General features: G+C 33.8%; 2 protein-coding genes across 2 annotated transcripts; both read right to left on the reverse strand.

Annotated features, from left to right (window-relative positions):
• Positions 1-8,461: 8,461 nt before the first annotated feature.
• LOC128189792 (uncharacterized) lies at positions 8,462-56,011 on the reverse strand. The gene is made up of 10 exons (XM_052861551.1): positions 55,963-56,011; positions 41,482-41,793; positions 26,971-27,105; positions 26,332-26,430; positions 25,881-26,000; positions 25,042-25,247; positions 16,344-16,599; positions 15,672-15,890; positions 9,209-9,382; positions 8,462-8,776 (listed from the first exon to the last, which is right to left on the reverse strand). Exons 1-10 carry the CDS (start codon positions 56,009-56,011, stop codon positions 8,496-8,498), a joined length of 1,851 nt encoding a protein of 616 aa, XP_052717511.1. The 3' UTR covers positions 8,462-8,495.
• LOC128189791 (uncharacterized) lies at positions 29,150-35,889 on the reverse strand. Its single transcript, XM_052861550.1, has 4 exons — positions 34,206-35,889; positions 32,594-33,950; positions 32,264-32,414; positions 29,150-31,917 (listed from the first exon to the last, which is right to left on the reverse strand). The coding sequence occupies exons 2-4, from the start codon at positions 33,563-33,565 to the stop codon at positions 31,346-31,348; spliced, it is 1,695 nt and encodes a 564-aa protein (XP_052717510.1). The 5' UTR covers positions 33,566-33,950; positions 34,206-35,889; the 3' UTR covers positions 29,150-31,345.
• Positions 56,012-59,215: the final 3,204 nt, after the last annotated feature.

Below are 59,215 nucleotides of genomic sequence, written 5' to 3' on the forward strand. Positions count from 1 at the left end.
TTGGAGATAAAAAAATATAACTTTTGCAATGAATATGATAATATGATAAAACTTACCAATAAATCGGATGCTCCAAAGAAGGAGAAAGCTAAGACCCGTCCGCATATTCTACGTGTATTTTCAATGATTTGTGTTATCGGTACTAGTGTAGTATCATTCTGATATTAATATTTAAGGATTGTTTGACTTCCCTTTTGTAAATTGATAACACATGCTCGTCTTATACACTTTTTGAGTTTTCTGAAATATAAAATATATAACAGTGTTTCTCCATTCTTTAAAATACAGCCATTTATATATATTACAAACGTTTCTGGTCAATAATCTGCTTGTCCCAATTACTTTCCTATCGGTATATTGTTTTGTTCTTGACAATTATATAAGAAAATGAAATAATAGGGCATGTTCTACGTATGAACATGCTTAATGCGAGGCAAGCTACTGCCAATCAAGTGGGTGAAAAAATGACAATAACAAATTGTCAACCATCTGAAAAATCCATAAAACGAAATACAAATTTAAAGCAGAGCAACACGGACCTCTAAAATGATAGAAATAGGATCAGTGAGCATCCTCTGCTGACCAGTCACACCCGCTGTGTGCTCTTTGTCATAATCAGGAAAAACCCCGGAAAAGTGCGTAGACAATTAGGCGATTAATTATGGTCTAACAAGTAGTATGAAAACTTCTGACAGCATGCGACCCACTAGAAAAGTGTATTTGCTGACAAGGTCGTTGAATTGACCGTAAAACTTACGAAAAGATGACTTTAAACGAGATTGTTGATAGTCCTGATTTATCAATTTGTTTGTCAGTAGTCTGCCTCGCCTTAGAAACTGTTCATACGATCAGCAAGCCTTTGTGTATGGAATTAACTGAGATATTTTGCTACTTAATTAATTTTTGCTACTTAATTAAGGAAAGTTGACTACAGAAAAATTGAAGTAGTCGCGGTTATCATAAAGTTTTGTTGTTAAGTTACCATCAATGTCAATTTCCAGTAAAATATCCAGATATGAAACAGATGACGCATACTCTGTGATATCTTTTATTTCAAGTTCACTGGGATATGTCAAGTCAACATAAGTATGAAAATAACGATTATTAATTGATAATACGTCGTCGATATACCTACAGTTTGAGTTAAAGGCCACAGTAAGTAATTTATTATTTTCAGGTACACGTTTTTTAATAAATTTTGCTTGATAAGAATAGAAAAATAGACCTGCTTACAATGGGACACAATTGGTACCCATGGGAATTCCAACAGGTTGTTGGAAGACTTGATTTACAAAACTGTACAGATGTTGTCTATCAGAAACTCAAGCATCTTTCAATGTCAACTTCAGAATACTTGTGTGTGCAATCAGAAAGGTTTTTAAACAAGGATTTTTTAGATTTCCAATGACAAGGTAAGGATTTTCACGACTTCCATTTTTATTGAAGAAACAACTGTGAATGATTTTAAAAAGCCTAGATTTACATTTGTCATGGGGAATGGTTGTAAAAAGCGTTGAAAATTCGTACGTTTTGATGCTATTGATTTTGGTAAGATTTTATGACCTCGAAGTTTCTTATAATTATTTAGAGTTGTTTAGCATCCACATCTGATTCACACCACTTCTTGAGTATATTATTGCAAAGTATTTCCTTCACTACTGTAAGAATATTAGTAAGGAGTAAAGATAGAGGTTTGGTATAACATTTACTGGAAGAGTGAATATGTTAGATCCAAAATTATGTGCATTGGACCCTGGGTACAGACTGGTTGTCTGTATGAGATAACTATGTCGGCGATGTCTCTACTGGTTATGTTATTGTTTATGGTGTTTTGTTGCTTAAACTTTATCATACAGGGAGATATAATCAAATTTAGTCTATTGTACCATTTATTTGTATAAAGATCAATTTCCTAACATAAATGGAAAAATGTTGGCTTAATAAAAAAAAAAATAAAGGGTTCATTCAACATTTAAACTAAATACAAACATATTTTCTTTGATTGAAAAAAAAGTAAATTGACAAGTTTTCAAAATTAGCAGAGTTTATAAAGAATATTTGTGGAATAATGTAAATCAAATGAACACAAATAAAAATAACAAAGGTTACATTGTTAAGTGATAAAATATCTTTCATGAGTCTCAAACACCCTAACTGAGAACACCGATATCACATAATCAGAACAAAAATTATTAACGAAACTGTTATTTTACCTCGACCTTTATAATACATTGATATTCACCTAACAAAATAACAACATCGTTGCTTTATAATTAAATACAGAATGGACAACAATAATGATAGAAAAAGCTACCTTTAAGCCATTCAAATCATCTTAACTTAAAAGAAACTACTCTATTTTTGTCTATAGATAGCAAAAATTTACATGTAATGTGTTTTAGATCAATAAAAGAAATAAAAAACTTAATAGAAAATTTTGACAAACTTTGATACGTATTTATTGACAAACAATCAGCAAATAATAAAAATTAAAGATGGCAAAAATAAACTTTAGATTATTACAATAAATACTAGAGTTCATAGCTAACGATTTAAAAAATACCAATATCAATCGTTAAATGTAGCTAACAATAAACAAACCATAAGACAACAAAGAACATCAAAGAATCATTTAGCTCATATCTGCACTATTTAGTTGTAAAACTGAGCTTATAATGAAAACTATCAGATAAAAAAAAAATTAACAAAGAATCGTTTAGCTAATAGAGTACTTGATAATAAAAAAACCCCGATATGCTAAGTATTGGAATGCATTTTTATGGAACAAATCATGCACCTGATATTTTTATTCCGTCAATTATTTTCATAAATACGCATTAAAAAGTATTTTCCTAAGAAAGTGTCAACAAAGTGTTAACATTGATCCAGACATTGCAAAAAAGATTGTCCATGTATTCCAAATATATTAGATAGTAATTTTTTAGCCATCCTCTTTTGAAAAACATAATCTTAAGTTAAACATTTAGCTTCTTTTATTGTTTCATTTTTTTATTCTATCTTTTTTTTCATTAATTCGCCTCCACTATTGCCCCCCCCCCCCATTTAATACCTTGTGATAATGATTTTAACAAGCTTAACGAGGCCGAGTACAGAACGAGTACGCACGCTTTCGCGCAGCGTTTCATTTGTATTGTGACGTCATCTTTTTGCTTGGTTGACGCCATGGCGTGATAGTTTCAACTGCAAATATATTCAGCGAAAATTGTTGAAAATATCTTGTTTGATGCGTAAAAATAATGTTATATTGTGGAATAAACATAAATGTCTCGAAGTATAAGCTATATTTGGGCTCGGGTCGAAAACGTGAAGAGGGTTCAGCAAGCCTAGCCTTCTGTCACGTTTTCTTAACCCGCCTAAATATAGCTTAATTCATATATTTCAGACAGTAACCATGTATTTTATATCAATGACCCTTAATATGTGATGTTATATATTTTTTTATTACTTAAATATGTCTGAATGTTTTAATAATACTATTTAGATCACCTTTTCCGCTTTTGTCAAATAAAAAATAGCCATTATCTGACGAATCTGGGAAATTGGGCATACAAAAATCAACTTTGATAAGACCCCTGGAACAAACCAGGAGGTAAAAGGTTTTTTTTATTTGACCATTAGATGCCTTTTAGCAATAACTTTAATATGTAGAACAGAAAAAGAAATCCCTAGGGCAGAAGTTTTGAAAAAATGTAAAAAATATGCAAAATTGATACATTTCAAGCAAAATCCCATAGGGTCCTATGTTAAAGATTAACACACTTTGAGATGACCCCCTAAACAAACGGTGTGGTAAATGTCTTATTTTTTAATCTTAAAATAATAATTATATCAGTAGAAATTCATGTAAAAAGTTTCATCCAAAAATCTAGGGCAGAACAAATTAGACCCGGCCTCGTTAAATATAAACTACCTGATGATGCTCCGTCTCATGCGTTAGCTTTCTAGCCAACTCGTTTGTGAAAAGAAGATGTTTTAGTTGCTTTTTTTATAAATATTCTTATGTAAAGACTTGATAACCATTGTCCACCTACCCTATCTCCGGGATGATGATTTAAACAAGAGGCCCATGGGCCACATCGCTCACCTGAGGAACAATAGGTATGATAAAATCAGCTCAATGGAGTCATAATACAAACTATCTGGACAATGTACAATAATAAATGTAGATCCTGTATAAATAAAATCCATTTTCCCCTGGATATTCTTATGTTTATAATCATTAGTCCCTTTTCTAAGAGAATGATTTTATAGTCATATCATATGTTGAGTATTGCAGTTCTCAAAAAGATCCCTAACAATAGTTTATATATGGGATATAAACGTACATCAAACTCTGAACCTTCTCGTGAGCCTGGGACTAAAGTCTTAACAATTATAAAGAATCATCTGGCTGATTAGTTTCTGAGAAGATTATTATACTCTGTCCCAAGATATTTTGGATTCACGTATGGCTTAATTGTTTGATATTTATAAATACCTCAGGATCCAAACGATGTTCATTCAAAAGTATGAAAAATTTCCAAGATTTCTCAGTCAAAACGCCCCTGTTAGCTTATCAGGTTTCAATTCAGTGCTCAAAAATGTGATGTCTACGGAGATTTTGCATTGCAGCAAGCCCGGATGATAACGTTGAAATATTGCGCGATGTATTCCGAGTGTATTCCGAATGGAGAAAAGATGTAAACATTCCCCATTATAAATCTCCGTAAGGAATCTGTTTTCGTTCCTGTGAATTTTTCCGAGTGAAAGATGATAATGTGTCAATGAAATTATCTTGGAAAATATCCCTTACAACTATTTCAATTGCACTTCTTTCACAGGTAAGTGTATTTTTATTAAAAATCGTCCAAACATGAATCCAAAATATCTTGGGACAGAGTATAAAGATTTACCGTATATATTCCTTTGTTAAACTTTGACCCCCCCCCCCCCATTGTGGCTCCACCCTACCCCTGGGGATCATTATTTTCACAACTTTGAATCTACACTACCTGAGGGTGCTTTCACACAAGTTTCAGCTTTCCTGGCTGATTAGTTTCTGAGAAAAAGACTTTTAAAGATTTACTCTGTTTATTCCTATGTAAAACATTGACCTCCCATTGTGGCCCAAACCTACCCCCAGGGGTCTTGATTTTCACAAATTTGAATCTACACTACCTGAGGATGCTTCCACACAAGTTTCAGTTTTCCTGGCTGGTTTCCGAGAAGAAGATTTTTAAAGATTTACTCTATATAAACATATGTTAAACTTCGACCCCCATTGTGGCCCCAACCTACCCCCAGGGGTTATTATTTTCACAACTTTGAATCTACACTACCTGAGGATGCTTCCACAAAAGTTCCAGCTTTGCCGGCGGATTAGTTTCTGAGAAGAAGATTTCTAAAGATTTACTGTATATAATTCTATGTTAAACTTCGATCCCCCATTGTGGCCCTATCCTACCCCCGGGGGTCATGATTTTCACAACTTTAAATTTACACTACCTGAGGATGCATCCACACAAGTGTCAGCTTTCCTGGCTGATTAGTTTCTGAGAAAAAGACTTTTAAAGATTTACTGTTTATATTCCTATGTAAAACTTTGATCCCCCACTGTGGCCCTACCCTACCCCCAGGGGTCATGATACTTTGAATCTACACTACCTGAGAATGCTTCCACACAAGCCTCAGCTTTCTTGGCCGATTATTTTCTGAGAAGAAGATTTTTAAAGATTTACTTTTTATATTCATATGTTAAACTTCGACCCCCCATTGTGGCCCCACCCTACCCCCGGGGGTCATGATTTTCACAACTTTGAATCTACACTACCTGAGGATACTTCCATACAAGTTTCAGTATTCCCGGCTGATAGTTTCTGAGTAGAAGATTTTTAAAGATTTACTGTATATATTCATTTGTTAAACTTCGACCCCCCATTGTGGCCCCATCCTCAGGTGAGCTAAAAGGTTAAGTTTACAATCCAATAAGTTGGTTTCTGGAAGAACAGACTTTGAAATGTTCGTAATAAATATTGACAAATTTTTTACTTTTTTAATCTTTAGCTTTTAAGATCTGTGAACAAACATAGAATTGTGAGCAAATCTCTGTATCTTGCTTATAATTCGAAGCTTTACACTCAAATATGGTTAGTAAATAGATATTGTAGGGTAACAATTAAACACAAGAAACATGCACTACATGTATAACAAATAATTTAAAGAACACAATTTATTTTTTCGAAATGAATCATATATATACATGTATATACCTACATATTTCCGTCAGCGATATCAAACTCTATTTAAACTGAATAAACTCGAGAAAATGCCGAGCATCTCAGCAAAACCTATTGCATTAATTTACCATTTCGCAAAAGATAATGCCGAATTACCGATAGAATGAATTGTATTTCAGTACCCCTACATCAGATTTTGCTTAATTGGCGCAGGTAAACAGTTATCTGTTTGATTTACCGAAGTCTCTGTTTGATTTGATACGTAAAAATCACGAAATACAGACAATATATATAGTTCCCAGGTTACAAAGCATAAATAATGAAAACGAAACGAAAATCAGAACTAGCTAACACCAACGTCATGTGTGAAAACGGTCAACGCATTGAAATATCTAGCCTTAATTTACTTCACAAAATCGGCACCAATATATTTTGCATGTTTCAAAAATTTCCCTTCATACGCGATCGGTTGCATAGCAAACAAATTCATCATAGTCAGATCGACCCTTTTTCGTATAATGTCATGGCTGCTTTAAACAAAGAGCCTCGTTTTAGAAGTATGGAATACGAGTCATGGTAAAATGGGTATGCAAACCCGGGCCGTGGCAAAATAAAAGCCGGGGCAGATCGGCAATCGTCAATTTCAAATACGCATTATTTTGCAGCAATATTTACAGCGAATACAAATATACTGGTCCATCAAATATCCCCAAATTTTAATGAGATTGGCAGATTAATACCTGCCAATCTTTTGTTTTGTTTTGCTCAGGCTAAGTCTTGCCTACCCATTTTATCGTATGCCGAGCCTGATTGAAACACGCCTTTCCTTTATTATCATTTTCGTAATAACTCAGATTTGAAACAGAATTAGCACTTAATTTTTGCAATTTATATTTTCCTTCCCATAAGGATACTTTATGCTAAACTACGTTGAATTGAACTCGGTAGTTCTTGAAAAGAAGATTTTTAAAAATGCACCCCCCTTTTTCTACAGTTTCAAGGTTTTCTCCGCTTTGAATACAGATCAGACTTTTATTACTGCAATTTATATTCCCCTCCCATAAGGATGCTTTGTGCCAAATTTGGTTGAAATTGGATAAGCGGTTTTAGAGAAGAAGTTCAAAATGTAAAAAGTTTACAGACGCAGACGGACAGACGGACGTGCGGACGGACGACGGACAAAATGTGATCAGAATAGCTCACTTGAGCTTTCAGCTCAGGTGAGCTAAAAAACTGTAATCTACACTTCCTGAATGATTTCACACAGGTTTCAGTTTTTCTGAGCAAAACGTTTTAAAAGATTTTTAAATATTTTTCTCAATATCTTCCTGTGTAAATATTTGACCACCTTCCCTGCTTAGTTGTGTTCACAACATACCCCCTGGTATAACGATCTGAAATTTATCTCTATACAGTGGAATCATGACAATTTTCGTGGTATTCGAGAGTAACCCTCAGCAAGAAATTAAGAATCTCCACTAAGACAGATGAAGAAAAAAATTCTTTCTTAATTTATGAAATAAAATAAGCAAAAAAACCCATAATCTGCAAAAAATTTTCTCCTGAAATTAAATGATTCAACAGTATTCCTTGCTTAAATTCGACCTCCTGTTGTTGCCTCCATCGTACCCCTGGGGATCTGAACACAATTAAATCTACACTGCCAGCGGATTCCTTCACATAAATATCCGCTTTTTTAGCAAAATGATTTGTGAAGATTTTTGAAAGATTTTTCTCTACATATTGCCCTCTTTTGTGGCCCTACCATACCCCTGGGAAAAATCACTTAAATCCACACTAGCTAAGGATGCTTCTACATGATTCAGCTATTCTGACCAAATAATTTTGGAGGAAAAGAATTTTGAAAAATAACTACGCATTTATTATAATTCAAAATGTTTTTACTCTTAAGAGAGCGTGACTTTCATTAGAACAAACTGAAGATTTTTAATGTTTTTCACTATTTATTACTTCCTTTTGTGGCTGTACCATACCACTGGGAAAAAATTATTTGAGTTTACACTAGCTAAGGTTCCTTCCACATGTTTCAGCTTTTCTGGCCAAATGATTTTTAGAGGAGAAGAGTTTTGAAAAATAACTTCGCATTTATTATAGTGTTCACTATTTAGAAAGCGTGACCTTCATTTAAACAAATTTGGATCCAATTCGTTTAAGTATGGTTTGTTCTAAGCTTGTTCCATATCTTTGTCACGCAGTTATAATGTTTCAAATTCAACAAATGAACTCTGGGAATTCTTTTCACTGCTTCTTTGATTTGACTGCATTTATAAGATTGGGTAGATCCAGGAGAACAATGCTTGAAATGATAACAACTAAAACTCCTATTCCCAACACGACTCCTATTCCCTTGGCGGATGGTCGCGGATCAGATGCACATATCTTTAGAAGCCTAGCTTTAGCAGTCATGTTTTTCTGTATTAAAAGCATTGATCTCAATTCTTTGATTCGTTGTTTTAGTTTCTCTGTGTCGTTAGATTTAATCGGTGCCGAACCAATAGCTGAACAAGGACACTTACATTCTAAAAAGATAAACACACGTCGAATATATTCAATGTGATTTAAAAACAAGTATAAATGATGTAATTGTTTTTAGTAATAAATACATCTTTGTAATATTTAGATTTATTATGATTAACGAATAGATAATTAATATATATTAATTGGTTTTTTTTTGTATTGCTTACCTTTACAAACAGGTGGAGTTCCAGTCCACGTTTCGTTCTCATTACATGTACGTATCAGATCCCCACTAACGTGTCTGTGACGTCTCTTGTCCAAACAGGTGAGACTGACTACACCACCTGGTGAGCTGTCTAGGCTGATTATATTGGTGTTCGGAACATTAAGTCTTGGACACCCAATAGCTAGTTGCCAAAAAAACCCAAAATCAATGGTTTTTAAAATAAACACACTTCAAATATGTGTTTGCAAATCACATGGAAGATACACACCTTTACACCGTGGCTCTGTTCCATTCCAACTACCATTTCCAACACATGTCCGTCGGAGATCGCCACTTACGTGTTTGTATCCAGCAGCGCATGTGTATGATACAAGTCCTCCATAAGAGGTATCATTATGCAACATGTCTGTGTTCATTATAAAAGGATCCGGACAAACAATTTCTGGGAACAATAAAAAATTAAACAAGAAATAAACAACTGAGGCTATAAAAATCAGAAAGTTTACGGTCATATTTGGCTAAATTATGTAATGAATACCAGTATATACATGTACCTCTGCATATGGAAGTAAGTGTTCTACTCCATGTACCGTAATGCTCAGGATTACACATTATTTTCACAGTTGGATCAAATACTTTATAACCACGTTTACATGTCAATGTGATTTCATCACCATCAGCAAATTCTAGGGCAGAATTGTTGTAACTTTCATAATGGAATGAAGAATCTATGTGTGTTGTCGACGTATTTACCTCAAGTAAACAGAACGTCACTGAAGATAAAAAATAATATCAATTTATTTTTTAAAAAATATAGACAGCTAATTTTGCTAAGAAATTCATGCACACAAAAATGTTCTGCATTTGTCTGCATTTTCAATATATTACAGCTGACTTTATAGCTATGCAATTTCAAAAATCCATTGATCTAGTCATTATAAAAGGATACGGACAAACAATATCTGAGAAAAATGAAAAATTAACTAGATGCTGTCATTAGACAGTAAAACCCGCACCAAGTGTTTGCCCCTAACTAACATTGTTTTGTACCAGTTTAATTAAAAAATACGCAAGCTCCGGTAATACATTTAAAAAATATAATTTTAATAACTGAAGGATGAAATTCCCTCCCATAATACACATGAGCAGCACTTAATGTGCAATTTGGGGTTGAACTGTTTGCAGTGAATTTTCAGTTAATCAATAATCTTAACATTTCATGTCATAGAAAGACTTTTAAGTATAATGATCTATATATATAATTATTACCAAAAAAAATTAATTAAATTATGCCCCCTCCCCGTGTCGGTTGCCGGCTTTAGATTTGCTTCTGTGTGCCTACATGTACATCATCGTGTAGACAGATTTAGAAATGGGGTGGGAGTGAGGGGTCCAGACCCCCCCCCCCTCCCCATGAAAATTCATTCATATCAATAGTAAAATTACCAAAAATACCAAAAATACACCTTGGACCCCAATGCTTTTACAGACATGTAAACGCTCTAACCCATTGTGCTTCAATGCTAGGTAACATTATTTTGGGGGATAAATATTATAGTTACACTTTATTGTTTATTTCAATAGGAAGTATACGGTGTCCTGCAACACCATAAAGCTGTTATTTACCTAATAAAATAGTACAAGGGGTTTTGAAGAATAGGTCATAAAAAACATGCCTGTTTCAAATAACTGATCGTTGTCTGAAGTTACGTACACAACACAGGTCTGCAGGTCTCATTAGCGGGTACTAGTTTTACCCAGCTCTTCGATTAGATGGGTTTCGCGTATACATATACATGTGTTTTCCATATGCAGAAAAGGATTAGTTAACATGCATAAACATTCCTTTTGTGATGATCAGCTAAAGAAATTCATTATTGTGCTTTTATTGGATTATCATTGTGATGTTGACCAATATAGGTAAACATAATACATGTAGTAGCACAATATAATGAGACGCCAGCATACATAAGTATTACTTTCACTTTCTAAATAAGTGATCTCCCTTTGACAGCATGCTGTATCACCATCTTTTAATATTTAAATAGGCTTATCATCGTTACCTATCATATCACATTGTTAAAGTTTCTGACATTTTAATTGCAAATTTTTTTTTTCATTTGCCAGACTTACACTATTGAGTTGACCCCATATTGACTCTGTATAAACATTTATGTATTACATAAGGAATAACGAATCATTCTTTGAGTATTATGAGGTGATAATTTCGGTCGGGGCGTGATCAAATCCAATAAAGATGATAGATTTGATCACGCCCCGATCGAAATTATCACCTTATAATATTCAAAGAATGATTCCTTATTACTTATATTCATATAATTTTAGGCCATCATACGATTAAATATTTAAATATAAATAGACAAACCCCGCTGGCGCCTCAATTTGGCGTCATTTGTATTATGAGTTATATACCGTATAACGGGTATTTTCTGCGGTTGTTTATTTTCTGCGGTTGTTTATTTTCTGCGGTATTTTGCGGATAAGAAAAATCCGCAAAAATTCAAAACGCAAAATATTCTTTAAAAAAGATCACTAATTTTGACACTACTTAAAATACAAGCTATGATATTCAAACGTGATTAAAATCCGTTATAAGGGGGCTCTGCGTCGTATTTCACACCTAATTATCTCATGTTACCTGTGCGATATCAATTATAGCTGAACAGATATAAGGACTGTGTGTTTAGTCGAGTATGAAATAAAAATGATCTGAGAAAAGTTTACAAGCAGTATTTAGTAGACTTGTAAAACATTTGATAGTTAGTTCTCATTCACCGTGAACACGGTAAGAATGTCGATTTTAAGATATGTAAAGCGCGGAAGTATTCTTCCAAATCCTAACGAACAGTTATCGGCAAGTTTATCCCCTAGATCGATCCAAGAGCGTAACACAAGGGTGTTTGAAGTTATGGATAAATCTACAACGCCAAATTCGAGCAAAAAACGTGGTTCATATTCGACCTATTCACCCAGAGACCGAGCCATAATCGGGAACTACGCCGGTGAACATGGACCTTCCGCAGCTATGAGAAAATTCAAAGCCGATTATCTAGAATTGAAAGAGTCCACGACAAGATATTTTAGAGATTCATATAAACGCGAGCTTACAAACAGAAAAAGAAAATTAGACTTTGAAATAAAATAAATAAAATTGAAATAAAAACGCTAAAGGTGTAAGTTTGGTTCTCTAGTTTACGTTCCCGAAGGCAAATCCGGTAAACATATGTATTTATTTTTTTTTGCGGTCTAATGTAACTGCAGAAATTGAAAACGCAGAATATAATTTGATACTTTTTAGGGGTTAAACCGCAAAAATTTCAAGCCGCAGAAAATACCCGTTATACGGTAGTACAAAATCGATACGTAGTGTTATCACAGGCAAAGACACTGGATAATGTAAATATATTTAAGTAAGTTTAGAGACTTATCATTTTTATATGAGTTTTAATAGGTATTTAAGGAAGGAAGGAGTATTTCTTTCTTAATGTATTATAATGCATCAAATATGATGTAGGCCATGACCTTATGGGACTGTTCTGACCCCATGAAACAGGAAAATACAAAATATATACTTCTAATGTCATTATGATCATGCATCAAATGGTGAAAAATACATGACCCCAGGTGTTGTCTTTAACCCCTCCCCCCTTTACGAAATAGAAAATGATGATACATTGCATATTTTGTTAACTTCTGAGATTCTCATTCCTAAAACCATATACCGGTATTCTTGCTCTTTGTGTCATTGCACATTAAGTTGAATATGTTATTCCCCCTTGGAGACACTCTGACATTTTAAAACTAGAAATAATAAAGTATTTTATCTTATTCATATGTAGTGTTTGGTCCATGTAGGTAATTCCTAGTCTAATGATGAAACTGCTTTGTTAAGGAGACTTTACAATTGCCCCAAATAGGCGAATACACATGCATATACATGTAACATTTTGTTTCTAAATCTTAAAAATTGAATTAAGCAATTTCCAAAATGTTAATGTGAATTAGGAGAGAAAAAGCAATCAAGAAATGATTTAAAATTTGCTATTGTTCACATGTAAGAATGTAAGAAGACTGAAACTTTGGAACCAGGATTGATTGGCTGGGGGTGGGGGGGGGGGGGGTGGATGTGGAGTATAGACATTTATAATTTGAATAATTTATTGTTATTAATTTTAACTTGTCATTGCATATTAGTTATTGATCCCAAGGTAGAAATATGACTTCTGATCATATCTCATTAGATCATTTGTCAATTATGCAAGGTGTAATGTAATTTTTTAAGATTAACATTTTTTACCAGTCTATAAAACTTTTTAGACCCCAAATTATATTTTTATTTTAAAAGATCATTCGACAATTAAGGGGGGGGGACAACAGTTTATATTGGAGTTTGTTTGGGGGTGTGGGTTCCAAGTCATATATTTGACAATTTTTTAATGTAATTTAAAATAAGACTAAGCCATACTACAGTCATGAACATGAATTGAAGACCAAAACACAAGCTAATACATGTATATATACATAGGAAGCATTACAAAACATAGATTATTGATCTATATCTGGGTTCTTAAATTGAATCATATATAATGAACATATATTATTGTTTCTTTGTTCAAGGCATTTCAGATGGTATGTAGGTCATGATCCCAAGTGCTTTTCTTGAAATTATCAAATATCATAAAAACCATTGAGATCCTCATCTTAATTCAAAGATATTATTCCTCCTTAGATCATTGCGCATCAGATCATTTTGGCATACAAGTCATGACCCCCGTACAATCAGAAATTGTCAATCATCTTTAAATATCGATGTTTGATGATCCTATCTCTATTTAATCTTTATTCTTAAGTCTCCTGAATGAAATTTGAATTCCTTCTTGTTTTTGTTTGGTTGACTTATTACATATGTACATGAATTATTATTCTTCGTCTTCTTCTTTTTCTTCTTTCCTGCTCTGAAGTTGGTTCTCAGAGATGGCTGAACAGAATTGTACAAAACTCTAGGATACGATAGGCCTGCATATCTAGTTGTGCGCCCTGGTTTGATTTTTATCATTTTGGGTTAGACAACCAATTTTCTTGGGGGGGGGGGTCAAAAGGGTCTAACATTGAACCTTGTAGGTAGAATCGTAGACTCTATTGTAAATGGTAACTTGAAAACGGACAAAGATAATAATATAGGGTTTTCATAATGATATATTGACTGTTACTTGCAATATAAAGGGTTTATAAGATCTGACCCCTGGGGTCATCCCCACCCCAAGGAATTGGAAATTACAATATATCTCAGAAATGTTATAATCATGACCCCTAAACCATATATATTCTTGTTTCTGATGTTAAGGGGCATCAAATAGTATGTCGGCCATGGGCCCTGCGGGTGGTCCTGACCCCACTCGAACAGCAAGTCCCTTAATATATTCAAAACAGTTGAGATCCCCACCCTAAAACCATAGATATTCTTGTTCCTTGTGTCAAGGGGCATCAAACTGTATGTAGGTCATGGGCCCTAGGGGTGGCCGTGACCCACCTCGAACAGGAAGTGCACGAATATCTTGAAAACGGTTGAGATCCCCACCCCTTAACCATATATGTTCTTGATCCTTAAAGGGCATCAAACGGTGTGTAGGTAATGGGCCTCAGGGTTAAATTTAATTTTTTAAAACCGTAATGCACATCTATAGAACAGTCCCTATCATATCCCAAGATATGATGTGTCTATCCATTAAATGATAAGAAGAGTTCTAAGATCTATGTTTTTTTTTTTGAGTGATGAACGTCAATTTTCTGCTACTATTTGACTCCCTGGATGAAATTAAAAATTTTAAAACCTTGCTACACAGCTATAGATCAGTTCCTATCATATCCCTAGATATGATGTGTCTATCCATTAAATCATAAGAGGAGTTCTGGGATCTGTGGGTTTTATTGAGTGATAAACGTCAATTTTCTGCTACTATTTGACTCCCTGGATGAAATTTAAATTTTTAAAACCTTATTTCACATCTATAGGACAGCCCCAATTATATCCCAAGAGATGACGTAGCTACTCCAAAAGTTGTAAGAGGAGTTCTGGGAACCATACTTTTTTGCAAAAAAACGTCATTTTTTGTTGCCAGCTGATCCCCTTAATAAAAAAAATTCTCGAACCTGATCACACTTCAATATGACACCCCCAATGATATTCTAAAAGATCATTTGGCTACTATAAAAAAATGACGTTTTTTTAACCAGTTTTTTTGTCATTTTTCAGCCATTAAATGACCCCCAGGACAAAATTAAACATTCCGAAACCTTATTGCGCATCAATAGGATACCCTAAAACATATTCCAAGAGATGATTTTTCTACTGTTAAAAATGTAGGAGGAGTTCGAGGAAGAAGGTTTTTTGTGAAAAAAAACGTCATTTTTTACCAATTATTATTTACCAAGGACTACCAGAGAATTTTTGAAACTTTTTTACAAAACAACATGACACCCCAAATCAAACTCCAAGAGTTCAGTTTGCTGGTTTATAAGATGTAAGAGCAGTTTGAGAAAGTAAAACGTGACAGACGGACGGACGGACGGAACAGAGTAACAACAATATACCCGAACTTTCTTTAGAAAGTGCGGGTATAAAAAGAATAAACAACTGAGGCTTTCAAAATCAGAAAGTTTGCGGTCATATTTGTCTAGATTATATAATGAATACCAGTATATACATGTACCTCTGCATATGAAAGTAAGTGTTCTACTCCATGTACCGTTATGCTCAGGATTACACGTCATTTTCACAGTTGGATCCAGTGGTTTATAACCAAGTTTACACGTCAATGTGATTTCATCCCCATAAGCAAATTTTAGGACAGAATTGTTGTAATTTTCATATTGGAATGAAGAATCTATGTGTGTTGTTGACGTATTTACCTCAAGTAAACAGATTGGCACTAAAGATAAAAAACAATATGAATTTATTTTTTGGAAATAAAAAGGACAGCTAACCTTGCTAAGGAATTCATGGACACAAAAAGGTTCTGCATTTGTCTGCATTTTCAATATATTGCAGCTGACTTTATAGCTATTCAATTTCAAGAATTCATTGATCTAGTTATTTGAAGGGTATGAAAATGGTTATTCTATAGAAATACAATTTATATACAAATACAATTAATCATTAACTCCGCTTGATATAATGTTTACCCTTAATCAAACATGTTACACGACTCAAGTGTGTTATGGTCAATTACATTAAACATGTCAAAATAAATCAACAAACGAATACATCACTTATTTACCATTTTAAAATAAGTCCGTAACGTTCATTCTTGTTAACCTTAAGCTAGCTTATCGATGGAAAATGAACAATCAGAAACTTTGATATATTATTATCTATATTATACCCAGCATAGCCATGACTGTTAAGACTATATCCACGTTATTGGTCATTTGTGCCTTGAAATTCCATCCCCAAATCCTTCCTAACATGAAAACAGCTGCTGATTCATTACTTTCTCTTTTGTGAGGCTGGGGTACCCACATTGCTACCACAGAGTCGTTGTAACCGTACACGAGTCCCCCGTATGGTTCAGCTTCATTCATCACAGACCCGACGCCATCAAACCGGAAATTCTTGTTTGCACCATCAAGCACGTGTAGCTTTAAAATATAAGGATACAAGATAAAAATTGCACGTGCAAACTATAAATAGTACATGCAGTTATGTATGACTCAAAATTTATTTTTAAGTCCAATGGTCACGCAAAATACGATGGTCGTGCTAAAGCCCGATAGTCTGCGCCAGAGTCCGATGATTTGGTGCCGATAGACTAATCCATACTTTGCAATAGTTGTCACATTTTGTCGCAATATTTCAGGACACCAATATATTTATCAAATAAACCTTTATAATTTAGAGGCTCGAAACTTCGTAATTTGACATTACAAATTAGGCTTTGTGTGTATTTTAATATCCCCACGATGGAGCAATTCACGCATTGACAGGGATAAATAATTTCAAAGGTATTTTATCACGGAACGTCAATATATTTGATGGCATAAAAAGGGGACGGAAAAACAATGTATGTCTCGTCACGTCATGAAGACTTTATTGGTAACGTTATAGTAACAATTCAACATGAACATGAAGGAAGTGGCAGGGTGTCCGATAAATCAACAAGTAAGTTTTGACAAAGTGAAGGAAAAATGCGAGACAAACAATCTCAGTCCGCAGCAGTTTGTGTCAGTTTGAAGCGAAATGCTGCAATTGTAAATTAAATATATACATGTCATATCTATCACCAGTAGATGACTTTTTCCTCTTCAGTTGTATCGTATTATGTAGATCTTCGTGAATTAATTCAGGTAGTCTTCGGCTTAACTTTGATCTCTCTTCTTAGATGAAATATACATGTACTGTTTTATCTAAATATACGACCTATTCACATATTAAACAACTGGTTGATTAAGACAAGTAATTACATCAAAGTTCTCGCATTTAGTAATTATATTGTAGTGCATGTATTGTAATTTGTGTCGGGCTCGAACATCGGGTTCGGCGTACTGTTTATCTGTCGGTTCTGAATAAAGATTTGAAAGTCTCGGACGTGCTTTTTGTCCCCGCGGCTTTGTGGTGCAATTGGACCCACACCACACCCTGTACACAGCACCACACTGGTGTCAGAAGTGCGTTTTAATCATACTGTAAGTTTTGTCGGAATTTGTGCGAGATTAGGTCACTTCAATTGTAGGAATTGATCTGCGTTGGTTCTGACCACGTGCATGCATCCAGGGGTAGTGTGAATCCGCTCCTCTGTTCTTTGCGTGCTTTCTTGTATATTAAACTTGTTATCAGATTGTGAGAATCCGCATCTGTATTTTTTAATTTTTTGGTGCTTTTCTTTTTATTTCTTGGGATCATTATTTTGATCTTGCACCCCCCCCCCCACAACAGCAACTTTACAATATTGTTAGGGGTCATTTTTCGATTTTGTGATTTTAGAAAACAAAGTAGTAGATAAGACAGATCAAGTGGGAATATTTTCATTAATGAGCTTGTCAAGTATCACAAAATATCTGGACAAAAACCCACTCTAAGTTCCTCCCAGTCCCATTACCAAGTTGCCTGTACTGGTGTCTGATAGCTTAGGAAATTGTTTAAGAGTACAACACAACAATTCCCCTTCAATTCTTCACATATTCAGGGGCTACACCTGCAGTGGCTATCGATAGAGCAATACCTGAACTTGAAAAGCTGTCAAGGGGTAGCAAGCCTTTAGTAGTGTATGTTTGGTTAGGTGTTTGTGATATTACAAAGAAAATACACAGGGGCTCTGGTCACAGACAGAGGCAAATTGAATTGAAGTATAATTCTTTAGGTGCAGCAACGACCAACATTTTAGAACAGTTTGATAGGATAAAAAAATTTGTCATTTCAAAACAAGGTTTTCTAAAATTCATTACTATTCCACTGTACTCTGCAAAACTGTACAATACCTATTTAGGACACCCTAATCCTGAAAACTTTGAGACTACAGACAAGTTTTTGATTGAGGAAATAAATGGTCTTAACCAGCGAATTTATGATCTTAATCAGTCATTAGGTCGTAATACTCTTCAGTTTCACCTTGATATTGTAAAGGTCAGAGTTCGTGGAAAACAGTCTTTTAATTATAACCTCTTGAAAGACGGAATTCATCCTGATAGCCAATTATCTGAAAAGTGGTTAAGGCGATTAGAATTAGACATAGTGAATGAGTGCTGGTCTGATGCAACACCAGATGTGCTTACATTGAATGTTGACCCACAGGAACTACTGACTTTATAAAATTAATATCAACAATTATGTCAGAAAGCGACAACATACTTGACAACACAATTACTGCTACAACAGATAATGATGACTTCAATAATCCTTGTTTAGTCATTCCTTCAGTTGAACAAAGTACTGTCATGGTTTTAGAAAAAGTTGACAGGAGCTTAGGTAGCCTCACCTTCAACTTAGAGGAAGCAACAAAATTGATGTTAAGTAAGCAGGATTCAGCTTTAGATAGACAAATGCAATTGGTGATGAACAATGAGAGGCTGTTATCTGCTACGATAGACAAACAATTAAACATTATAAAGAATCAAGAGCGACTTCTGTCTGAATCGATAGAGAGTCAAAAAGAGATGGTTCGGAGACAAGAAAAACTTTTTTCGGACATGAGTGAAGGGCTCACACAGGTCCTGGAGCGTTCACTAAGTCGAGGGGACAGCCCCAGACAGGTACACGCATACCAGGACCACAAAACAGAAATGTTGAACAGTCAAGGGGACAGCCCCAGACTGTACCAACATGACGAGGAAGGAAAGCGACAACACAATGCTGCAGAATGGCTTGGGTTTTCAACACCCCATAGAAATACAAACACCAACTGTCATAGCTCATCATATTCAGGTCAAGCTTTGCAGAGAAAGCACCAGACAAATAATGGCTTCAGACAACCTACCTCGACTCCCATACCTGGACCAAGCAACAAACCATTCCAGCCATTGCTAGATACAATAAACCAGTTCGAGTCTGGCCGAAGCCTAGGATCTATGAGCACAAGAAATGATTATATGCCAAGGCAAAAGTTACCAGTATTTGATGGGAGTGGAGACTGGGAAGAATTCCTTCTACCTTTCAATAGAGCAGCACAGAGATATGAATGGGGAGATGAAGAACGCCTTGACCGATTCATAGAATGCTTGAGAGGCCAAGCATCAAAATACCTATGCAGCCTACCAAAATCTGTTCAGAATGACTACCCAAAGTTATTAAAACTTATGTCAGATAGATTCAACCAAAAGGATCCACCTGCTACTGCAAGAAAACGACTAGAGGAAGTAAGACAGAAGGGAGAATCTGATGATGAGTTTGCCGAGACACTGCGGCGTTTGGTTTCGCAAGCTTTTCCCTCTGTAAGCATTGAACTCCAAGAGGAAATAGCTGCAGAATCCTTCTTAAAGGGTTATAAAAATGCTTAGATTGGATATGAAGCGTTAAACAAAATGCCGAAAACTATATCTGAAGCCTTAGATGTTGTTATACAGTTACAACACAACTTCAGAGCTACAATAGGTCGTGAAAATGTTCAATTCCAGCGCCATTCTAGAAGAGTATCCTGGCAAGAGGACCTCTGTAACATTGACAGTGAGGAAGGTAGTTCTTGTGAGAATGTGCGATCAGTGGAATCCCCTGAAGCAAAGGAGAAAACACTAAAGGAGGCAATTCAGGAATTAAAGACCTTGATAGAGCACAGAACAGCAGAAATGAGATCATCTCAAAGGTCTTCATCCCCCAGAAGAGGTTGTTTTAAGTGTGGAGAATATAACCATTTTCAAAGAGATTGTCCAACATCTCCATTACAATCTCCTAGAAAAAGCGAATTAAATGAGAAGGACACCTCAAAGAAACTTTTTAAGATTGGAAGTGAAAATGGGAAAACAATTAGAGTACCAGTGCAAATAAATGGGGAGCAGACTCTTGCAGTGATTGATACTGGAGCTGAAGTAACTGTCTTATCAGAAGACTTTGTGAGAAACAGAAGCTTAGAGTATTCTGGTGGTAACAAAACAACAACACTGTTAAATGCAGAAGGTGGCAATAAGATGTCTGCAGTTACTGATTTCGGAGTAAAAGTTGATCTGGGAAGGTCATCCATTGATTGGAAGGTCTGCATTGCACCCATACGTGATGAGGTGTTGATCGGGATAGATTTGTTGATGGCCCTTGATGCTGTTGTTTTGACAAGACAAGGTGATTTGTTGGTTAGGGGTGAACTCGTAATTGGAAATGTGGATTCACCAAACAAAATGCATGTAGCAAGAGTTAGCATTGAAAAAGATACCACTCTGCCCCCAATGAGTGAGACAATACTAAGTGGATGTGTTGATAAACCCGATCAAAAACTAGTGGGAGTACTTGATCCAGCATCTTTGAAAAATGGTGCTCACACTGGATCCGTACTAGTAAAAATGAATGAGCGAATACCTGTTCGAATTCTAAACCAAACCCCCCAAGAATTAAAGTTGCCTGCAGGTACACATTTAGGTAAATTAGTGAATGCTGAGATAGAGCAAAACAACTCTTATGAGCCACCTAGTGATGTGGAAGGTAGTCAACAGGGTCAAGGAAGTGTCGAACATGTACCATTACATATGGAGAAATTAATGGAAAATACAACAAAGGGATGTTCAGAGGCAGAGACCAAGGAACTAAAAACATTGTTACTGAACTATCAGGATGTTTTCGCTAAAAATACCAATGATGTCGGGTGCTTTTCCAAGATTTCCCATCAGATTGTTACAGGAGATGCGTCACCAGTGCGCCAACCAGTGCGGCGAACACCCTTAGGATTTCAAGAAGAGGAAGAACAACACTTGCAGAGTCTTCTTGACAGTGGAGTTGTAGTACCTTCAACTTCAGACTGGGCATCACCTGTGGTTCTGGTCAGAAAGAAAGATGGCGGAGTCAGATGGTGTATCGATTATAGAAAATTGAATGATGTCACTAGGAAAGACTCATATCCACTCCCTAATATTGAAGAATGTTTAGACACCCTTGCTGGCTCTACCGTTTTCTCAACTATAGACCTCCAGCAAGGATATCATCAAATTGAAGTGGATCAAGCAGATAGGAGAAAAACAGCTTTTATAACCCGCTACGGGCTCTTCGAGTACACTCGCATGCCTTTTGGGCTGTGTGGAGCCCCGGGGACATTTCAGAGAGCAATGTAGTGTGTTCTTAAAGGACTGCAATGGAATATGGTATTGATTTATTTAGATGATGTTATAGTTGCCAGCAGCAACATGCAGGAGCACATCATGCACCTCAAGGAAGTGCTTCAAAGATTTAGAGAGAGCAACTTAAAGCTAAAGCCATCTAAATGCCATTTTTTTCAGCGAAGTGTATTGTTTTTGGGGCACCGGATCAGCGCAGATGGAATAGAGGCCAACCCTGAACTGACTCGGGTAGTACAAAATTGGCCTCAGCCTCAGAGTGTCAAGGATGTACAATCCTTTCTAGGACTCACCAACTATTATCGCAGGTTTATTGATAAGTACTCTGAGATTGCCGAACCACTGTACCAATTGACAAAGAAGGGTGTGACATTTAAATGGAGAGCTGAGCAACAGAAAACATTTGATGTTCTAAAAGAGAAGCTTGTTTCTCCACCTGTTTTGGCTTACCCACTGTCTAAGAATACATTCATTCTAGATACAAACGCCTCCAACTACTCAATTGGAGCAGTACTTTCACAGTTGCAGGGTGACTCAGAGAAGGTAATTAGCTATGCTAGTAAGCGTCTTGGCCCAGCACAATCAAAGTACTGTGTTACACGCAAGTAACTTCTTGCTATTGTCACATTCACTCAGAAGTTCAAACACTATCTCTTGGGCAGACAGTTCATCGTTCGTACTGACCATGGTTCCCTTACATGGCTGTATCGTTTTAAGACTCTTCAAGGGCAGCTTACGCGATGGTTAGAACACCTGAGCCAATTCAACATTGTTTTTCAACACAGAAAAGGCATAAACCATGGCAACGCAGATGCCTTGTCTAGATACCCTTCAGAGCAATCAAAGTGTGACTGTTGGATCAAGCGTATCTGACTTGCCTTGTGGTGGTTGTAAACACTGCATGAAAATTCACCAGGAGTGGTCTCGATTTCATTCTGATGTAGATGATGTCATACCCCTCGCTGTCAAAAGTGATAGCATTTTAGTACTTTTGGAAAACGAAACAAATCATGGGAACCCATCTTGTAATGTCTCTGACCCAGATACTTGCTCTGGAGGACACAGTGTCCCCAAGCAGGATGAAGAGACAGAAACTGTTTGCCAAATAACAAGGATGGATGAGTCTGATGATGGTGATGATGATGAGGAGGTCAGTCCCAAGATATCCCTCAACGCTTACACCAATGAAGAATTTGGGACAGAAACAAAGAGATGATCCAGAGCTATGTAAGATTTTTAAGTGGATAGAGCAAGACTTTCCAAAACATCGAGAGGAAATGTTTGCAGAGTCACCAGGTCTGAGGCACTTTTGGCTGATGAGAGAAAACTTGTTGTTGAGCAATAATTGCCTATTCTACAGATGGGAATTTCCTGAAGAAACCCGAAAACTATTTATAGTGCCAGATGCAATGAAGGGCGAAGTAATGGAAATTGCTCACTGCTCACCATTATCAGGGCACCCTGGAATAAAAAGGACCATACAGCGCCTTCGACAATTCTTCTACTGGTATAACATGACAGATTATGTGACAACTTTTGTAGGTGCATGTGAAAAGTGTGCACTAAGCAAAAAGGCTAACAAAGTAAACAAGTCTTCGATGCAACAGTATTGTGCAGGATCACCGATGGACAGAATACAGCTGGATATTTTAGGACCATTCCCCATATCCAAACAAGGAAATAAATACATTCTTGTACTAGTTGATCAGTTCTCTAAATGGACAGAGTGTTATCCACTACCTGACCAAACTGCAGAGTCCATAGCCAGTGTTCTAGTGAAGGACTTTATTGCTCATTTTGGAGTACCCCTAGAACTCTACACAGACCAAGGGCGGAATTTTGATGGTGAATTGATGAAACGACTAGCAGAGTAAATGGGCTGGGCAAAGACAAGAACAACTCCATACCATCCCTCCTCAAATGAGTTGGTAGAGAGATTTAATAGGACTCTTCTCCAAATGATGCGATGCTTTGTCAGCCAGAATCAAGATGATTGGGACGAACATATCCCTCTGCTTGCTGGAGCATACAGAAGTACTCCTCACACCAGCACTGGCCTTACACCTAACAGACTAATGTTGGGTCGTGAGGTTCATCTTCCGCAAGAGGTAATGTTTGGTTTAAACCCAGTAGAGGAAGATGAAATTCCCTTCACAGATAAACTGCGATCGTCTATGAAAAAGTGTGAGAATATAGCTCGGGAAAACTTGAAAAGTGCATCAAGAGGTCAAAAACGCTTACATGACTTGCGTACACATGAGAAGTCGTACAATCCTAGTGATCTAGTATATATTAAAGATGATGCTAAGAAGGTTGGAAAGAGCCCAAAGTTACAGCCATTGTGGAAGGGTCCAGCAGTTGTTGCCAAAAAACTTGGCCAAGTATTATATGAAGTAATTACAAAGAAGGGCTCTACAATACTACATCATGATTGTTTCAAGCCCTGCCTTCTAGAAACGCTGCCTAGGTGGATTTCGAAAGCTCGAAGACAGCTTCAGTACTGTATGGAGTTTGATGAGAGGAGGGAGCAGGCAATCCAACTAAAGGACCTTGAAAATCACGGTGAGGAAAACACCCAAAGTAAAAACACTGAGGTCAAGGTCATACCAAAACTACCTGATGTTGGCGAGGACATGAATTTAAAAGACGATTCTGCAGAGGAGTGTCGAGACACTAACTTGGAGGATGACTGTACGACAACGAATTCGACAACTAGGCGTGGAAGGAAGATTAAACCTCCATCCAGATATGCGTCTTAAAATGACATTATTAATTGAACATTTAAATTGTGTTTGTTTTAGCTGATGTATGATTATCCTTGAACAAATGATTAATTTTCATTTCAGAACACTGTTGTTGTGTGACATTTTCATTAGAAAAAGGGGAGTAGTGTAGTGCATGTATTGTAATTTGTGTCGGGCTCGAACATCGGGTTCGGCGTACTGTTTATCTGTCGGTTCTGAATAAAGATTTGAAAGTCTCGGACGTGCTTTTTGTCCCCGCGGCTTTTTGGTGCAATTGGACCCACACCACACCCTGTACACAGCACCACAATATAGTGGTTGTCTTGAGCCAATAAATAAGATTTTTTAAAAAAAATCAGAAAGGAAAATACAGGTATAATCACTGTCAAACTGAATGAATCTCAAATAAGCGATTTTCTTTTAAAACAGTAATTGATCAAGTATTTTAGAATTTGTTTGTGACAATCGTCAATTACTTAGACTCAAGTTGAAACTATTGTCTGTCGGTGTTAAGTCTAAATTGGCCAACATGTACATCACTTCTTTTGTCCATGTTAAGGTATACATAATATGTGTAATGTAAATATAATACCTGAACATTGATGAAATTGCCTGTAGCTAAGTTTTCAGTGAGCAAGTAATTTGCGGTTTCTACTTCTTGCAAACGCTTTCTTATTACAATTTCATTTTTTTTTAATCCTGTCAAATCCCAAGCAGTAACTGTAATTGATCCATATTTGATGTTTAAGAAGTTAGCTTTTTCTCCCCATCCGTCGGCAATAGCTATCAATGATGATCCTAAAATATTGAACAAAAAAAATCTATCATATCAAATTTACGACACAGACAGTAATTGAAATAAAATCATTTGTATCTTTAGAATGCACGAAAGTACTGTAACATCTAAACATTTAGTACACACTGCGTTCTCAACTATTTTACCCTTTTAAATTTGAAACAAAGTCACAACATAGGTTAATTTTTATGACCCTATTTGATATTTATGAATTTATCCACTTAGCCGATAACATGATTTTTACTTAATTGGAAGCATATGGTACGATGAATTATTTCTAGTCATTTGATACAATTAGATGTTTAAAAGGCCAAAATATTTCTATGTTTCTTTTGTTAATAATTAAATGATATAAATTTGTCTTTTGTGATCAAACGATTTGAAATTCAAGATACAACATACAGCTCACATTTGTATATTTAGAAAAAATATTTTTGTAAAACTCATGCTAAATGTAAATATTCATTTACTTAAACAGCCAGGTCCAAAGTAGTTGATGAAGTATTCAAAGTGTTGCTTCGATATGGAGTAACTGAGTAGTCGCAATTACGAATAAATACGTTTTACTGATACATGTAACTATGTTAGGTGTAATAAGTTTTATATTTCAAACTTAGAAATTTCTTCAAAATTACCACTTAAATTCCCTGTTGTATCACAAGCCGACCAGAGTTGGACATGGGACTTGTTTGTTCCAAAAAGTACTCCACCAAAGTGAAGCAATTTCTCTGTGACGGAGCCTAGTGAAGATAAACCTGTAATGATATTGACCAATTATAATCAAATAACCATGGCAAGTCATGAATATGAAAATCATCAGCATGAAGAAATCTTCAGACAAAAAGGTCAAATCCATGCTGACCAAAGTGGCATTTGTTTTCTTATAATCATTATCAAAGCAGCAACTTTTGATTATACATTACAAGGTCATTATTGTACTATTCTAAACAGAATATTTTGAAATACATGTGGTTCGGTATTCGTAGTATGAATCCAGAATTTTTTTTTTTGGAGTATACTCATTAAGCGTCATCGATAACAGGGTAAGGGCAATCAACCTACAACAATATTGATATGAAATATTACCTTGTCCATGAAAAATACGCCTATTCTTTCGAATCTGTACAAGAATAAGGTCAGGATATCTGTTAAGTGTATGGATAAGTGATGCATTCAAACAGCCACCTGTTAGAGAAAAACTAAAATTATAGCTGTAATATTAACTCGGCATTTATGTTTTAATAGATCTAAACTTTTAATCTTCTTTATTCTATGTAGAAAATTGAATAAAAGTATTTTGACAACAATATCAGAAACTATTTTATACAAGTATAGACGTGTCATTTCTTTATTATGAAGACTCTCTTATAATTGTTAATATCTTCACAAAAATAGCTTGACTCTCTTACATTTAAACTCAAATTTTCATCGCGACCTCAAAACAAAAACGATACGTTTGCAAACTTTTTAGTATACGGGTTAGTAAGACTTGTGAGATATGGTCTGACTTTTTAGTGCATGAAATTAATAGGTCTTAATCAGTTCGATAGTTTTTTTTGTGGTAAGTGTTAACCTTTTTTTTGACAAGCTTTCGGCATTTTTACCTGTAAATGTAATCTTGGAGAAACCGGCAGAGAGTGTAACTGAATTAACTTATGTTTGACATAAAGAGCATAACAATAAAACAATATGACTCAAGTTAGCAACCACGCTCTCGGAACTAACCTTCCTTCACATCAATAGTTTGACTCTTCCAGGTTGGTGGAGGCAGGTCACGTGATCTCCAAGCTTTAGCCTGAACAGTAATGGACTCGTACACGCGAATAATGTTTTGAGGACCAATCCACTGACTATCTGCTCCTTTATCATAAATACAATAACAAATTGTACATTTTAACAGGCACGTAGCATCAGGGGGGGGGGGGGGGGGGGCAGGGGGGGGGGGCTTGGCCCCCCACTTTTTCTCACAGGAAGTAATTTTTTTAAAATTTAGATATAAAAAAATTGAATTATCATGGAGTTGGCCCCCCCCCCCCACTTTTTTTGAGGATGTAAAAAACTGATATGGAAATAAGGAATTTAGGATTGAAATTGAAGCTATATACTATGCCCCCCCCCCCCCCCCCCCCCCCCCGACGGATTTGGATTCTGAAGATTTTTGGAAAAACTTATTTCCTTTTTTTTTTTGCTTGTCAAAATTTTTTGGATGAGTCTGCCCCCCCCACTTTCAAAATCGATGCTACGTGCCTGTTTAAGCGTTAAATACATGTTTTTAAATAACAAACAAAAACACGTAGCTATAAAATCAAATTAGTGTAGGTACTGGAAGACAGGGTGTTGAAAGTTTGATTTTGTAATTGTCACATTGTCTTCAAAATATTTTTGAGCTGGGGTTGAATGTTTCAAGTTATGTTAAAAATTCGGCTTGATTTTCCGGTTTAAATCTTTACTGAAAACCGGCAGGGACAGCGCTGTTTAATTTTAGAAATTTGACACAACAGTAATTTATTCAAAAAAGGGACCCAAAGAAAAACTGAAAAAAGTTAGTCGGAAGATCAAAGCGATTACATTTATTCAAATAATTATATTTATATAATTTAATTGTGATCAACGATAAAACACAAGTCGAAATCCAATTTATAAGTTTTATGAAATGTCTGCAAACTTATATAACTTATATAATTTTCCGTGTGTTTGAGATTCGGAGGTGCGAGCACTGACTGCATGTTACTCTCCATCTGCCGAAGTATTGTACAAAGTTATATTTGTATATATACAGAAACACTAACAAGGGTAGTTGCTGCTGCCATTTTGATTATTCATCTGAAACGGTTTTCTGGGCGCGGATGGTGCCCCCCTCCAAAAAAAATTAAATAAAATTTAACGCGACTTAAGTGTATTAAGCGGAATTTAATGCGTGTTTTGGAAGAAATGAATTGACGCGTATTTCTAACATTTTTTCAAAGAGGTGCATGTCTACAGACATCAGTAAAAAAGAGAATGCAAAATCAGATTTCAGAACTAGGATACAAATTAAGATTACAATTTTCTTATATTTGCAATAAGTACTACAGTAACTTCTATTTGCTACAACAATGTTAATTTAAAATGTTCAACCATATTTTGGGGTATTTCATAAGTATATATTGATGTTATATATTCACCAATTAGAAAAAGATCAGCTTAGTTTCTGGTAATAAATATTATGACATTGATGAAGGAATTATATAAAATGGAAATTTTTATTGGTTCTGTTATGAAGTACAAAAGTAAAGTATAACGTATGTCTCATTGCATGTAAAACAATTAAATATATATTCCAACCTAGCCGGATAACATAAACATTAGCATATGATTCGGTTTTATAAGCTATATGATTGCATAAGGATTGATGCAATGACCACCCTAAATGTATAATCTTTATTCATTTGGTTAAAATGTACTTTTGCGAAATAGAAATTAAGTTTAATTCACTTAAGGGTGAATGAACGAGGAGGTAAGGACAGAATTTCTGTAGTTTTGAATTTTTATGGATAATTTCATTTCATTTTTTTTTTTTTTTTTTTTTTTTTTTTTTGATGAAGTGTTTATTAGTAAGCCAACTGCTTCTACATACATCACGTACATACATCAGAAATTTTCAAGGACACAAAGTATGTTTAAGAAAGCAACGAAAACAATTACATCAATAATGCATATATAATGAACGTTTACTAAGAGAGAAAAAAAAATACATATTGAGCACCTTTTTTATTGAGAGAGAGAGAGAGAGAGAGAGAGAGAGAGGGGGGAGAGAGAGAGAGAGAGAGAGAGAGAGAGAGAGAGAGAGAGAGAGAGAGAGAGAGAGAGAGAGAGAGAGAGAGAGAGAGCACTTAGAGTGAGTTAATCACAGGGGTCCAAAGGACCTGGTTCACTTCCCTTAAAAATTGGCCCTCTTTCAAATTAGCTAATTTTTTTACAATATCGACTCAAGAACGTGTAGAATAAGAATTTATCAAAATAAATTTAGTCAGACATTTAATCACCCCACACCAGGTTGTTGAATATAGCATGGTTATGCTATCGTTACGTCGCATATTTGCAACGTCATGACGTCACATATCTTTAGGACCTGGACAATTTAAGAAGGTGGAATGTTATATTAATCCATACTTAATTTGAAATAGATTCATTTTGTTTCCAAATTAACAGTTCACAGTTTAATTTTTTTATTTCAGCAATTTAAATTTAAAGACTTATCAGCCAAAAAGTCGGGATAAGTATCCAGAACTAACAAAAGAATCAAAACAACACAGACCTCCATCAAATCTTTTCTATCAAGTCAACAACAGTTTGTTGGGATTATTTTTATTAATATTTAAACAAGTTAGATTTAACAATTTTCAAGACTCACAATCAAAAAACATTATTCCATATTATATTGATTCTGTTTTTAGAAAAATACAGCTATAAATGAAATCTTTGTTAAAGCACAATTAAATGACTTTTTTATTTAATCACAGAACTTCTTTTGGGTTTTTTTCCGTCGAGAATAACAGAAGTTTTCTTGTGGTTGATGGATGTTCAACTGCCAACAGAAAGCTTTGGAACTTATGGCGCATGTTTGGTTCAAGTCATTAAAACATTTGAGAAACATTCTTACTAAAATACTAGTTACATGCAAGTCAAACTTCACAAAATTCTTGATATATATCAATGATTTTAAGTACTTTTTTTTTTCAAATAAGCCCAAATCAAGATCAGATAGACAATATATTTACATGCCTATATGTTATTTTGAACATGCTCAAAAGAAAAACCAGTACCTATGCCAAAAAGCATTTTAAAGTTTAATTTATATATACTGTATACAGTCTTTTTTTCAATGTGATACATGAGCCAAATAAATATGAAATTTGTACCTCTGGTCAAGATATGAGGTTTGATAGACAAATGGACAAACAGTCGGTCTACATGTATATGTTGCTCTGAAGTCAACAATGTAATATAACAAAATAATCCATGAAATCTAAAAGTGATTATCCTTTAAATATTTCCAACAAAGTGTGGAATGAAAATGAAAGGCTAGGCCCTATGAAGTGTTTAATTTTCTCAGCGCTTGTAACATATCCAATGTACCTTTTAAGGTACAATTCTGAGTAAACTGGCACATATCACTACAAAATGTGTGATCATGGTGATAGCAAAGATAAATTAAACATGCCTCATCTCCCCAAAAACATATTCAATAAAGATGATCAAATCATTTGTAATTTCTAACCAATTGTAAAATAATTTAATTAACATGCTTACAAAAAAGCTGTCTTGTTGAATTTTAAAAAGTCTAAATAAATTCATAATATTCGATTTCTTGACTGTCTAGCAAAACTACTATGAGGAAACAACCTTGGGGGATGAAATAATTATTTTATGCATAAAACTGAGGCTTAAACAAGATACAGTGTATCAAGAAAATTATCACTGTACAAATAAATTATTTAGTTGAAATGTGCGTGTTTAAAGAAAAACTACAAAGAAAGTTTATACTACTACAATTTTTTTCTCTGTAACACACACAACATTAATTGAACAAAAAATCATACCTCTATGAAAAATGACAATAACAAACTGTCAGAATGTTAACAAAATTAATTTGGTAATTAAACAGTTTACTTTCAAGAGTAATACCATAATTAGTGCAATTCCAATTTAAATACATGTACTGGGTAACTGCATCAGATATTTTAAGTACATGAATTACACAAAAAAAATTAATTGACATTGATTAAACTTATAGCATATCTATACATATGGTTGGCCAATTTCCGCCTTTGACATAAAACCACACTAGCTAATTTACTTGAAAAAAAACTGTTGTTTACATCTGGGGCAGATTATTTCTGCATGCATCCAACATTAAACTCACACAAAAGTTTTCATGTAAATCCGCTTCCCTAAATGAATTAAGGTTAATATTAATTCAGTCTACTTCAACAAAATAGACTGCAGAATATTATAACAATAACTGAATAGATCATAATAAAAATTGAGGCAATTGGCAATGCAGGTAGCATGTATATACATGTATGGTACACATTTATATCTATGAAGAACAGGCAGTCTATTGTTCATTCAAGCACTCTGAGGAATCATCCTCTGATTCTGACTCATCAATTGCATCTGGAATAACAGCTGCATCATCAATGAACTTGCTCCAGTCCCTTACAGATCTTAAGGACTCCATGTCACGTCCTAAACCAATATACCATAAAACTGCGGCAATGTGGGCACACATACCAACTACTCTTGCCCCAGCACGACATCTACAATACCATCCAATCACGCTTCCCTCATCATATCGTATCCAAAGAAAGTAAGACTTTGAGGAAATATGCCGGCTCCTAATCCTGACTCTTATCAAGGACGGGTCTTCTTTATGAACCATGATATCACATCCATTCCCAAAGTGTTCCTCTGCGTAACTACTAGCAAGCTTCACTTGATATGTGCCACAGGTCAACTCTCGAAGTTGATCTTCATCAAGACGAGGAAAATCCTGAAGCTCGTCAGGGTGTTTCCAGATCGCTGAGCGGGTATCCAGTTTCCTTTCTTCTACTTCCTCTTTTAGTTGATTGATTTGTCTGGACAGGTACTGCATCTTAGCTGCTACAAGAGAGTCTTCCTCAGTGCAACCTAAAGATAATTCATGAAATGTAATATACATGTACATGTAACAAAAAACTAAGAGACCCAAGGATCTAACAGCGTGGGTCCTAACAGACACTGAGTATAGCATACTCTACAATTGATACACACAATTAAAGATGAAACAAAATAAACTGATAGGTGATATGTTTATACCCAAAACCAAGTAAAATCGGATGATCAGGGATAAACAAAATACTGTAATACACTCACATTTTTTCACTAGCATCATGAACACTTAACAATATTATACTTGTAGTGACTTAATTAAGTGACTTAAATATAAAGAAGTTCCATTATTCATGCTTATCATTTTCAAAGCATATATACATACCAGTTGACAAAGGTGGAAAGTACTTGTTTGATATTCCACACACAATCTTGATGAAGTCACTAATGAATGGCACCTGGGACGAAGGAAGGACGCGGTCAAAAAACTTCCACCTCTTTATCCTCGCATTAGCAGATTCTACCACCCAGCGTATCTGTAACATAAATAATAAAAGAGATCAACTCTATGTGAATATACTAATATATAGCAACTCTCTCTTTCTCTCTCTCTTGCTCTGTCTCTCTTCTCTCTCTCACACTCTCTCTCTCTCTCTCTCTCTCCTGATTCTTTCGTATTAAATTAGAATAATGCTGTATATATAGCATACCTTACCTTGGTTACTAAACGGCTTGTATTTGCATCTGCTGTTGACATTTGCTTTTCACCTTTCTTCATAAATGCAGGCATGGCAGATACTAATCCAAGGTCTTCAAGTAATGTCAAGGAATCCCGAAAGCCTCTGTCTACAACAAACACATCTCTCTCTTCAATCCACTTCAACACATCTTCTTTGTTAGTCTTCATGATGTGGCTCAAGATTGCAGCATCATTGTTCTTCGCTACATATGGTCCAAGAACAGAGAGGTAATAGCCACTAGTTGTTACAACAATCATTGGCTTCACCAATGGACGACCCTTATGCATGCTATATGATTTCCTTTGAAAGGCAAAGTTCATACTTTTTTGTATATAAATGTATGTGCCGTCTAAAACAAGAATGGCTTGGGTGCCAGTACCACCAAAAAGAGACTCTGCTAATGGCCTGGTATGCTTATTTATAACATCCTCTCTGGAGATGTGCTGAAACCCAACATTGTTTGGTACAAATGTCTCCATCAGTGTTCTCCTCACTACCGAGATGGCGCGACGAATGCTTGACTTTGAAACATTTAATAGTGTTGACAGCATTTCATTGGACAGACCACATCTCATCTTAAGAAGAAAAATTCCAAGGCTGGTTCTAACACTGCGAGTGGATGTGTTCTTTACCTTTCCATCTACAGCTGATAGCAGATCATCAAAGGAGACTTTATTTATTCCAGTGAGGTTGACATACTCTTGGTCACTCAATGCATTTGGATCATCAAAGTCTATTCTTTTCCCTCCATTTAGCAGAGCAATGTCCCTTAGATACATAAGCATATCAACAATAGATGTCCTGTTAAGTGTAGATGTTTCTGAAAATGAAGAAATTTTTTCTAGTGCCTCTTCAGTGAATCTTCCATTGGGGAGATGACGTGTGCAGCATCTTGAACCTGGCGGAATCAATACTCCTTGTTGTAAAAAAAACAGAGTGACGTTCATTTGATGACACCACAACCAACTTTGGCCCAGGTTTTCAGCAGATGAAGCAGCTAGAATGACTGGAAGATGTGGAGGGCACTGTCAGGGTTACTGATGGAGGACTGTGAATGGCAGCATTCCTAGCATTAATTTGCTTCCTCTCTGGAGGAGAGAAGGGAGCTGTGTCTCTTAACTCATGCTCCAAGTTTTGTTGTTCATTTTTCCTCCGCTTAAGATGAGAATGTACCTTCACCCGACACAAACTACACAACACCTCATCCTCAGACACATCGCCTACAGTCCACTTCTGGAGAACTAGTCGTTGTGCAGCTGTCACAGTACGTCGATCTCTCTGGTTTGTTCGTTTCTTACAGCAAACACAAGGATATTCTCTTTTCCTCATATGCTATTAAATATAATAAGCAGTAAATTATTTTAATTTGTGCACCACTATAATAAGCAAGTTTACCAATGTCTGTTGACAAATATGTAAGCAGATGTACTAATAATTATATAATGCATTAATTATGATTAATGATAAATATTGGCAAGATTGTATATAACCAATGGGCCACAGCAACTCAGTTGGTCATGCAATTTAATTGGCTTGCTGTATTTTTTTTTTTTTTTACAAAAAATACTTATATTAATAATATCCTACCTTAAAGAGTTCTTTTCCCATGCCTAGGTGAAACTATTGTACTCTAGTTGTTGTGGCAGTCATATCTTTCTTAGGCCATGGTCATGTATTGAATAAACTTGAATCTACAATACCCAATATTGCCCTTTATAATTCATAAATATAATGAACCAAATAAACAGTTAATTAGTTTTTTTTTTCATTTTCTATGTAATTTTTCATCATTGTCAAACTTTCCTTTAATCGCCTAACCTACCAGGGGCCAAGATTAAAGCAAATTTAAGTTAAAATATATTTTTTGAAGTGTCTCATACATTAACACTATATACATTCACCTGTTAAAATGCTCACACAATTAATGTACATGACTAAATATGGGACATCATAGACAATACAATATTAAAACTTCATAATATTTTGTCTTTTCATTCGTTAATACATATAGCTATAAAAAAATAATTTGTATCAAGTGTTCTAACAGCTACGTACCGGTATACACACGTACAGATATGACATAATATCTTTAGCAAATATATCCAGATATACATGTAATTCTAGTTTTAACAGTTTAAAGCTGTAAAATAACTTGTAACCTTAATAACAAATTATCTATTGGACATTAACATGAGTATATTTTTCATCACATACCAAAGTTCGTATAAAAGTAGTTCCACAAATCTATTTTATAAAGTTGGCTACCTAAACATGCTAAATTCAATACGCCAAGTAAATCTATTTATAGTAACAGGTACTTTCCAATTGTTTATAGGGAGACACACGGTGCATGTGTGAAATGCGCTACATACCTCTCATAATGAACAAATTATAAAAAATATGACCAAACGTCCATTGATAAACTGTGATCAAGTGCACAAATTCACAACTGACGACGAAAATTGTCCATTATTGTTATAGGCCTACCCTAAACTGCTACTGGCGTACCAGTACTGTACGAGTGCATATCGATATACATCTGTAACCTTCAAATTGACCATTAAAAATGCATGTATATGTAACCATACTGAATAAAATGTTCTATTTAATGAGTGTATTAATTACACAATGTAGGTGGATTACTAAAAAATAGTGAAATCGCTTACATAGTGTTACAGTACCAGAAGACGATTTTAATTGTGTGCATTTTGTGTTCAAGTCGTCTCTACATGCAAATGAAGAAGAGGGACAGGTTTAGTTCTTTTTTCATGGCAGTTTGACACTGTACAATTGTATGGATTTAAACTTACCTATAAACAAAAGTGGCAGTCTTGGATTTCTCCAAATTAAACTCGGTCACCCCGATCATTCGTCTGCGTTTGTCACTACGGTGACGTCATACTGTTTACACAGCGAAAGGGAAACAACTCAAATTTTTTTTTATTTTAGAAATTAACATAGTGCGCAGAATTTTACCATCGTGATTTTCGGCATGGAAGTCGCTCCTATAGAGTTTTATTTTTTGGCAAAGTAAGAACTTGGTAAATCAATGCGCACACAGTAAAATGCTGAATTATACTGCCGATTTTACCAATTTTTTCCGGAAATTGTAATTCCGCCGGAGAATTTCACGTAAAAAAAAATCACCTTCGAGGCAATATCGGCAACATTTTATTCTATATTTAAATAATACATATATTAAATATATATTTACGGTACAATTTATTTTTCAAGAGTGCAGTTAATTTTTTGGTAAATTTGAGGGCGTAATATCGCATCAACTGAATCAAGTTCTTTCCCAGTCTGTATTGAACTTATCCATTTCACTTCTTTCTTTTGCACAGAATTGGAATACTTTATATAACTGTTTTAAATCATTCATAAGGGCATTTACTGTTAATTGGTTTTTCTGGCATCTACTTCTGTATATGTATTTTTTTATCAATATGAGTACAATATTGAACGCTTTTGACTTCACATCATCTAAGACTCCAAAAATAAAAGTTTTATTATCAAGGACTATTCTAATTCCTTTAGAGTTGCAAACTCGAACAAATTCTGCTAATAAATGTTGTACCCTTGGACATTCCCATAATAAGTGATATATTGTTTCCTCAGCATCTTCACAAAAGGTACATAGATTAGTATCCACTTTACCAATTTTATACATAAAACTGTTTGTAGTTAATATATAATGGTTTATTCTGTACTGCAACCATTGAAATTTAGAGTCTGAGGTAATAGTAAAAGGTAAATGAAATATTGAAATCCATTGTTTTTCTGTAAAAACAAAATGTCTACTCCATTTTTCTTTTCCCACTGGTGTTACATTTGTCTGATTTAATATATCATACATTGGCTTTGAACCTTTTTTTGTTAATACAAAGGTTTTAATCTTAAATGGTATAAAAGGTTTGAAAACTTCATTTCTAATGAAGTTGTATTTCCTTAGATCTGAAAGTATAGCTTGTCTTACTCCCATATATGTTAAATAATTCATTTGAATATTAAATTTTCTTTTCAACATTTCAAAATCTAAAAAGTTTTCATTTTCATCAAACAAGTCAATTACACATCTAACTCCTTTAGCATACCATGATTTATAAAAAAAAGACTGATTTCCTATCTTAAATTTATTATTGTTCCACAATGGCTGGCAACAATAATCCTGCCATGATTTTACATTTAAGTTATCTTGGATTTCTTTAAAAGCTATGGTAACTTCCTTCCAAAAATCATTTTTTAACGATTCTTGCATTTGCATAATATAATCTGAACCTGTATTTAATAGCTTTTCTAAATTAATAGAATTCTCCAGCAGTGTTTTCCATTTTGAATTATTATCCTTAATTAATCTCCTAATCCAAGTAGACTTTAATCCTTTAATATAGGAATTTATATCAACCATCCTTAACCCACCATGTTCATACTTCTGAGTACATACTTGTCTTTTAATTTTATCACATTTTGAATTCCAAATAAAATTGAATAGAATATTGTTTAATTCTTTTAATGTTTTACTCTGAGGGTTTGGTAAGGCTATAAATAAGTGGTTTAATTGTGAAATTAAAAGAGACTTAACCAGTGTTATCCTTCCAATTGGAGTCAAGTGTCGTTTGCTCCATTGTTCGATTACAGATTTTATCCTAACAAGTTTCTTGTCATAATTAAGTTTTACAATTTTATCTAAATCTACATCATAATATATGCCCAAAAGTTTGAATTGAGTTGTCCATTGAAAATTCATTTCTGAACAGATTTTTTCTTCAGAATATTTTTTACTTCCTATCCACACAATCTGAGTTTTTTCTTGGTTTATTTTAAGACCAGATAATTTATAATAGTCATCTATTTCTTTCATGGTTGCCCTTAATGATTTCTCAGTTCCATCAAGAATTATTGATGTATCATCTGCATATTGTGATATTAAATATTGGGTGTTATTAATTTTGATTCCTGTAATATCTTCATTATTTTTAATTTTAATTGACAATATTTCCGCACATAATAAAAAAATGTAAGGCGATATTGGATCACCTTGTCTGCAGCCTCGTCCAAGTTTAAAAAAGTTTGATAAAATGCCTGCCTGGGACACACAGGACATAACATTACATTGAAAAGTTTTAATCCAGTTACAGATAAATGGGCCAAAATTAAAATAATTGAGTGTATTTTGTATAAATTCCCAAGCAACAGAATCAAATGCTTTCTCAAAATCAATCATAACTAATACCCCTGGAATATAATTATTTTCTGTATAGTTCATCAGATCATAAATCAATCTAATATTTTCCCCTATATATCTTCCAGAGATGAAGCCAGTTTGGTCATTACTGATAATTTTATTTAGAACAGTTTTTATCCTGCTTGCTATACAACCTGACCCAATTTTGTATATAACATTGAGCAATGAGATAGGTCTCCAGTTACCAAGGGAGAATTTACTCTTTCCCTCCTTGGGTATACAAGTTATAATTCCTTGTTTCTGAGTAGATGATAATTCTCCTACTTTATATCCATAATTTAAAGATCTAACAACAAAGGAGCCTAATTTATTCCAAAACATTTTTAAAAATTCAACTGTGAACCCATCACTGCCTGGACTTTTATTGTTTGACATACTATTTAAAACCAAAGAAGCTTCCTTATATGTTATATATCCTTCAATTGATTTTCTTTCATTGTCAGATAATTTAGGGACAGAATAATCTTTTAGAATGTCACTTAGTGAAATATCTGTACTTTCTGTTATCATCAAATTATTTGCATACAAGTTTTTATAAAAATTTTCCAGTTCATTTAAAATCACCTCTTGTTTAACTATTTCTATCTGTTCATTATTTTCTGTTAGTATTATCTTTGGAATAATTTTACTAGTATAGTGACGATTTTCTAAATTTAGAAAATAATTAGTTGGTTTTTCTCCCTCATTTATCCATTTAGAGCGTGAACGCACCAAACTACCCATGACCTTATAGTTTCTTATATTTTCTAATTCTTTTTTCTTTTCATTTATTTTATCTATATGTTTTTCATATTCCTTTTCCAATTCTAAAAGCTCTTCTAGTAACCCCTTTTCCTTTTCTGTCCTTTGCTTTTTTAAATAGCTTGCATATGAGATAGTTTTTGATCTAATTTCCATCAACAGTGTCTCCAGAAAAAGCTGGTCGTTAATTGTAAATTGGATTTCAGAATCTGGAATATCTAGAATAGACTCTTTTTTGTACACTGGAACTGCATATTGGATTTTAATTTGATTAATATGACAGTTAATACTTTGCACATACTCTAAATCTTTTAAAATGGAGTTGTTAAATTTCCAAAGGCCACTACCATGTTTAAAATCATTAAACTTTAAAGAGATAAAAACAGGAGAATGATCTGATCTATAGCTTATCATGATATCACTATTTCTAACTTCTTTTATAAGTGAAGCTGAAATAAGAAAAAAGTCTAGACGTGCTTGTTTCAGAGGTGTAGGTTTTCTCCAAGTATACCTCTTGTCATATGGATGAAATTCTCTATATATATCTACTAAACTGTAAGACATCATATGCTCTAAGACCATTTCCCTCGCTTTCGGATTATTAACATGTAAGTAATTATAATAATCTTGACTTGTATCTAATACCAAATTAAAATCTCCAACAATAATCATCTCATCGTTTTGTAATTTGTTAACAATATTGCTCAAATTCTGGTAAAATTCTGGAGAATCCTCATTAGGTCCATACAAACATACTAAGCTTAACTTTCTATTCTCTATTGAGATACTAAGTGCCAATAAATTCCCTGTATTCTCTACTTTGATTTGCTCATGTATTTTGAAATCAAAATTGTTATTAAAGAGAATAGCAACTCCTCTCGATTTCGAAGAAAAGGAATTAAAACAAGCCTCATAACCCCATTCGTTTCTAATATCTTGTTCCATTTCCTCAGTAAAATGTGTGTCTACTAAACATAAGATATTACATTTTTGTTGTCTATAGAATTGAAAAATATCTTTTCTTTTCTTAGCATCATTTAATCCTTGACAATTAACCGAAATGATTTTAATTTCAGCCATTATTAATTACAGGTTTATTAGTATATTTCATTAAGATTTGTAAACACAGACTGGGCAAATATATATGCAAATTATCGGCTCGTAGATCTGCCTTTCCTAGGCGTATATTTTCCTAGGCGTATATTTTCCAGGATAAGTCTCATTTCAGTAACATGAAAAGAAAGAGAGGGAAAGAAAGAGAGGAAAGAGAAGAGTATGATTAGTTTCTGAGGATATGAGTGCATATTCTATATAGTATTTGGTATTTTTTAGCCGAAAAAGAAAATAATTTCATTTTTTGCATAAAGATAAATAATGTAGAAAAAATTGAAGTAAGTATGTTTGTAAGAAAGCTGTGTTTTCTGTTCAGATGTATAGCTCGCGCTTGATTTTGGAGCATTTAGGTGATAGAATGTTTAATAAAAAATTACAATTTTTGAACTCTTCTGTGGCTAGAGAAATGCAAAGATTTGAGATGCGTTTCAGCATTCAAAACCTATAATTATTAATGAGCTTGTACACCAATTACTGTGGTTTCATCAATAATCGTTGAATAACAATATTTTCATGAATTTCTGTGTTTAGATTTAAAGGGTCATGGTCACAATTTTGGTCAAAAATTATTTTTCCGATTTTAATGTTTACAATGCTTCAGTAAGACAACTTTAATAGGCAACCAGAATTTGAGTGTCATTCGTTGAGTCATAAGCAAGTTACAGAGCTTACAATTCTTTGCTATGTAAACAAAGCCTTTGTTTACATTTTGAACGTTAAAGTTAAAACTCCAGTTTTAGACCTAAAATGAATGTTGTAAACGTCAGGGTCAGTTAATTTATGCTAAATACGAATACAGAGTAGAACAACCAGCTTGGAAAAGAACTTTAGTCGGTACATTAAACTGATGTAAACAAAAACAGGGTACGAGCCTTGTTCACAAGACAAAAATTGTGAACCCTGTATGGTGCTTTAAACTGTACTAATGACTCCCAAATTTCATTTGGTCACTGGAAAGGCATTCCAAAAGCACTGTTAATAATAAAAACAGAAAAAAAGAATTTGACCAAAATCATGACCATGCCCCTTTAATGTTTATTGATGTTTCTATTTCTACTCACAATTTGTATTGATCATTGTCCACGAATTTACGAAAATGGATATCTTTCCATATTTATGCAAACACAGTTACGGAACTCATTCAATAAATCGCTGCACCTAATGAACCATTCTCTCCACAAAGGTCAAGCTTTGCACAGCTTGCGAAGAACGACCTCTGGTGAGATAATGCTAATATATTCGGAACGAATATCTAATCCAATATCAAAGATGTTTTGTTCTCTAAAAGAATTTAGATTATAAATAGAGGAAGAAGGATTATTTAAAATGCCCGTTTTTTAAAAATAGTATTAACTAAAATAATTGAGAACTTTCTGTACGCTTTTTCAGTAGTGACCCCGTCTAAATTAAAATTCTTCAATCATTCTCAAGCATATTGCTGTCTCTGATCTAAAATAGTATTCCCCTCCCCAGGTATGAAATTTACTAAACAGGTATCATCCCGTAACCGATCCCTACATGACTATATATCGATTACATCTTACCGACTGCCTTAGTGTAATTGATTTAAGGATAATCAAACAATGAAAATGAAGCGTTTTATAATAAAGGTACAAGTTTCACTTTCAGTACAAGACCTGACGTCATAATACACTTTGAATGGCGTCATAATGCTCAAGGGGAGATATATTTCGTACTGACTGTGAATAGGATATACATGGTTAATACCTGGCAACAGACACAGAGTAATTTTAAAAGATTAACCTGTATACACTGCTGCCAAGTTCTTTCTTGATTTCTTGCTATTACACCAATGAGAAACGAATATATCAATGTGCGTCCTGTTATAGAAGAACACCACGCCCCCATAAATCACATTAGCGTCGTCATCCTGCTGGGCGGATCCAAACGCAGGAAATATAAACCCAGTGTCCGTCCGCGCATCCACCTTGACATATGCAGGATCCTCCCGAAGTTTGTGTTGAAGGACAAGTCTAGAGGTGGTTGAGTTGGCGGTCATCGATTTCCATTCACTCACATAGCTTGGTGTAGAGAGAATCAATTTTGCATTTGAACCTAAACGATAAATTCTTTTTTCACATTTGGATGTCATAAAACCGATTAAAGGAGTAAAGATAATTGATCAAAAATGTAACGCATCAAGTTCTAATAATGTAATGTGTAAGTACAAGAAAAAAAATCTTCCCTAAATTTTTCATATAACAAAAAGCAAAGAATAATAAGATCCTTCAGAATTTTAATTATTGCTTCTATATTGGCTTAATATTTATTAATATGTATCTTCTTTGGATAACAGTGGTAAATTATTTTTTTTAAATGTCTAATAATCATGTAATGCAATGGCGGAGAGCTGGTTTCTAAAACTGTTTGGAGAAATTGACACTCTTTTCATTGTACAACTGATTTAGATATATATGTTCCATTTCTTAAAAACGTTTCGTAAGATAAAATTCAAAGTCTGCGTCTGAAAATCTGTGTTATATTTTGATATTTTACTGGAAATGGACATTGATGGTAACCTAACAACAAAACTTCACGATAAACTCGATGGCCTCAATTTTTTTAAATAGTCAACTTTCCTTCCTTATATACCTTCATCACCTGCATATGGTGTTTATGTCTCTCAATTGAATCGATACGCCAGGGCATGCTCTTCGTATGAACAGTTTCTAAGACAAAGCAAGCTACTTACAAACAAGTTGATAAACCAGGACTATCCACAGTCTCGTTTGAAGTCATCTTTTCAAACGTTCTTTGGTCAATACAACGACCTTGTCAGCAAATACAATCATTCTGACTCACGTTTTTCATAATAAGTTTAAGACCATAATTAATCACCTAATTGTGTACGGACTTTCCTTTTTTTTGCGTGGACCCTGAGAACTATACATTCCAATTTCATTCATAGATAGATCATAATTATTTGAGAAGTATGAACCCTTTAAATTCTGAGATAAAAAGTCAGGGCTATACATACATGTACATACGTAATACAACGTACAAAGGAGTATGTGCGGTATGGTCAAATATCTGCCCCCGATTTCAACCAATTTTTAAATAGTATCGTATAAAAATCAAATCTTCACAAATCATTGTATAGAGGATGCCTATAACTTTTATCTTGTTGTAAGTCATCATTGCTCACTCGCTGTTTATCTATGACGTCACCTAAATGACCTAATTCCCACAAATTTGCAAAAAAATGAAGATATTCTCATTTTTGCTCTTACGACTATATTTTGCATTCGGAAGTATAGAGCGCAGGTCTGCCCAAGTGCGATTTAGACATATGTTTTTCTTCAGATAGTTATACATATTATACTAAGAAATGGTACTTGAGCAAGTCTGCGCTCGATGTTTCCCAGTCGAAAAACCATCGGAAAACACCCATATTTTGCTACAAAACATCAATTTTTCAAAATAATGCAATCTTCATGACGTCATTACTACATTATGACGTCACTGTGGTGAAAACCTTTTACACCTTTATTTCCAATATGATTTTAACTATCTTTACCTTAGTTTTAAAGCTCTTTCTAAAACTTTGATTTTTGGGGCAAAAAATGCATAAAACCGCACATAGTCCTTTAGAGGTTAAAAGCAGAGGGCTAGAGTCGGATAATCTTAAGGCTTTCACGTTTTCGTTGGAAACACATGCAAATGGTCCACGTATTGTAGTCCTTTAAAGGACAGCAATTTGTTTAAACCTTTTACGAAAAGAGCATACGGCGGATGTGACCGATAAGCAGAGGATGCTTGATTCTCCGAGGCACCAGATCCTACCTCTATCTTCTAAGAGGTCCTTGTTTTTTTTTTGTTTTTTTTTTGTATGTATTTATTAAACACAGTAAATTTGGATTCGAGATAATATCTCTGCAGAGGCTCTCTATATATACATCACCTGGGGTGCCAGGGGCCCCCTGGATCAGTAATGCTAATCAGCGATATAAATGAATCAGTATTTATAATTGTATTTTTTTAAGCGTAAATAGACTTAGATATGAAATAACAATTGATATAATATTTGTATCAATATTGTATAGACATTTGTAGAGCATTTATATATATTGTACAAGGTATTTGTTTTCTTCAATATGTATAATTGTATTATTTTAAAAGCATGATTAGACAAGTAATAGTAAAGTAAAATAAGAGTACTATTCAGGGAGGTATCATTCAGCCAATTGATATAATATTCGTATCAATATTGTATATATATTTGTGGAACATACCTGTTCAGTAAAATATTTTTAGCAATAAATATACAATCGGAACATAAAGTAAATGCAATGCGGCAGGACTAACAACAGCATCACAGTCCAAAATTGCCTACCGCATATATGTGAAGAGGGACAGGTCTCCCTCTTGTACATTACAATAGTACATTAATAAAGTTTATAATATTTCATTTCTCATATACTATTTGATAATTTTTCAAGAATGCTGAAGTTTAACTTTATACATTTTGATTTTTTTACAGTAAGATACAATTGCATAAGCGCATTTTTTAAAAAACAGCGCATATCTTCAGATGACACATGTTCGTTTAAGATTCTACGTTTCATTTTATATTTGTAAATTTTGCATGCAATGAATGACAAAGTGTTGTCTAAGATAAGAGTATATTTGTTGCTCATGAAAATAAAACGAATGACAATCAATTTCCATGTAACATCAATATTTAGTATCAGAGAAATTTTCCGCCAAAGTGCCATTGTCAAGTCACACTCGTAGATTAAATGTTTTATATTTTCTGGCGTATTGCAATTATTGCAGTTCCATTAATGTTTTTATCCCATTTACTAACCGATAGATTCGTGGTCAACAAGTTGTGAAGTAATTTATAATTAAACTATGATACAGATTTATCAAATAATGATCGAATCTTGTACTTGTAGATTACATTAAAGTAGTACTTGTCTATTTGGAATTCCTTACACCATATATTTTCTATAATAGGTTTTTGGGATTTCTTGTTTATAAGAATATTGTAGAAAAATTTAGACTTTTTATTTGAAGTATCTTCTAGCTTTCCTTCAAAATAGAAATGTGACTTAGTGAGCGAATTCGTGAAATTTATTGTTTGTAAATCTATTTTTGAAAGGTGCAACTTTATTGCATTTTTAACTATAAAGTACTCACATAAAAAATTGCTTGTTGATGCCAAGCATTCTTTTATGTCGTTTATCGTTTTGAAGCCATTCTCATTAAAGAGGTCTTTTACTAGTAATAAACCACCTTTTGTCCAACTTGAAAGAAATAGAGATTTACCAGATATTTTCCTATTTTCCATGTAGGTCCTTGTTACTCTGCTTTGAATTTGTATTTCGTTTTATGGATTTTATTTTAAGATGGTTCACGTTTTGTTATTGTCATTTTTTCATTATTCATATATATGGATATTTGATATACTTCTAACAAACTGATTATATTCCTAATTTTGTTAGAATAAATTGTAAAATTAAAAAATAAACTAGATGCTGTCATTAGACAGTAATACCCCCACCAAGTGTTTGCCCCTAAATAACACTGTTTTGTACCAGTTTAATTAAAATGAAGGCCAAATGCAAGCTCCGGTAATACATTTAAAAATTATAATTTTCATAACTGAAGGATGAGATCCCTTCCCATATGATATTATGAGTAGCACTTTATGTGCAATTTGGGGTTGAACTGTTTGCAGTGAATTTTCAGTTAATCAATAATCTTAACATTTCATGTCATAGAAAGTATAATGGTCTATATAATTATTACAAACAAAATTAAAAACTAAATTATGCCCCCTCCCCATGGCGGTTGCCGGTTTTAGATTTGCTTCTGTGTGCCTACATGTACATCATCGTGTGCACAGATTTAGAGAAGGGTGGAAGTGAGGGGTCCAACACCCCCCCCCATGAAAATTCATTTATATCAATAGTAAAATTACCAAAAATACACCTTGGACCCCAACGCTTTTACAGACATGTAAACGCTCTAACCCACTGCGCTTCAATGTTAGGTAACATTGTTTTGGGGGTAAATATTTAATTAATATTTAATATACTTTATTGTTTATCTCAATAGAAAGTATACATCACAAAATGCAGGTGTCCTGCACCACCTTAAAACGCTGTTATTTACCTAATAAAATAGTGCAAGTGGATTTGAAGAATAGGTCATAAAAATACATGCATGTTATAAATAACTGATCTTTGTCTGAAGTTACGTACACAACACAGGTCTACAGGTTTCATTAGCGGGTACTTGTTTTACCCAGCTCTTCGATTAGATGGCCGGTTCAGGTGTATACATACATGTATGTGTTTTCCATATGCTAGAAAGGATTAGTAAAGATCAGCTAAAGGAATTCATTATTGTGTTTTAATTGGATTATCATTATGATGTTGACCAATATAGGTAAGCATAATACATGTAGTAGCAGTAGCACAATATAATGAGATGCCAGCATACATAAGTTCTACTTTCACTTTCTAAATGTGATCTCCCTTTGACAACATACTGTATCATCATCTTTTAATATTTAAATAAGCTTATCATCGTAACCTATCCTACCGCATTTGTAAAGTTTGCAAATGTTATTTTTTTTTATTTAAATGTCAGAATTGCACTATTGAGTTGCCCCCATATTGACCCTGTATAAATAATTTCGTATTAAATTTGTGTATTACATGTAAGTAAGTGTAGACACTTATCATTTTTATATGAGTTATAATTGAAGGAAGGAGTATATCTTTCTTAATGTATTATAATGCATCAAATACAATGTACCCTTAGGGTAGGTCATGACCTTATGGGACTGTTCTGACCCCACGAAACAGGAAAATACAAAATATCTTGTAATGTCATTATGATGAATCATATGGTGGAAAGTACATTAATGACCCCCCAGGTGTTGTCTTTAACACACACACACCCGCCTTTATGAAATAGGAAATGATGATACACTGCATAAATTATGTATATTTTGTTAACTTCTGAGGTCTGAGATCCTCATCCCTAAACCATATATTTTATTCTTGCTCTTTGTGTCATTGCGCGTAAAATTGTATATAGATTATGCCCCCTTGGAGACACTCTGACATTCTAGAACTAGAAATAATAAAGTATTTTATCTTATTCATATGTAGTGTTTGATCCATGTGAGTATATCCTAGCCTAATGATGACACGGCTTTGTTTAGGAGACTTTACAATTGCCCAAATAGGCGAATACACATGCATATAACATTTTGTTTATAAATCTTAAAAATTGAATTAAGCAATTTGCAAAATGTTAATGTGCATCAAGAGAGAAAAAGCAATCAAGAAATGATTTAAAATTTGCTACTGTACACATGTAAGAATGTATTAAGAAGACGGAATCTTTAGAACCAGGTTAGATTGGGGGGGGGGTGTGAATGTGGAGTATAAACATTTATAATTTGAATCATTTATTGTTATTGATTTTAACTTGTCAATGAATACAAGTTATTGATTCCAAGGTAGAAATATGACCTCTGATCATATCTCAATAGATCATTTGTCAATTATGCAAGGTGTAATGTAATTTTTTTAAAGAATAACATTTTTTACCAGTTTATAAAAGTTTTTAGACACCCAAATTATATTTTGATTTTAATAGATCATTCGAAAATTAGGGGGGGGGGGGGGAATAACAGTTTATATTTGAGTTTGTTTGGGGGTGGGGATTCCAAGTCATATATTTGACATTTTTTAATGTAATTTAAAATAAGACTAAGCCATACTACAGTCATGAACATGAATAGTATAGAACAAAACACAAAGTAATACATGTATATATATATACATATATATATATATATATATATATATATATATATATATATATATATATATATATATATATATATATATATATATATATATATATATATATATATATATATATATATAGGAAGTATTACAAAACATAGATGATTGATCTATATCTGGGTTCTTAAATTGAATCATATATCATGTACATATTACATGTATATTATTGTTTCTTTGTTCAAGACATTTCAGATGGTATGTAGGTCATGATCCTAAGTGCTCTTCCTGAAATCAACAAATACCGGTATCATAAAAACCATTGAGATCCCCACCTTAATCAAAAGATATTATTCCTCCTTAGGTCATGTCGCATCAGATCATTATGGCATGTAAGTCATGACCCTAAGGGGTCATCCTTACCCCCTTAGAATCAGAAATTGTCAATTATCTTTAAATTATTGATGTATGATGATCCTATCTCTATTTAATCTTTATTATAAGTCTCCCGAATGAAATTTGGAGACTTATTGTTTTTGTACGGTTCTTAAGACATGTATTATTATTTTTCGTCTTCTTCTTTTTCTTCTTTCCCGCTCTGAACTTGTGTATCGGAGATGGCTAAACAGAATTGTACAAAACTCTAGGATATGATAGGCCTGCATATCTAGTTGTGCACCCTGGTTTGATTTTACTAATTTGAGGTTAGACAACCACTTTTCGGGGGGGGGGGGGTCTAACATTGAACCTTGTAGGAAGAATCGTAGTCTCTTGATAACTTGGTAACTTGAAAACGGACAAAGATAATAATATAGGGTTTTCATAATCATATATTGATTGTTACTGGCAATATATAGGGTTTATTAGATCTGACCCCTGGGGTTATCCCCACCCCCTAGGAATTTAGAATTACCATATATCTAAGAAACTGTTATAATCATGACCCCTAAACCATATATATTCATGTTTCTGATGTCAAGGGGCATCAAATGTTATGTAGGTCATGGGCCCTGTGGGTGGTCTTGACCCCCTCAAACAGCAAGTCCCTTAATATGACCCCTTAAACCTTATATATTCTTGTTTCTTGTGTCAAGGGGCATCAAACAGTATGTAGGTCATGGGCCCCGGGGGTGGTCATGACCCCCCTCGAACAGGAAGTGCATGAATATCTCGAAAACGGTTGAGATCCCAACCCCTTAACCATATACCGGTATATTCTTGATCCTTAACGGGCATCAAAAGGTATGTAGGTAATGGGCCTCAGGGTTAAATTTAAGTTTTTAAATCTGTAATGCACATCTATGGAACAGTTCCTATCATATCCCAAGATGTGATGTGTCTATCCATTAAATCATAAAAGGAGTTCTAGGATCTATGATTTTTTGAAGTGATAAACGTCAATTTTCTGCTACTTTTTGACACTCTGGATGAAATTTAAATTTTTAAAACCTTACTGCACATCTATAGAACAGTCCTTATCATATCCCAAGATATGATGTGTCTATCCATTAAATCATAAGAGGAGCTCTTGGATCTATGTTTTTTTAGTGATAAACGTCAATTTTCTGCTACTATTTGACTCTCTGGATGAAATTTAACTTTTAAAAACCTTATTGCACATCTATAGGACAGCCTAAATTATATCCTAAGAGATGATGTAGCTACTCCAAAAGTTGTAAGAGGAGTTCTGGGAACCATACATTTTTTTGCAAAAAAACGTCATTTTTTGTTGCCCACTGATCCCCTTACTAAAAAAAAATTCTGGAACCTGATCACACTTCAATATGACACCCCCAATCATATTCTAGAAGATCATTTGGCTACTGCCAAAAAAATGACGTTTTTGAAACCAGTTTTATTTTGTAAAAAAACCCCGTCATTTTTCAGCCATTAAATGACCCCAAGGACAAAATAAAAAAATCCGATACCTTCTTGCGCATCTATAGGATACCCTCAAACATATTCCAAGAGATGATTTGTCTACTGTTGAAAATGTAGGAGGAGTTCGAGGAAGAAGGTTTTTTGTGAAAAAACGTCATTTTTTTTTACCAATTATTTGACCCCCAGGACTAACAGAGAATTTTTAAAACCTATTTATAAAACAACATGATACCCCAAATCAAACTCCAAGAGTTGAGTTTGCTGGTTTATAAGATGTAAGAGCAGTTTGAGAAAGTAAAACGTGACAGACGGACGGACGGACAGACGGACGGACAGACGGACGGAACAACAATATACCCAAACTTTCTTTAGAAAGTGCGGGTATAACAAGATAATAAAACAGGACTAAAACAGTCTCCGTTAAAGTTATCTTTTCGCATGTTCTATGATCGATACGACGGCCATGTCAGCAAATGTAATCCTTCACTGGGTCGAATGCTGACTTAGGTTTTAGTAACTTAGTGTTAGACGGTATTTATCGTCTAATTGTTTACGGAATTTTTTACATTTTCGCGATTACGGCAAAGAGCACATGGCGGGTTTCACCGGTCAGTAGAGAATGTCCAATCCTCCATGGCATCTGATTAGGGTCTTCCGTTTCCAATGGAAGACCCTATTGTTTTCGTTAGGTTTCTTTTTCTCTATTTTTCACTATTATTATTCTTTTTTTTCTTAACATTTTTCTTAAAACCCAAGTATCTCAAATATGCTACAATGGATTTTTATGAAAATTTTACGAATAATACAAAATATCAAGGTCTTTTATCATGTACATTTTTTGTTGATGACGTTACTTCCGGTCGGCCGTTATATTCGTTTTTCTTTTTGTAAAAAGTGATCTTGTCCTCCCTTTTTCGCAAAAACGATTACAGATAGAAAATTGAAATTTTCAGGAATGATAGATTTTTGAATTTCTAGGGCCGATCAGGTAAAACTATGATCGTCCGTCACTTCCGGTCCGCTCAAACAGCATTTTTCACAGGATGAATGACCATCTTTAAGTCCTCCTTAAAGATAGCTTAAAGGTGTTTAAAGGTAGCTTAAAGACGATCTTTAAGCCACCTTTAAGCTACCTTTAAGCTATAAGTATTGCTTAAAGGTGGCTTAAAGAAAGCGTAAAGATGGCTTAAAGGCAGCTTAAAGACTATCTTTAAGCCACCTTTAAGCCCCCTTTAAGGACAACTTATAGGTCCTTAATGTCCAAACTTCTTTAAGCCACCTTTAAGCCACCTTTAAGCTACCTTTAAGCCACCTTTAAGCCATTAAAAAAAAATTAATTCAATATTGTGCTTAATTTCCAACAAAATGTATTAACTTTATGAAAGAAAAGGTTTTAAAACGGTTTTTGTTCTAGAAAGAAAAATGAAGAAAAAAAAACACAAAAAAACCCCGGCCACGGCCAGAATTGAACCCGGGACCCTTGGTTTACTAGCATCACCACACATCCTCTGCGCCACGGCAACTTACATATATATGAGCGTTTTTATATCCTATATATCAGTGGATATTGATTCACTGTATTGAATGTGTTTACTTGAAAAGATTTTGACAAACCATTCAGTTTGTAACAATCAATTATATCTAATTTATAAATTACATGCATGCATGTATTTAGAATGAAATACGGAACTTGGTCTTCAGTGAACAAAAATATATTATACCTAAATGGAAACCGTTAGGTTCACTATAGTAGGCTTTCTTAGTTAATAAATTTAAACTGAGTAGATATACGTTCATCTAATTTATAGCTATAAAAATGTAAGAAAGAAAATGAAATCATTTCTTTTATTAAATGCATTGATACTATTAGGGTATTTGTTCAATTTCCCGCAATTTCCCGGTTTTCATGATCGCGGCGCCGTTCCAATATGTTTAAATATTTACATGTAATTGTATGTACATGTACATGATTTTTAAACTATCAATTCTATAACAAACAAAATTACCAATTACCGGTGACGTATTTACTGCATGTGGCAATTGCAAATGACTTGTACATACAATTGTATGTGCCAGGCCGGGTATATTTGACATATTTAACCTTATACATATATTTAAATAATCAACCCCTATTTATGATCACCGGTACATTAATTAATTAGCTTCAAGATTTTACTCTTACATACATGTATCGTTAATTTGTAGACGTAACATCTTTGAAACCCAGAGCTAGGAAATAATACTTTGAAAATGAATTACAAATGTAAATTAACTTTTATTCACTAGACTTATCGTATACTCGTACATACTAAGATTCAACGCCTTTAGAAACCCTGACGTGCACCTGGGCACACGACACACCTGTTGTGTATATCTTGTATATTCTGTGTTAGTTCCAGGGGTTTTCTTAAGTTGGACAAACAATAGACTTTAATTAGATATACACAAACATGCACTTGGGCACACGACACAACTGCTGTGTATATCTTGTATATTCTGTGTTAGTTCCAGGGGTTTTCTTAAGTTGGACAAACAATAGACTCTAATTAGATATACACAAACGAACAAAACTATGTCTAGACAAACAAAGCAGTAATATCCTGCCCGATATAACAAAGGCAGTTGAGAGTCTTTTCATCTTTAACATGTATCTAGCAGATCTAGAGTTAGAAATAATGAAAATTGAAAAAAAAATACAAACCTTAAACCGATTAACAAATTAAATCATGCATTTTTGGTTCATTATCTTTATTTTGTTTAATAACCGGATGAACTGAGAGAGAGAGAGAGAGAGAGAGAGAGAGAGAGAGAGAGAGAGAGAGATTTTTTCACCGATTAATTTATACATGTAATAGGAAACAAACATACTTTAATTAGTTTTATGCACATATTAAGATACAGAGACTGCGCTCATACCTACAATAATTTTGAAACCCCCAAAAAATTATAAAGAATTTTATAACGGCAATCTGTGTCCATCAGAGCGGTGCTGATGTTAGCGATCTGTGTTTAATGGAGCGACGATTAAAACCGCCTGGAACACCCCCCCCCTTCCTTGGAAATTATATTATCACTCGGATGACCCCCTCCCATCTCTATAAAAGAGCTTTTGCATTTAATATATGATTTTATTGTTCAGCTTGATCAATATTGACTTAAAGGCCACTTAAAGACAGTGTAAAGGCAGTGTAAAGAGAGCGTAAATGCCACTTAAAGATGCTTAAAGGTGGCTTAAAGGTAGCTTAAAGAAGTTTGGACATTAAGGACCTATAAGCACTTGCTTAAAGGTGACTTAAAGGCGGCTTAAAGGTTGTATAGCCTTTAAGCTCCTTTAAGTCACCTTTAAGCCACCTTTAAGGACTTGCTTAAAGATGGTTTTTCGCCCTGTGTTTGGAAAATTTTGTTTTAAAATTTTTTTAAATCAAATAATGTACAATATTTTTTCCATCAGAATATGTTTTAAACTTATCAAATTTTAATATGAGCAGGTCGTCCGTCACTTCCGGTCGATCACCGGAAGTGATTCTAATATTTCGATTTTTGGAATTTTAAAGCATATGCGTTTTGTTGACATTTTTGTACTGAATACAAAACTAAAAACCGTTTTAAAATCGGACAACGCATTGAAGAGATATTGAAGTTTAAAAATAACGTTTTCCGGAAATCTGCATTTCGCAGTGTATGTTGAAAAATTAGTTTAAAAGGAAGTTAATATGATAGTAAATCGTACCAAATGTCAACAGTTTAATTGAACCCTATCAATTCATAATCAAACGAAAGACCCACTTGTTGCTCGCAACAAGGTGCATTCAGGTAATTCAGGCATTCTCGAGAAATTAAGCGTCAAAGTTCTGAAGCGAGAGTCTGAGTAGCTCAGTCGATAGAGTCGTGAATATGGCCCAGGTGACACGGGTTCAAGCCCCGATTGCCGCAAATTTATTTTTTACTATTTTATGATTATTTTATGAAACATACTTTGAAATTGGTTTTGATTGATGAACACAGAATTTTACATTATAAAATGAATATTTCATTAAACTTCTATCGTGAAATCCTTATCCTACATCGTTTGTGATTTATTTTTGATTAAATTTCACGGTCTGGTACATTTTTGATATCAGATAGAAAAAAAAACCATTATAAATCAACCAAGACGAACCGGATCAAGTTGCGACTGTACTGTACATACTATTAAGACACAGAGGTGCGTAACTACTAAAACAACTATTTTTGTTATTTTTTGGTTGTGAAAAAATAAAGTGTTATTCAGATTCTAAAGAAAAATCCCTTGAAAATGAGTCTTTACCGTCAACCGACCTTGATCATCTGCCTCGGGTGATTACGCAAAGATCTTAGGAAATCTGGTTGTCTGAGTTTACCTTATGTACTACATATACTAGACTAAGTTATTCTAATTATTTAATTGGGTAATTACATATAATATTACTATCATGGACATCATTGTACAATCAACATGTGGCTATATGGGCTATTGCTAAGTAATATCGAGCGAAGACACAGAAAGTTGATATTGACCTCGCGAGCTCAGTCAATATCACTTTCTGTCTTCATTCAAAATCACTTCATAGGGTCCATATAACCACATACTGACCTGCAAAGAAGTCCATGAATAAATAAAATTACAGAGTACCGTTTTTTACATCTATTACGGTTCAAAGTCACAGTCATTTTTACATTTAAATTGCTGTGACGTTGCATGTGCATAACACGAAGCCACAATTTTTTTTATGTTTAAATAGCTTAAAATACAGAGAAAATCAACCTCAAATTGGTTTATAGCCATAAAATTTCAGGTTTGACATTTGTGTGATATGTTTTATTCAATTCTGTAAAACTTTCAAAATGGGCCAAAAAATGCCAAAAGCAGCCTTTTCCCATGTGTGCAATTATATGATATCAAGTTATGAAATTTTTTGGTCGAAATCTTTGTAGTTGAAAAAGCACTTGAGTCATATTTGATCATTTTTTTCATAATTGAGTTTGTAGAATTTACAATTACCACATTGGACGTTTTGTGTTAAAATAAATATTTCACTTTCATAACATATATATGTACATACATGACATATTTTGTACATATGTTTATAAGATCATCTTGGAAAGCTTCTAACCTTTTGATGTTTCTATATTATACGGTTCTTAAGTAGTGAAAATAAATTTTGGGAGAGAGAGAGACAGATAGACAGAGAGAGACAGAGAGAGAGAGAGGGAGAGAGGGAGAGAGTAAATAAAGGGGAGAGAGCGAGGAAAAGGATTCGGGCATTGTTCACATATGTATAAGTGCAGGGAAACTTGAAAGAGGAAAAAAGGGTAAATCAAAAAAAAATCCCCCCCCCCTCCAAAAAACAAAATCACAGTTCAAAACAAAATTGAGAAGAGACAAAATAGAGAAACAATTTAACTATATTTATACTGCAGTGCTACAGCTTATTACATAGCTTACATTTTTGATGGCAGTGGCATTTAGTGATAAGTTGAAATTACGGGTACATCCTGTTACGACAAACAATAGCTTGGTAAACCTTTCTGGTTGAGTTAAACTTTCTGATAGAGGGAATATGAAATTAATTTATACATATCCCGATACAAATGAAATTTCGATCCATTATTTACTGCAGAGTAACTTTTATTCTAAATCCTAAGAGACAAGTTCATATCGATCGAACTTGGAAAAATGCATGAATAAAAAAATATATATTGAAAAAAAATTAATCAAAGTAGTTATAGTAGATGAAAAAATGGTGGTGATTTCATATTTTTGGATAATACAAATCTTATTGAAGAGATTTTAAACTGCGTAAGCTTACGATGAAACCTTTAATCAAGAAATTATTTATCAAATTAGTTGTGAATCTCTACCATAACGGTTCTTTGAATTTTCATTTAGCTAAACAATGTCAAAACATATCTATTCTATTCAAAAAGTATCAAGTATTTCAAAAAACATTTTCAAAGTGGGATAACATCGATAATATCAACGCACTTTAAAAAGATAATGATAAAGGGCGCTGACTTGTTTCCTTAATTAAAATCTAAAATCTACGAGGGGTGCTTCTCGTGGATATTAATTTCTCGCGTTTGGTTAGAAATTTACATTATATGAACAATTGTATCGTTTTAAATTTTATAAATTCCAAAACTCTTAAATGTTTATTTTGGCTTTAAGAATATAGCGTATCGATATCAAAACCCCGATCATTCTGTAATTAACAAATTAGTCCAGATAAAAATTCACTAAAACGTCAATATTTATTGTTTGTAATCACATTAACTATACCTGCTATAAGACTTAATTTCAATCACTGTGACAGATAGCAAACTGAGCACAGATAACAACGTATCAGCTCTTAAACACAATCATTTGGTAATAATGCAGAACTCAAGATATGCATAGTGTAAATCTTCAGTAAAATTTGCAAACTATCAAAAATATTTTCAAAAAGATAGTGATAAATGAATAAAAGAATAGGATATACAAGAGTTTGGAGATTAATCTTAAGGCGTGAAAAAATAATAAAATATAAGTTTTGCAATGAATTTTGATAAAACTTACCAATTAATCGGATGCTCCAAAGAAGGAGAAAGCTAAGACCCGTCCGCATATTGTACGTGTATGTTCAATGATTTGTGTTATCAGTACTAGTGTAGCATCATTCTGATATTAATATTTAAGGATTGTTTGACTTCCCTTTTGTAAATCGATAACACATGCTCGTCTTACACACTTTTTGAGTTTTTTGAAATATAAAATATATAACAGTGTTTCTCCATTCTTTAAAATACAGCCATTTATATATATTACAAACGTTTCTGGTCAATAATCTGCTTGTCCCAATTACTTTCCTATCTATTAAATAACATTTTTTTCGGTATATTGTTTTGTTCTTGACAATAATATAAGAAAATGAAATAATAGGGCATGTTCTACGTATGAACATGCTTAATGCGAGGCAAGCTACTGCCAATCAAGTGGGTGAAAAAATGACAATAACAAATTGTCAACCATCCGAAAAATCCATAAAACGAAATACAAATATAAAGCAGAGCAACACGGACCTCTAAAATGATACAGAGAGGATCAATGAGCATCCTCTGCTGACCGGTCACACCCGCTGTGTGCTCTTTGTCGTAATAAGGAAAAAAACCGGAAAAGTGCGTAGACAATTAGGCGATTAATTATGGTCTAACAAGTAGTATGAAACTTTCTGACAGCATGCGACCCACTAGAAGAGTGTATTTGCTGACAAGGTCGCTGTATTGACAGTAACACTTACGAAAAGATGACTTCAAACGAGATTGTTGATAGTCCTGATTTATCAATTTGTTTGTCAGTAGTCTACCTCGCCTTAGAAACTGTTCATACGATTAGCAAGCCTTTGTGTATGGAATTAACTGAGAGACAAAAAACACCATATGCAGGTGGTGAAGATATTTTGCTACTGAATTAAGGAAAGTTGACTACAGAAAAATTGAAGTAATCGCGTTTATCATAAACTTTTGTTGTTAGGTTACCATCAATGTCAATTTCCAGTAAAATATCCAGATATGAAACAGATGACGCATACTCTGTGATATCTTTTATTTCAAGTTCACTGGGATATATCAAGTCAACATAAGTATGGAAATAACTATTATTAATTGATAATACGTCGTCGATATACCTAAAATTTGAGTTAAAGGCCACAGTGAGTAATTTATTATTTTCAAGTACACGTTTTTTAATAAATTTTGCTTTATAAGAATAGAAAAATAGACCTGCTTACAATGGGACACAATTGGTACCCATAGGAATTCCAACAGATTGTTGGAAGACTTGATTTACAAAACTACATAGATGTCGTCTATCGGAAACTCAAGCATCTTTCAATGTCAACTTCAGAGTACTTGTGTGTGCAATCAGAAAGGTTTTTAAACAAGGATATTTTTGATTTCCAATGACAAGGTAAGGATTTTCACGACTTCCATTTTTATTGAAGAAACAACTGTGAATGATTTTAAAAAGCCTAGATTTACATTTGTCATGGGGAATGGTTGTAAAAAGCGTTGAAAATTCGTACGTTTTGATGCTATTGATTTTGGTAAGATTTTATGACCTCGAAGTTTCTTATAATTATTTAGAGCTGTTTAGCATCCACATCTGATTCACACCACTTCTTGAGTATATTATTGCAAAGTATTTCCTTCACTACTGTAAGAATATTAGTAAGGAGTAAAGATGGAGGTTTGGTATAACATCTACTGGAAGAGTGAATATGTTAGATCCAAAATTATGTGCATTGGACCCTGGGTACAGACTGGTTGTCTTTATGAGATAACTATGTCGGCGATGTCTCTACTGGTTATGTTATTGTTTATGGTGTTTTGTTGCTGAAACTTTATCATACAGGGAGATATAATCAATTTTAGTCTATTGTACCATTTATTTGTATAAAGATCAATTTCCTAACATAAATGGAAAAATGTTGGCTTAATAAAAAAATAAATAAATAAAGGGTACATTTAACATTTAAACTAAATACAAACATATTTTCTTTGATTGAAAAAAAAGTAAATTGACAATTTTTCAAAATTAGCAGAGTTTATAAAGAATATTTGTGGAATAATATAAATCAAATGAACACAAATAAAAATAACAAAGGTTACATTGTTAAGTGATAAAATATCTTTCATGAGTCTCAAACACCCCAACTGAGAACACCGATATCACATAAACAGAACAAAAATTTATTAACGAAACTGTTATTTTACCTCGACCTTTATAATACATTGATATTCACCTAACAAAATAACAACATCGTTGCTTTATAATTTAATACAGAATGGACAACGATTATGATAGAAAAAGCTACCTTTAAGCCATTCAAATCATCTTAACTTAAAAGAAACTACTCTATTTTTGTCTATAGATAGCAAAAATTTACATGTAATGTGTTTTAGATCAATAAACGAAATAAAAAACTTAATAGAAAAAATTTGACAAACTTTCATACGTATTCATTGACAAACAATCAGCAAATAATAAAAATTAAAGATGGCAAAAATAAACTTTAGATTATTACAATAAATACTAGAGTTCATAGCTAACGATTTAAAAAATACCAATATCAATCGTTAAATGTAGCTAACAATAAACAAACCATAAGACAACAAAGAACATCAAAGAATCATTTAGCTCATATCTGCACTATTTAGTTGTAAAACTGAGCTTATAATGAAAACTATCAGATAAAAAAAAATTAACAAAGAATCGTTTAGCTAATAGAGTACTTGATAATAAAAAAACCCCGATATGCTAAGTATTGGAATGCATTTTTATGGAACAAATCATGCACCTGATATTTTTATTCCGTCAATTATTTTTATAAATACGCGTTAAAAAGTATTTTCCTAAGAAAGTGTCAACAAAGTGTTAATTAACATTGATCTAGACATTGCAAAAAAAGATTTTCCATGTATTCCAAATATATTGGATAGGAATTTTTAGCCATCCTCTTTTGAAAAACATAATCTTAAGTTAAACATTTAGCTTCATTTATTGTTTCATTTTTTTATTCTATCTTTTTCTATTAATTCGCCTCCACTATTGCCCCCCCCCCCCCCCATTTAACACCTTGTGACAATGATTTGAACAAACTTTATTTTTTTACATATTGCTATGTAAAGACTTGATAACCCTATCTCCGGGACGATGATTTTAAAACACTGGAATCTACACTTCCTGAATGATTTCACACAGGTTTCAGTTTTTCTGAGAAAAATGTTTTTAAAAGAGATTTTTCTTAATATCTTCCTGTGTAAATATTTTA

Source organism: Crassostrea angulata, chromosome 6, assembly GCF_025612915.1.
Source record: "Crassostrea angulata isolate pt1a10 chromosome 6, ASM2561291v2, whole genome shotgun sequence".
Lineage (NCBI taxonomy): Eukaryota > Metazoa > Mollusca > Bivalvia > Ostreida > Ostreidae > Magallana > Magallana angulata.

Coding starts and splice junctions, on each gene's coding strand:
- LOC128189791 (XM_052861550.1), bottom strand. CDS start 33,565: ATGAACGTCACTCTGTTTTTTTTACAACAAGGAGTATTGATTCCGCCA. Junction 32,415..32,593: donor CAAGCCGTTTAGTAACCAAG/GTAAGGTATGCT, acceptor TTTATGTTACAG/ATACGCTGGGTGGTAGAATC. Junction 31,918..32,263: donor CTTTCCACCTTTGTCAACTG/GTATGTATATAT, acceptor AATTATCTTTAG/GTTGCACTGAGGAAGACTCT.
- LOC128189792 (XM_052861551.1), bottom strand. CDS start 56,011: ATGCGGACGGGTCTTAGCTTTCTCCTTCTTTGGAGCATCCGATTAATT. Junction 27,106..41,481: donor CTTGGCAGCAGTGTATACAG/GTTAATCTTTTA, acceptor TTTATGATAAAG/GAGCAGATAGTCAGTGGATT. Junction 26,431..26,970: donor AACTATTGATGTGAAGGAAG/GTTAGTTCCGAG, acceptor TTTCTCTAACAG/GTGGCTGTTTGAATGCATCA.